Source organism: Nicotiana attenuata, chromosome 5 (assembly GCF_001879085.1).
Source record: "Nicotiana attenuata strain UT chromosome 5, NIATTr2, whole genome shotgun sequence".
Classification (NCBI taxonomy): Eukaryota; Viridiplantae; Streptophyta; class Magnoliopsida; order Solanales; family Solanaceae; genus Nicotiana; species Nicotiana attenuata.
Genome location: NC_031993.1, coordinates 22,589,697 through 22,651,101, shown reverse-complemented (window position 1 = coordinate 22,651,101; position 61,405 = coordinate 22,589,697). Strand labels below are relative to the sequence as shown.

Here is a 61,405-nt window from a genome sequence, read left to right as displayed (position 1 = left end):
GAACCTCCAAGGTATCACCAAACCAATACAACTGAAAAATCATGGTACCACCTAGGGGTATTCATAAAAACCCGAAAAACCGAACCAAACCGAAAACCAAACCAAACCGACCAACAAAACCGATACTTTTTGGTTTGGTTTGGTTTTGGTTTTGAATTTTAAAAACCGATCAAATTTGGTTTGGTTTTGGTTTTAATCAGAAAAAACGGAAAAAATCGAACCAAACCGACTATAGGAGTAGCTATTTCTAATTTATTATTACACCTATATATATGTATATTTTTATACAAAGTTTAAAAAATTTAATGGTAAATGTTAATAGTTTGCACTTTTAGAATAGTTCTTTACTTTTACATTCTAGATTGATTGGTAGTTTTCTTTTGTTAAGTGTAAGAATCCATTTCGTGTTAAAAACAATATATTTTTAATTGAGTCCTTAAATTATTCATCACTATTTTATTCAATTATCATCAATATATCTTGGTAAATAATAGATTTCTCAAAGGGCAATTAATTTGATAGTGTTACGTTGAAAATGTGGTCGCCGGAATATGTGCTTGGTAGTGTATGTCTTATATTTAAGAAAAAATCGACAAATAACCGAAAAAACCGAAAAACCGACAAAATCCGACATAAACCGAATCGAGAAAAAACTGACTTAATTGGTTTGGTTTGGTTCTAATATTTGAAAAATCGACTTACTTGGTTTGGTTTCTTTTAAGGGAAAAACCAATCCAAACCGAACCATGAACACCCCTAGTACCACCTTTGGGCTCGGATACCAGTACACATGGCAAGAGTACAATGATTGGTCACCTCCATGGCGTGGACCGTATTACCCTCTTGAGCAGCCAGTGCCACGTTTGGAACAAGCTTTCCACCAGGCTGACACAATATGGGGGACTGCAGAAGAAGAAGCACTAGCTGGGTTGAGGAATTTGTTCTTGGAGGATGAGGACATGGACTGCGGTGCCATAATTGAGGAGGAGGAGGAGGAAGAAGGCCTCACCATTCAGACTATGGCGAAGGGAGATATTCTCAGGAACTGGACCGCCACACCATCCCGAGCCCGCCGAGTCCCTGGGTAGCTTGGCAGAATTTACTTCTATAAGCCATTCTAGGCATTTAGGATTTCCCGTAATTTTGTTTTAAGTTTTACTTGTTTCAAAATGAATGCTCGATTCATCGAGCCGTACTTTGTTTGGACAATTTTTTTCAAGTTTTAATCAAATGCATTTGCTCTTTATTATTCACTACTATCTTTACATTTTTCTTTTCTACAGCATTATTATTACTTTTCCTGATGAACCAGTAACTGTGACATGTAATGAGGCAATGCAACATGAGAATAGTAATTCAGAGGAAGGGGATGAGATACCTGAGGAAATTATCAGGGAGGTTGAAGATTTTGAGAACAAGCCTAAGTCCAATCTAGACGAGACCGAAGCAGTAAATTTTGGAGACGCCGAGACCGTCAAGGAGACCCGCATCAGCATTCACTTGTCACCAACAGAGAAGGAGGAATAAATTCGTTTCCTAAAAGAATATGAGGAAATTTTCGCATGGTCATACGATGATATGACCGGTTTGAGCACATCTATAGTGGCTCACAAGTTTCCCACTAATCCCATGTGCCCTCCAGTCAAGCAGAAACTTCGAAAGTTCAAACTAGACATGAGCCTGAAAATCAAGGAGGAAGTTACCAAGAAGATCAAAGCCAAAATTCTCAGGGTGGTTGAGTACCCAACCCGGTTAGCTAACATTGTGCTAGTTCCGAAGAAGGATGGGAAGGTCTGAGTAAGTGTCGACTACCAGGATTTAAATAGAGCAAGTCCCAAGGACGACTTCCCACTGCAAAATATACACATCCTGATCGATAACTGCGCCAAGCATGAACTCCAATCCCTTGTAGATTGCTTCGTGGGTTACCACCAAATTTGGATGGATGAAGAAGATGCAGAGAAGACAACTTTTATTACACCATGGGGTGTATATTGCTACAAGATGATGCCATTCGGTTTGAAGAACGCTGGGGCCACTTACATGAGAGCCATGACAACCATCTTCCATGATATGATACACAAAGAAATAGAGGTGTATGTGGACGATGTCATTATCAAATCCAAGAGGGCCGCAGATCACATAGCAGACTTGAGGAAGTTCTTTGACAGGCTAAGGAGGTACAACTTGAAACTGAACCCCGCAAAGTGTGCATTCGGGGTTCCCGCAGGAAAATTATTGGGATTCATTGTTAGTCGTCGAGGGATTGAGCTGGATCCATCTAAAGTCAAGGCGATTCAGGAGTTACCGCCACCTAAGAGCAAAAAGGATGTAATGAGCTTCCTAGGACGTCTCAACTACATCAGCCGCTTCATAGCACAGTCCACAGTCATATGTGAACCCATCTTCAAGATGTTGAGGAAAGATGCCGAAACAAGATGGACCGAGGATTGTCAGAAAGCCTTTGACAGAATCAAGGAGTACTTATCCACACCACCAGTGCTGGTCCTGCCAGAGCCGGGACGACCTTTGCTACTTTATCTATCGGTATTGGATGGGGCCTTCGGATGTGTTTTGGGACAACATGACGAGACAGGAAGGAAGGAGAAGTCCATATACTACTTGAGCAAGAAATTCACACCTTACGAAGCACGGTACTCTCTGCTTGAACGCACTTGTTGTGCAGCTCAGAAATTGAGGCATTACTTCTGTGCCTATACTACATACCTCATATCCAGGATGGATCCTCTAAAGTACATATTCTAGAAACCTATGCTGACGGGAAAGTTGGCCACATGGCAGATCCTTTTAAGTGAGTTCGATATCGTCTACGTCACTCAAAGGCGGTCAAAGGGCAAGCATCGGCAGATCACCTTGCTGAAAATCCGGTGGGAGGAGAATACGAACCTTTGAAAACGTATTTTCCTGATAAGAAGTATCATTCGTAGGAGAGGACATTACCGAAGCATATGACGGTTGGAGGATGTTATTTGACGGAGCCGCAAATTTCAAAGGAGTGGGCATAGGAGAAGTTTTGGTATCAGAAATGGGTTAGCATTATCCGGTATCTGCTAAACTCAGATTTCTTTGCACCAACAACATGGCGGAATATGAAGCCTGCATACTAGGGCTCAACATGGCAGTTGACATGAACATTCAGGAGTTGCTGGGAATCGGTGATTCAGATTTGCTGGTGCACCAGGCACAAGGAGAGTGGGCCACCAAGAATTCCAAGATATTGCCATATCTGCACCATGTGCAGGAATTGAGAAAGAGGTTTACAAAGATAGAATTCCGACATGTGCCCAGAATTCAGAATGAGTTTGCCGACGCATTGACCACTTTGTCATCCATGATACAACATCCAGATAAGAACTACATATATCCCATTCCGGTGGGGATCCACAATCAACCGGCATATTCTGCTCATGTCGAGGAAGAAGCGGATGGAAAGCCTTGGTTCCACGACATCATAGAATACTTATCAAAAGGAGAATACCCGGAGCATGCAAATCACACTCAGAAACGCACACTCCAGAGACTGTCAAATCACTTCTTCCACATCGGAGGGAACTTGTACAGAAGAACTCCTAATTTGGGTTTACTAAGATATGTTGACTCAAAGGAAGCTTCTAAGCTACTTGAGGATGTGCATGTTGGGACCTGTGGTCCACACATGAATGGTTTCATCTTGGCTAAGAAGATACTCAGGGAAGGTTACTTTTGGATGACCATGGAGACGGATTGCATTCAGTATGTTCGCAAATTCTTTCAATGTCAAGTGCATGCCGACATGATAAAAGTGCCGCCAAACGAGCTCAATGCAACAAACTCACCTTATCCATTCGCCGCCTGGGGGATGGATGTTATTGGTCCAATTGAGCCCACTGCTTCAAACGGACACAGGATTCTTACAAAGCTGTAACCAAGAAGGTCATTGCAGATTTTGTCAAGGATCATATTGTCTGCCGATTCGTAGTTCCCGAGTCCATTATTACTAACAACGCAACCAATCTCAACAGTGATCTGATGAAAGCTATATGTAAAGCTTTTAAAATCAAGCACAAGAACTACACAGCCTACAAACCTCAGATGAATGGAGCCGTAGAAGCTGCCAACAAAAACATCAAGAAGATACTAAGTAAAATGGTAGAGAACCACAAACAATGGCACGAGAAGTTACCCTTTGCCCTGTTGGGTTACCGCACCACGGTTCGCACATCAACCGGGGCAACTCCCTATATGTTGGTTTATGGTACCGAGGCTGTCATCCCAGCCGAGGTAGAGATTCCTTCTTTAAGAATCATACAGGAAGATGAACTCAGCGATGCAGAGTGGATAAGGAGTCGTTATGAACAATTGGCCCTTATCGATGGAAAGAGGATGAACGTAGTATGTCATGGCCAACTTTGCCAGAACAGAATGTCTAGAAGATTTCAACAAAAAGGTCAAACCAAGACAGTTCACGCCAGGGCAGCTGGTGTTGAAGAAAATCTTCCCACATCAAGATGAAGCCAAAGGGAAATTCTCTCCCAACTGGCAAGGTCCGTACATGCTTCACAGGGTACTGACAGGAGGAGCACTTATACTTGCAGAAATCTGGCCAAAACCGATCAATTCAGACGTAGTCAAGAGATACTATGCTTAGATATTTTGCATTTCCTCATCTGATGTAATTGAACTACGCTTGACCTGATTCCCGTTTAAGAGGGGATACGTAGGCAGCCTTATGGGTTCAGTCATATCATAATAAAATTTTCATTTCCCCCAAGATCAGAAACTGGGGCAGAATTTTGAGGAGGACCCTCAAAATTTCGGAGCAAGTCCAGCCAACGCCAACATATGTCAGACAATCAGAAATCGGTTAAGAAACTGGGGCAGAATTTTGAGAAGGATTCTCAAAATTCCGAAGGGGATTCAGCAATGCCTATTGTTTGCAAACAGTCAAAGATCATATACAAAACTGGGGAAGAATTTTGAGGAGGACCCTTGAAATTTCGATATGAGAGAGTTGCAATGTCTCTAAAATGTGCTACAGTCACTAGTTCATCAATAACGTGATATTTCACTGTGTTTTCCAAGAAATAACTCTACTTTCATCAATAATTGCGTATTTTCGAAAACTCTATTTCCATAACAGTCAGGTATCACCCAGGGGAACTCGAAAGGCTTTCAGAACGGAGCAAAGCAAAGCCGGGGGACAAAACTAGAAACTCCTTTCACTCACGAGTCTATACATACCAAATTCATCAAAATCCGACATCAAATGGTTCCTCAAATTTCCAAATCAAAATCTCCAATTTCAAGCCCTAATCCCCTCAATTTCATCCCTAATTTCTACTAATTCATGCTTAAACAACTAAAAAATTTCATAATCACAAGTATTAAGCTCAAGTAACTTACCTCAATGTAAACCCCTTTGATTTCCTCTTCAAAACCCTCCAAAAAGCTCAAGTCCGAATAAAAATGGTGGAAATAACTCAATTTCGCGAAGGGTCCAATTTATACCTTCTGCCCAGGCATTTCCGCATATGCGGCCCTATTCTCGCACCTGCGCAACCGCTTCTGCGGTCCAAACAACTGCACCTGCGGTCCCCATTGAACAATCTTCAGCATTCCTCCAAATTCCATCCTTGATCCGTCAACCACCCGAAATTAACCCGAAGCCCTCGTGACCTCTACCAAACATACCGACAAGTCACATATCAATATTCAAACTTAGTCGAACCTTCGGAATACTCAAAACAACATCAAAATACCAAATCACCCTCGGATTCAAGCCTAAGAACTACTAAACTTCTGAATTCCGCAAACGATGCTGGAATCTACCAAAACACCTCTGAATGACCTGAAATTTTGCACACACGTCACAAATGACACTACAAACCTACTCCAACTTCCGAAATTCCATTCCGACCCCGATATTAAAATTTCCACTGTCGACCGAAAAACTCCAAATTTTCAATTTCGCCAATTCAAGCCTACTTCTACCACGGACCTCCAAATTACATTCCGAACGCGCGCTCCCAAGTCCCAAATCACCTAATGGAGCTAACCGAATCATCAGAAATCACGTCCGAGATCGTTTACACATAAGTCAACATCCGATTGACTTTTCCAACTTAAACCTCTAATTAGGAGACTAAGTGTCTCATTTCACACCAAAACCACTCCGGGCCCGAACCAACCAACACGATATGATGAAATACAGCTGAGGAACACATAAGGAAGCAGAAATGGGGGAAACAGGGCTATAATTCACGAAACGACTGACCGGGTCGTTACATTAGGTGACCGAAGTTATGTGGCATATAAGTTATACTATCAAGTCATAACTTTTAAGATAATTACAAATAATTTTATGATAATAATTAGTTGGTAGGCTGATAGATATTGTAACTAACATATTATTTCCAATTTAACTACACTAATGTTATAAATGTTTATACAATTAGAGTATATAACATAAATAAATCCTAACTAAAAATAGTAAGACAAAATATATGGGTCAATTGGTTTTGTGGCTTCATACAAACTTATTTTTAATTTTATAACCTTATCTCCTTTTTTTATACATATGAAATTTATTTTTACACGTTTACGCATAAAAAATTTAAAAATATTATTTTCTTAAATTGTAAATTATAGGGGCATGATATACAAATAGCACTAATATATTAAGCACATGCTTGGTCTATTAATGAGTCACCCGAGACTCCAGAGAGGAGTAGTTGGGCAATAACATAAACACAATGGGCATATTTGGAATATGGCACCAAATATTTCTGCATATGATTCAACACTCCACTTTGGTCTAACTGTGGCGCAGACTCACAAGTTCCTCCCAACGCATTACGAGTAACTCTCGAAGATCTCTCTCCTTTCACTTCCATTTCGATACGTCCTATGTTGTTATTCGCTAAATTTCCTTTTTCTTTTTGTGTTTGATCGTTTCTCTACAGGAATGACAAAAGTATTAGGATTTGTCGTACTGCTGGCATTGTCCGCATTGATCTGTGAAGCTGCTATCTTCAAACCTATCTCCGATTCTCACCGATCTGCTGCATTGGAGTTGTTTACTCCAACTCATGGGTCTTTTTCTAGGTTTGCTTAATTAAACCCTCACTAAAACCCTTCTTTCTCTCAGTCAATCAACTATTCCTTAATCCCAAACAAGTTGAGGTCAGCTATGTGAATCCTATAATTTGATGCTTTTAAGTTATATATACTGTCAGTGTAAATGATTTTTTACACCTCACCCCAATAATATCTATAGGTAAGTTTTCTTAGAATGTGAGATTTATAATCTTGAAAATAAGACAGGTTACCTGCTAGAAACCTGATGGTGTAAAAATTTCTTATACTTATGGTGTATTTAAGTTGAACTCTAATTCAAACTATATTTATATTGGTCCTCAACCCTTCTCCTTTATCAGGGCTGAGGGAAGACTATGTTTGCGTCCCAATCTGTCTCTGAAAATATTTTGCACATTATAACACCATATTTCCTATTTAGTAAGCGCAACAAAGAAAAGTACACCTCAATCTCAACTAGTTCGGGTTGGCTATATGAATCCTTACTATCCTTTCATCCACTGATTGCATGCAGAATTCTGTGTACTCGTCTTTGGTAAATACACCATTGGATGTATAGTTGTAATGTTTGGGTCAGGTCTCATTTCTATATGGACCTGATAAATGCTACTGTCTAGATGGATTTAGGACACTCTACCCTTTTGGCAGTATTATATACAGAACTTCAAATACCTTTTATTTGTATTTTGCATAATAGTGGCATAAATAAGTTTAAATGGAGTAGCGTGATCAGTAAGGATTCATATAGCCGTTTCAAGCTTGTTTGGGACTGAGACGTGTAGTTATTGTTTTCGTTATCCTTTTGGTGGTAATATCGTTGAAACCCATTGTTGATTTGATTCTTCCTTCACCCGTTTCTTGGGAGTCGGAAATTAGCTCTGGGTATTCATTTGGAAAGTCTTTGTGCAAAGTGCTCCATAACAAGAAATAAGGAGAATGGAAAACTATGTTTGGCCATTTCAGGAAAGGCTGTTATCGGAATCTGTAGGAGCTTCGGATGAACATATCCTTTGTGCATTCTACTATCTTTGTTAACATTTAGTTGACACTCACCTACTCGAAAGAAGAACATTCATGGCACTCAAGGGGAAATCCCTCAGTGTCCTTGTCACATTATGCAACTTCTTTTGCTAGCGTTACTGTGTGCTCTTGAAACTTGAATGGTGCATGTCTGAATGTTGCTTCTGTGGCCTCTCCAGTCTAGAAAAAACATACGAAGCCTTAAGGACATTCGAGGTTCTTGGAATTGAAAAACAGTCTGACATAAGGGCTTCTACATGTACATCAGTGGTGGACACTCTTTCATCTTCTTCTTCAGCATTGAAAGATTTGTTCCAGGCATTAAGAGTCAATGGGATACTGAAATGCGAGCTTAACAAGAAAGCATTAGCAGTATGTCTAAACTTGATGAACTTTTCCAGTACTGATTGAAACAAGTTTAAATGCATATATTCACTTTTCTCTTGCTTCTCTTGCTTTGTCTCTCTCAAGGGCATAGCCCCAAGACTTAAGGATGCTGTGAACAGTGCCAGCTCACTTCTTGACTACTACTACTCAGTTGGAAGTTTAGTTCTTATCAAGGTAATGTATTGGGAAATGCCTCTTGTTTTCTTTTCTACTCTATCTAATGGAACTGATATCCTCTCCTACCCCCTCAAACACCTCACAGAAAGAAAAATGAAAACGGAAATAGGAAAGCAGAAGCATCTAAATATAGCTCTTCCTTTTGCTAAGAATTGGTAACATCCGTAGATATCATGATCTGCTTATTTATTCTGTGTGCTTCATAAGGACATTGTATTTTGTCAGGAGTGATTTCTGTGTTTCTTACATGCCATAATTCATTCTGTAGGGTCTAAGTTCTGTCGTGGAGGTACATCTTGAAAGTGCTGATTCAGTTTTCCGCGCCATAAAGGTTCCATTTTATGTTTGGCATTTAGCATTTGTACTATAACTGGAGTTTTTACTTTTTGTTGTCTTTATGGGGGTGTTTGGCATGACATTTGAAATTTTTGACAGGCTTTCAGCCAAAGTGATGGAAGGTGGCGCTATAGCTCCAACAATCCCGAGTCTAGCACTTATGCTGCAGGCAATTACTCTCGTAGAGTAGATGAAGTTGTATCTTTTTCTTATGTTAGAAGAGCCAAGTCTCATACTTATCAAAAAAAGAAAAAAAAGAAGAGCCAACTCTCTGTAATACTACTCCTTAAGGTTCTTAAGTATTTAGGCAGCGTTTCTGGAAATATTTTTTGAAATTGTATTTTTTTGTTAAATTGAGGCAACTAGATGTGATTTTAGGTTAATCTTGTTTTAAGTTTCCCAAAGTTAATATGTTGTGGAAACAAAAAAAATAGCTTTTGTTTTTCCTGAAAACCACTCGTAAAGGTAATCCAGAAAGTAGAACTGTTTTTCTAAAATCACCTGAAATTGTTTTCAGTTTTTTTTTTTTTGATGAAGCAAATTGTTTTCAGGTTTTTGATTAACTTTTGAAGTCAAACCATATTAAGAACACTTTTTTAGTTCACTTGAGAGTCTGAGTGGTATCATTTCCTGATAGAACACATTATCTAAGCCACGGGAAATTGTTTACATTTTCCTGATAAAACACTTTTTACAGGAATTGCACTTGAGAGCCTGGCTGGTATCATTTCATTAGCTTCTTCTGAGATTGATCAATCTTTGGTGAGTCCTATTTGTCCTCTGTCATCCTTGAGGATTTTAATTCATACTACAGTCATCGTAAGACGGATTTTGTTTTGCTATTCATGTTGGATTGTGCTTGCATTTCATGGAGATCCCATCATATTATTGCATTTACCTCTTGATGGTTATGCCTTCAAAATGGCTATATTGGATTCTTTTTGTTGATAATTTCCTATATCGGTTTCTTTTACTAGTACAATTTTGGTGCATTGCAAGTACACTGGCCATTCTTTGACACTCCTAATGCATAGATGTCTATTTCTTTCGTTCCAAATAAGCGAAAAAAGGCCATAGTGGTGTTGTCCTCCAAGTTACTGTTTTTTTATTGGGGGCCAATTGTTAGAACTTCCTACTTAAACCATGGTCCATAGTTGTGATGTAAGAGTACCATGTAATAAGAGGTGATCTTTCTCCTCTCTGGGCTCGTTAGACAAGCAGGACTAAGTCACAATTATTCGTCTAATCCTTCAAAGATTGTCTGCCTTTAATATTACACACGTACTGCACATGTTGCTGGCCAATACACATGCAAGTAGAAATGATGTAACAAGTAATATTTAAGGGAGTAGAGTATCGTTCCAATGAAGAATTGGCACCAAAGGTTGTTAAGTACCAAGACTGATACAATCTTATTGTGTAGACTACATTATTAATGTAATTACCAATTAACTGATGTCTATTAATGATAATGCTACGTAAATTAGTGGATCAAGGCATAGAATTATGATTTTCCTGAACATTTCATTAATCTATTTTTGATCGAGAACATTTCATTAATCTATTGCATCTCCTACACTTGATTTTAAAGGACTTGGTTATTAACCCTGGTCATTAATTTACTTGCATGTATCTTCCTTGTCTACAATCCTATCTCCCTCAACCTATTCTACATGTTCTTATGCAAATGACGTTGATTAAGATGCTCTGTTTTCATGTTCAAATTTTTGATTTACATAATGTGAGTTGGCATGTCTTATTCTTAACACAAATCAAACACCCTTATTATCTAGTTGTCATGATTCTCTGCTATTCAATCTTTAAGTTTAATTTTAATCTCCCTTTTCCATGTTCATTGTAAGATCTAATTGCAGGCCAATCAGTTAAATAAATAAGTACAAGATTGAATAACTAACCCATATTTATTGAATATAAAGCTAGAAACAAAAAGAAAAACAGCAATAACACTAACAACTATGCGTCAGTCGCAAACAAGTTGAGTTGGCTATATGAATCCTCACCGACCACGTTACTCCATTTAAACTCATCTCATGCCAAGTATTATGCAAATACAAATAACAAGTATTAGTAGTTCTGAATATTTTCTAAATGTTCAAATCTCTAGCTAGTTTTATGTTGGCTGCCCCATAATCCTCCTACTTTATCAGTGTTTGAAATTTAATATGAAGCAATAAAAGTGCAGTTAAATTAAAATACATGTTGAAATAGTTAAGTTCACCACTAAACTTGAAAAAATTCTTGGTATTGTTTGATGATACCAAGAATGTTAATGAATATTCTTCGTATTTTTTCATCAAAAAATACCAAAAATATTCGTTAACATCCGAGGAAGTGGAAGAAAACACTCTTGGAGAAGCCTCTGTTCAGAACTTTCTCTCTTCAGTTTCTTGCCTAAAGTTTGAAACCCTTGATCTAATAGTGAAGAATTCTTTAAATATGCGGATGAATGACAATTTTGTTAATAATGGGACATGGGATAGAGCTGAAGCGCTACATTGCCACATGCTACAGAGGATAGGCCCTAAGCCTCTCAATATCTTTGTACCTAGGCGCTATACGTCTCTGAAATTTGTTCCTTTCTTTCTGCTCTTTCATGCCACTATGTTGTTCTTTTGCCCTAACGCCTTCAGTAATCTTTTTCCATGCCCGATACTGATTTCTTTAGTTGACAAGTTTCCTTCTCCAGCAGCATATCTTTCCAAAAACAACAGAACCTTGTTACTATTCATCACACACCAATAAGTCATTTGAAGCATCAAGCAAATATAGATTCCAAATAATCACATATCATGTGCAATAACAACAAAAACAAGTGCAATTTACTTCAAACTGGACTAAAGAAACTCTCATTTAAACACAGTGTAAACCAGCTGACTTGGCGAAGAAAGCAAGATTTGGTGCCTTGTTCAAATGTGGTTACACTTCCCTTTTCCCGTACTAATAACAACAAGTAAAACACTTTACTTTTAATTTCACTCCCAAGTCCTCCTAATAACTCCTAATAGATCCATGCTTTTTGTTCAATGGCACCGACTAGGTGCAATATCAATGAAATCATTTAGACTTAGGGCAGCCCGGTGCATGAAACATCCCGCATTCACGCAGGGTTTGGGGAAGGGCTGCACCCCAGGGGTTTAATATATGCAGCCTACCCTGATACGAGCATCAAGAAGAAATGCATTAAATGTCAGATGGCTGACAAGTGACAACTATTACTAAAATGGGTTATACTTGGATATATTTCATTTGTAGCTATATTTGTGTCACTAAATGCGAGTTTAAGTTTGTTAAGTGTCCAACGTTGGTGGAGGGAATGGGTTATTGTCTTTATGTAATCTTAGCAATCTTCACCTAATGAGCTAGCTTTTGGGTTGGTTAGGCCCAACTTCATTTTCTTAACATATTAGAGTCAGAGCTATTCCAATTCTTAGTTCACTCAATGTGAGGCTCCCATATTATATTGTCCAAGCTCCATATATCCAATCCTGGATGATCGGGGGGGGGGGGGGGGGGTAGAGTTGTTAAAAGATTGAGGGAATGTGTTATTATCTCTTCATTTAGTCTCACCTTTTGCGCTAGAGTTTCTGGTAGAGTTAGACCCAAGTTTCATTTTTTTAACAAGTTTACATGTTCGAGATTTGATGACTAAGAAAAACCATCTTGGGGGGCCCTCCTTATCCTTCGGGTTTATAAAATCTGCAGGTGTAAAGAGGTGTCTAAACGGATTAAGAACTTTTTTTATTCATCTCATTTGGTAGTGAGATCTGTATCTTTTTTAGTTTTGTTTTCTTTTTAGTTCTTTAAAAAAAGGATGAGGAAATAAGTATCTATTTCTTGGATTCGAAGTGCGTTCAGGAGATAAAGCGGACATCAAAGTCATTGTGTTGACATTGTGTGTCACTTATCAAAAAATAAAAAGACCAACATTTTGTGTTACTTCATTTGAAGTTGCTTTTGGCTGTGTGTCTAGGCTGTGCTGAGTTTGGCCATTATGTCATGTTACATGCTAAAGTTCTTGCATGCTAAGTAGTAATACATAACACAATTAGTTTTCTGATTTTTGTTTATTCGTACATTATTTTCTGTAATGTTTTTTTTAGATAATTTGTATTCTACCTCATATTTATCTGCATTGGCAGATTAGCATGGTGAAAGATGATATATCGAAGCTTTTCGATGGTCTGGAGAAATATGGTATGCACCTCTTTTGTTTCTTTCCTCATTTCTTTTTATTGTTTTTGTGAGCTGGTGGGAGTGGCAGTTGATAACAGAAATGCCAAAAGTTTCTCCTGCTCTAATAAATGAAACTTATGATGATTTACTCAAATGTTCTTTGCGACATATACCTAGCCAACTATTAGATATTGCAAATAAAGGGTCCATGCCATTGCATAGAGAATGTAAGAAAGTATAGCATTTGCATTCAGCTTTAACATATCTCACGCCAATAAAAATATCTAGTCCATATAAGAAAATTTTAATCCATACAAGTATAAATGGATTTGTGATTGGTTGTCAGATTAGATGATCAAGATGAATGTTAATTTTTTTTTATTGTTTCTCTTTCTTCATATCCTTAATAAAAAAGAAATGTACTAGTTAAGCCGTTGCGTATAGTTTATTAATATTAGTTTCAGAAAAGTAAAAGTTGGGTAGGGTTTACTTGTGGTTTGTCGAATACCTATGATTCAGGTGAAAGTGCTTTAACAAAGTACAAAAGTGCAAGATGTTATGGTGCCCTTGGGCCTTGTTTATGTTTCCTCAATAATTTGAATTCAGAAAGTTTTGCAGTCATTTTCATTTTATGACAATGTGTATACGTTTTAAGATATTTAAGGTACTCACCTTTTTATGTTATGTATGAACCTAGCATCTTTATGAGAATGGTACATTATTAAATTCAGGGGCTGTTTGGTTCATGGACAAAGTTATGTAGGGTATATAATACTGGGATTATAATATTGGATATATAGTACATATGCTTTTTTGGGGGAGGTTTGGTTCATCGCATTAAAAAAGGGATATACATTGTATAATTTAAAACATGTGTTTGATCTCAAGTTTTTTAATTTTTTTTTTTTTTTTTTTTTGCAATTTTACTTTTTACTTTGAAGTAAATAAATTAAAAAATAGAAAAATGAACTAAGGGTAGATTTGTCTTTTGTTTCTTATATGTCTTTTATGAGGAAAGCTAATTCCTTTATGTGTTTTCCCATGTTGGATTCGCTGTAAAATAATGTCTAAATTGAAGTATAAGGCTATCGATATTACTTATACCGGAAATGGAAATGCCAACCAAACTCACTATAAAATAATCCCAAAGTTTATACAGTCTTATTTTTCTAGTCCCAATAACAAGACGACCCCTATTTTAGTCAATCAATTGATGGAGAGAAGCTTACGAAGAGCTCTGTTGTGTCTTCTTATTGTGAAGAGATGATAATGCATAAACAAAATTTGCATGTCTTTAGTCCTGACTTGGGAAAAAACTGAGGTTCATGAGCCGGTTTCGAAAGACGGAAAGCTAGATATATTTTCTTGGGCAATGGTTTAATAGACAAAAGAGAAGGCGATTTGATTGTTTAAAACCATGTCACCTTTTGTCATTATGAACTTCTGACACGTTTACTGATTCTTTATCACACTGTTCTGTATTTTTCTGAGGGGCTAATCAGTTGAAGAGGTAGCTCATGAACAAATGGTTCACTTTTAGCCTACTTACAGCTGATTCTGTGGATTATCTAGTCAGACAATGGTAAATGAGGTCATTCTGAAACAAATATATTATTGTTATATCATATTACAGACGATGGGGCCTATTACTTTGATGAAAAACTTGTTGATGCTCATGGACATCAGGGTCCCCTCTCAGCTTCGTCTGCTGTAGTGCGTGGGATTACAGCTTTTGCCGCAGTGTCTGCTGAAAAATTACAGGTATGTCGGTGTAGTACGTGGCATTTGTTTCTCCAGTATTATGAGAGTTGTTTTTTGATAATATTTTCCTTATAATGTGCAGCTTCCAGGTGACAAAATTCTAGGTTTAGCAAGGTTTCTCCTTGGTGCTGGAGTTCCTGGAAATGCAAAGGACTTGTATTATCAAATTGATGCATTGGCTTCCTTAGAAAACAATAGGTGAGGTTGCAAATATACTCCATGTTCCCTTTTTCTGACTTTTTGGGCATTTGTTCATTTCTGTTAAGTGTTGTGTTTTTGCTGGTAACTTCAGATGAAGCATCTTTTCAGCAAGCAGTCCAGCGCCATTTCATTACTTACATATCAAGCATTTCTTTTCAATGCAGGGTCTCCATTCCATTGGTTTTATCACTCCCGGCCAGTGTGCTCTCATTGACTAGAAAGAACCAGCTTAAGGTGTCACTTTTGATATCATTCTCTTGAGTTCTGACTACATTACCCTTCAGTGTGATGCTTCGGGTTTACACAACAACTACAACATACCCACTATTATCTCACACCGTGGGGTCTGGGGAGGGTAGTGTGTAGTGTGTACACTTCGGATTTAGACTATGAAATCTTTGAGACTCTGTTTTCCAGTTTTGGGTGTTTCTTTAGTGATAATTTGAGATGTAGAGATTTACAAGAATAAAATCTGGACAGAGTATGCTCAGCATGAGAATTGGGCTTCGGCTGAAACCACAGAAAAGCGAAAAGCATCCAAATCTGATGCTGTTTTAAGCAAAGTGCAACTAAATAACGTGCTTAAGTAGAAAATGCACATAAAGAAAAAAACATACAATAACTGAAAAAGAAAAGCCAACTATAAGGGTGGAGGAAGTGAAATACTGCTAATAAGTACATCAAGTCAAAACTATGGGATTCACGTCTAATACCATATTAACTTTGCTTTATAAATAAAATAAGATAATTTCTAAGATGAAAAAATATTTGTAATTCAGATGTAAAAACTAGATTTTTTGGTGTGTAATGCTGCCTTTCTCAAGCAGAGCTCATGTGTCTTTTTAAATTAATCTAGTTCTTTTTCCAAAAAAGCAGTTGGTTTACTTGTTTTTGCTTAGACACACCCCTCAGTGCCATCGCTAAAGTGCTGTATAAGCTAGACAAAGCACTCAGCTTGCTTAGCTATTAACTTTGCTTTATGAATAAAAAAAGATAATTTCTATGATGAAAAAATGTTTGTAATTCAGATGTAAAAACTAGATTTTTTTGGTGTGTAATGCTGCCTTTCTCAAGCAGAGCTCATGTGTCTTTTTAAATTAATCTAGTTCTTTTTCCAAAAAAGCAGTTGGTTTACTTGTTTTTGCTTATACACACCCCTCAGTGCCATCGCTAAAGTGCTGTATAAGCTAGACAAAGCTCTTAGCCACTAGTTTCTATGCTTAAGCGTGAATCAAGTGTGCCTTTTTAAACGGTGATTTCTATGAGGAGATATGTAAGAAAGGATTTCTTGTATCATTTATCTGGTTATCTTAGTGGTCTAGTAAGTTTTGCCAGCAGATCTGAAACTGATGGACTGTTATCTTTCTTCCAACTAGGTAAATGTAAACACTGTTCTGGGTTCTGCTGCACCTTCTCTGACAGTCAAACTCAAGCAGATTTTTAGCTCTGGCTCAAAGGATGCCTCTGTTATTGATCAGGTGCTAAGTGGCTTTGTTTGTGATCTAGTGCATCATATGTAGCTGTTAATATTTTCTTTTGAAGTAGATTTAGCTCTTGACTGTCCCTTAACTTTGTGAATATTTTGTCTATCCCCATGGTACAGGATCTCAAATTTGACCATAAAAATGCTGTACATTACTTAGATGCTTTGCCCAAAGACATTGATGTTGGCAGTTACACTTTCTCTTTTGAGGTATGCATCTCCTTCTCTTACCTAATAGAAGTTTGCTTCCTAAGTCGATTTGAATTTGCCCAATTTTACCTTTGCATTGCTCTTGATGATATTGTAGGTTTTGCTTCATGATTCAGATCATAAAACAATCTATGCCACTGGAGGAAGAACAAAAGTACCCATATATATTACAGGAGCTATCAAAGTTGATAATGAAGAGATTGCTGTACTTGACAATGATATTGGAAACGCTGAAACTCGGAAAAAGTATGCCCTTTTCTTTCTTGTCCTTTTATCTCCTTTATGACATATTTTTGAAGACTACATTCCTTTTCTAGTCATTGATGTCTTTTGACCTATTGTTTTCATGTATTAGTTATTTATAATCATGGTCATAGTGAACTTGTTTCTGTTTAGATAAGTGCTAGTGCGAATATTTAATACGGACCATAGACACAAATATCTTTTTTCTTTTCCTCTTGTTTTTAAAACTATTTCATTACTATATTTCTTTTGTAAAGTTTTTAAGAATGGGCTAGCTTTTGATTCACTTTACTTGCTGTACTTAGTTGCCTTTAATTTACTTCTGACAGCTGAACTGGATCTATGTAGGCTGTAAAATCAATTTACCATTTTGTTGCTACCTCACATTGTTTGCCAGAATATCGTTTGTCTTTTTTTAATTATATTCAACTGCTATTTTTTTTTATAGGAAATAAAGTTTCTTAATTGTTTTCTATTGATTGTCACATGGGCAACTCTTTGCCTACGACTACCAGGTTAATTTGGCACAAGCATCAAGTGTGTATTGACAACTTATACATGTTGTCTGGTTTTGCTTGATTGTCTGGTTTTGCTTGATTGTCTTCCACCTCATTTTAATGCTACCTATCATATCACTTGAACTTTTTGATAGTTTATCATTTCTTGGGGTGTTTCGTACAGACTTGATTTCGCTGGGGAGAATGCCATCTCTCTATCAGCAAACCATCTGCAAAAGCTACGGTTGTCATTTCAATTGACGTCTCCTCTTGGGCATTCTTTTAAGCCACACCAGGTTGGGAGCCTGACTTATCTGTTGAATAACTCTTTATCATCCACAGTTGGTGGACTTAAGATCTGGTCTGCAGGCTTTCCTCAAGTTGAGACATGAGAGCAAGGTGGACCATATCTTTGTGGTAGGGAATTCTGGAAAACAATTCGAAATAATACTAGTAAGTTCCTGAAATCGTTTCTGTACTCTGTTGCTCCCACTTAACATAACGTGGATGTGTTTGTGAGTTCAAATCTCCAATTCCAAGAAGAAAGAAATATGTGCAGTTGCCTCTAATTCCAATTTTAATAATCTCTAAACGCACTAACCAGTGAATACTTGAATGGCGTTCTGTCTGTAGGATTTCCTTGGACTAGTTGAAAAGTTTTTCTATCTATCAGGTAGATATGACATTCAACTTACTGTCGGAGATGCTGTAATGGTATGTACTGATTCTAGCTTCATTAAAGCTACACAGTGTCACATTTTTGGTCAAGTTTTTGGAGAAACACGCAGTAAAGAAACTTATTCTTATGACATCTGTATTTTGATGAATATTTTATCTGGCATCTTGAGCTGGGCATTTTGTTTCCTCCAGGAGAACTCGTTCTTGCAACCCTTGGGTTCTGTTGAATTAGATTTTCCAGAGCCTCCAGAGAAGGCAGCTCGCCCACCTCCTCAAGCTGTTGATCCTTCCTCAAGGTTTGGGCCCAAGGCAGAAATCGCTCACGTATTCAGGGTTCCAGAGAAAAGACCTCCTAGGGACCTTTCTTATGCCTTTCTGGCCCTTGTTCTTCTTCCATTCCTTGGATTTTTGGTTGGGGTAGGTTTCCTCTAAATCATGGTTGATTTTCTTTTTTTAAATAAGTTAAAAGTAATGATAGCAGTATCGCCTCCCTTCCCACATTCTAAAAGAAAAATCATATGTATAGAGGAGAATAGTTGTGGGTTCAAGTCCTAGTATAGGTGAAAAAAGTTAGATGATTTCTTTCCACTGTCCACCCGGTACCATACAAAGTTACCTGGTAGATTAGTTGAAATATGTGCAAGTTGGCCAGGACAACACCATTAATTAAAAAGTGAGATAATTGTTGTATGATCGATTCCATTTGAATTGGTTGGTTTTCCTAGGCTCGAATGTGGAGCTTAGCATCCTCTCCCTTGTCTATAATGCCTCTTTTGTGTTTAATTTTTTTTTTTCTATTGTGGTATCCGGGCCAGCTTGCGTGCATCTCGACTAATTTCACAGGGTACCCTGTTACTTCCCACCAGCACAGGTACCAGATAGCATTGTCTACCAAGGCTTGGATAGATGGAAATAATTCATCTAGTGTTTTTTCCTCCACTTGGATTTGAACGTGAGACCTCATGGTTCTCAACTCACTTCATCGACCACGGGGCTACATCCTTGGGTGCACCTGACCTCAGTGCTATTAGTCGCACATTAATACATTTATGAAAAACTTATAATTTGTGATGGGTAGTTGATATTTTTTGAAATAGGAGGTACTTTGCTCATTGTAGCAGCAGTAAGTTGCACAAGCAGGACTTTCATCGGCACTGGATTTTGTTTCTTGTGGTTAATTTATCATGCTTTCATGTTTTTCTGAAGCTTCTGAGGCTGCATGTGAACCTGAAGAACTTCCCAACAGCATCAGGGCCTGCAATGTTTGCCATTCTTTTCCACCTCCTCATTGCAGCTGTTTTATCACTTTATGTTCTATTCTGGTTGCAGGTATGGTTTTTTTTTTGGTGGCTATCTCGACATCATTACTATGTTTTTTTCCTGCAAAAGCGGCTTCACTACTGGTCACAAAGACCCAGTTTTAGTAGTGGTTGGGAGTAAGGGCTTATGATATTTAAAAAGAATTTATGTCTAATTTCTTTTACTCTCTAGTTTTAGCAAACATGGGGAGGTTAGATAGCAAGGGAATAGGTGTCGTTCCCTTTCTTTTTCTCTCCCATTCGTTGAGTTTCTATTTACTGGTTGATAGAACATTGGTGATTCAGTTCAGTTTTTGAAAGGATAGCCTTACCAATCCTCAAAATTAGTTATAGGACTTCAACTCAGGATATTTAGTCCTGAAGTTTGGGTGAATTGGCTAATCTTTAAATACATTGTAAATTGTGGATATATTTTAAATAGCGGGCTTAAAAGTGGCCATTGCTGCACTTCGCCCTTCAATTGCTAAACGCATTAATTAACTGAGAAGAATCTAACTTAGCGATGCTTTTCTTCTAATTTTGGTGTTCTGTTGCTTGACGTTCAACTTCCTTTGAACTTTATGCCACTACGAATGATTTGATATAAGATTCAGTGCATTGATCAAAAGATAACCTTAAATATCATATTGGTTCTTTTGCCCCCACTGACGCTGGTGACAACTGACAACTGACAAGTAGCCTTCTCAGGACTACCACTTTAGATTGTTGAAATTTATAGCTATAGCGGAAGCATCTAAAGTCTTTGGCTATAGCTATCCTTTTTCAACACTCACATAATCACCAGTATGTTTGGCTTCCATAAAATTTCTTCAACTAGTTAGTCATGATTCTGCACAATTTATTTCTGACGGCCTTCTATATTCTGTGTTTCTCATGTAAAGATTAAAGCTAGGTCAGTCTCCCCTAAGCAGAGACAGAGATGGAAAACTGGATAAGGCTCCTTTGCATACCTTAACTTTTTGCAATTGACAATTAGGGAATTTTGCAATTCCAAATAACCTGCTGGGTGTTCAGTGCCTTTAGAAGTCTGTGAAAGGCTCAAATTCGGCATGTAGATTTATTTGTTAGACAGAGACATAGTCTTGCGTGCTAATTCAACATATTTGTTTGCCTCTCTGCTTGCAGTGGAATCTGTTCCAAACACTGAGAGTGCTTGGATTCTTGGGGATATTCTTACTATTCGTGGGACACAGAACCCTTTCACATCTGGCGTCCACATCTGCCAAGTTGAAATCTGCCTGATTTAGATAGATTGATTTTGTTAACCTATAAATGTGAGGAAAGTGTTCACGGGAAAGAGGCTAGCTATCTTCAATCTTTTTGTAGGACAAATTATTTGTGATATAACTATATCGGATATCTAGTCCACAGATTGTGAAAAATTCAATTTTGCTGTTTTACCTTGCAAGTAGTAGTATGTTGATGTTGAGGTGCCTATCGTTCTCTTGGTACGGGTAAAGAGTGCTTAGCCTATGGGCAATTCTCATTTGACATCATGATATTTAACCACTTATTCTTAATTTTGGGCAATCTCTCGTGTAATTCATGAGCTCTTCACCTAACTATTGCACTATGGAACAGCTTTGAGTGCTGGCGTGTAGTCCTTTAGGAGGGTGGGTTACGGGGATAGAAATGATTCAACGGTGTCTTTACAAAAGAGGAGAGCTTTCAGAGAACATCTGTCATATTGTAAAATGTCGTATTTCAATCCCTCGAGCTATGAAACTATTTGCTGGAAAGTGTTGGCAGGCATTTCAAATACGTAACTTATCGAACAGAAATATGTTTATTTTGCTTTCTATTGTCTTTTCCCATAAGAACGCTAATACTATAAACTTATGCATAATGGTAGGATTGTGATTGTTTTAAAAATACTAAAAGTAAAAAAGGAATATTGTTTTAATTGACGAAGAAGTGGGAATGAGAGGATTTACTCGGTCGCATGCTGATAATCAGAGCTTTCAAACGGGTATCATGGAAGAACAATCTTTTGGTTCTCCTTGGGATGATAAATGACATACTTAACTCGGTGGCTAGAGTATCTCGGTGCCAGAGTACCACTTTCTAACGACTGAAGTCATTGGTTTATCCAATAATAGGTAAAATTTATTAAATATCAATTAGGTTGATGACCCGGTGCTTGAATTGAATTATAGTGTTGTTTATCATTTCAATCAGGACAGGGTTTTCAGTAATGTAGTCGACCAATTTTTGGACTTGGGCTTGGAAATTAGTTATTTTACATGTATCCTTCATTTCTTTTGATATACTCATGTCCCAAAGTTTGTGACATACAAGAGTATCGAGTATATGTATAATTCGTACCCGATATTACTAAATAACAGCAAAAAATTGCATACTTCATATCCTGTAAACAAGTATATGTGACAGATATTTAGATTCTCTCTTTTTTCCTATTTAGAGATTTAGGAGCACAAGAAAACTGTTTGAAATTTCTTTTTCATTTCAAAATATAGGAAACATTTATCTGAAAAAATCATGGCCAAAGTTTTAGGCGGTTGACTTCCATATACAAATTGCCTCACTCTTATCTGTTTAATCATATGTCGAAAACACCGAATTGAATGTTTATTTTGCGACAGAATAGATAATTATTTTCCTTGTGACCTTCTGCACATACAAGTTTGTATATGTCAAGGTTTTACGAGTCTGAAACCAGTTGTGCCAATCGAACTTCATACTTCATAGCATTATTAAGAAGATCAAGAGGAAAGAGAATGGAAACTCGCATCCTAATGGTATATGAGAAAATTAGATGATTGCATGCAAAAGGTTCTCATGAAGCTGTGCAAGTGGTTCACAGCCCAAAATTATTGAACAAAGAAAAAACTACACGATGTGCAATTCTCATTTCTTGATAGCTGCAGGCGATCGAAAGGAGCTATTTACAGAGCAATAATGAACTTGATCCTGCTCAAGTAAAAGCAGCCCTCTGTCTTTCGATTTAAGAATTTTTAAACTTATGAAGGATCCTAAACAAGGGCAAAAAGAAATATGACCAAACCAATGCTCAATTCCGACTGGACAAGAGGGGTTTCCCTGCATTCTGATTTGAGATTAAAAAACTACTTATTGAAAATTCATGAAAACCATACCCCTAGCTGTGTTGTACGTAATATTTTTTGTAAATGGGGGGAGTCCTCCCACACTCACTGATATATAGCATCACATGCATATTATTGAAGATGGGAACTCGCCTAGAAGCTCACCATACAAACAAGCACACTTGTCTAAGTTTAAAGGATTGATATTGTTCTTCCTTCAATTTTTCTTAGGAATAAGTTTGTCCCTCTACTTCATTTATTTCACTTTTGGACGTTGATTTACCGGAAAGGGATCCATGCCAAACCCCACTTTTTATCTTCAAAAGAGGGGTAAAACAATTTTTGACGCTGTTAATACTAGCTGGAATATATTTATAAACTCAATGAACAATGCGCCAAACAGGCAACCGGAGAGAATTAACTCAGGGCCAAGGTCAACTACTGTTTCTATTTAATCTCAATGTAAAACAGGAAACCATTAAAGAATCTGTAGAACTAAAGGGTTAGACATGTCATAATCAAATGGAGGTACAAGTATGTAAGAGGAAATTAAAAAATATTTCCCTCTCATTTGAATCTACAAGCAGTTCATTACGAGCAAAGAAATATTGGACAGAAGGGTTAGGGCTTGATCACTTGATCCAAGAATTTGTCGGGGGAAGTGCACAAATAGCCTATTTTAAGACCACAGTTTAAAACCAAGCCGGAATTTAATAGCTATTTAAAGTTTAGCCGCTTTGTAATAAGTAACTAAAAGTTGGACAAAAATACCCCCATCTCCCATACCATGGCTTCGCAGTAGTAAAGCCCTTTCAACTCTTACAGTCAATCACCGGAGATACCTGGAGCCCTACTTATGTTATGGAGTTCTTGTGTCGATCATGGAGCTCATCTTCTACTAATCTCCTGCAAATGTTTTCATCAAGTGTAAGAGACCACCACTCTGCAATCCCAGATGCACTAAAGATCATTGAATGATATGTGATTGCTAATCATAACCACATTCATTTACAAATGCAATACGAATAGCAGCACTGACACAAACCAATATGGTTTGACCACAATAAGCAATCACTCCCTTTCATCTATTAATATGGCCTTGTTAAACATACGGAATGTACTTCGTTGAAAATTAGGAAATAAATGGATAACAAGAACACCAAGAGCCTGCATAAACTACACTCCCTGACTATGCAACCATGGTCTGAAGTTAGCACTGCTACAAGTTCATACCCTCACAAAGGCGAAGTTCATGACCATAAGAAGACACTGTCTATAAAAACGATTGTGTTTTTACACATTTCAATTGACTATCCAGTAAAAAGAAGGCTGCAGACATGAGATTTAACACTAGTAGTTATAGAGTTCTGAAAGATTTACGAACCTTTGAAAGGATATGCACCAGATTCAATGAGTTAAGGAAGGCAAAATAAGATCCAAAGGCAGCAGGATAGCATTAGCTACATCACAAGTAAAACCCAAAACTCCATCAACTATAAAACGTTTAGCTGGTCTTCTCTTTTTTCCTTCAGAACTAAGCCAACCAGAAGTCAACGTATCTTTAATAGATGTTTTAGAGTTATATTGCCACATCCAAATGCTTTTAGACAGATAAAGTATACACATTAACATTCTTCTGTGATGCTTTTAGTTTGTGACCCAAACTTGTAGGAGGCATAAGAAAGAGCATGATTGTTCCAGTTGTGACTAAGTTCAGCTTTGGCATTTCCACCTGCTGCACCCATTGCTGCATATAAATGGATACAGGTGGTCACGCCATGGGTGTGCAGTTTTGGCACAACGTTTTATGATTACCAGAGATCGTTATTGGAAAAATACCCGAGGTCTGAAATTTGCATTCCTATAAATGAAATTCAGACCTCAGGTATGAAGTTTGCGCTACTACAAGTTAACTTCAGACCCGAGGTCTGAAGTTTGCACTGCTACAAGTGAACTCTACCCAGGCTGCAAACTATCAAAAGGAGCTATTTATAGAGCTATTAAGAGTTTGATCCTGCTTAAATTAATAAAAAGCACCCCTCCTGTCTTCCAAGTAAGTATTTTTAAACTTCTGAAGCATCCAAAACAGGGGCAACACAAAAAATAACCAAATTAATGCTTATTTCTATATTGAAGGGTTACACCAATTTTTGGGCTGTATACAAGCTGGAATAGCTTTATTAACTCAGTGAACAATACGCCAAACTAGCAACCATAGATTTAGCTCAAGGCCAAGGTGAACTACTGTTTCTGTTTTATCTCAATCTCAAAACTTAAAATTTTGACGGCCCGTAGAACTAAAGATCAGACAGTGTATCAGTACCACACACAGGTCGTAATAAAATTGGAAATATAAGTATTAAACAAGAAACATTTACCATACCCATTTGATTAGGCAGTTCATTACGAGCAAACAAATTTCGTACAATAGGGGTAGAATTTGCTTAATCCAAGGATGCACTGATCCCTTTTTTACTAATAGACGAAGCTCTTCTTTAGTTCTGTTATAATCTCCTACCTGATGTGACATCTTTCTGTTTCTTCTCATGAACTAAGAGAACACCTCTCACGCAACTTCGGTTGGTGATCCTATAATAGGCAGAGGTATATTTTGTCAGGTTCACTCGACTGACCAAAAAACCCTCCAAGAAGAATTGTGGGTGTACCCAGTTCTGCATAGAACTTAGATAGCACCCTGTGATAAGCTCTTCAAGTTCTTTAAGGTTTCTACAATCCCATTCTCGCAACAAACCAGAATATCATGTCATGATTGGCAGTAGTAGAGTCTCTCCCAGCAAATGTACAACACTTAACACTTCCAATGAACGTATAGTAGAGTTTCAGTATGATAGATGCTAGAAATAGGAGAATAGATGTCTAACAAGATTCAAGAGTGCCCAAGAAGTTCCGGAATTGCCTAAGCTTTTATAAGGGAATTACAATTGAGCCATTCCTATATCATGTATGTGTATGTGTAAATATAGGTACGGTATATATTACAACTATTATAGAAGAGGCAAAAGAGGAGCTTCGGGTCGTGCAGCTTGCCAACCAACTCTTCCAAAATTTTCCTCAGTATTTGGCTTTTATTGCTTCAGCTACTCTGTCAACTTTATATTTGCTGCCAGTCTCCAGGTATCCTTGGCCCAATTTTTGAAATAGATACTCATTGAAGCTTTATCATTTCCTCTCTTGAATTCAGCCACCAAACATTTGCTCGGGAAATCTTTCCGTGTCCTCATCAAGCCTCCAAATTTCAGCAGCAATGTTTCGCAGAAAGCGCACTAAACAGATTAAAAAGGCGGATCCAGATAAATAATTTTCGGGCGAATCTTTGGTCTGAAATTGTCCTTAAGGAATTCTCATCAATTATCATTCCCTCAAACGAGTTGGTTTACAGGTGAAGCAAAAAATGATCTTCTATAGGGGTATAACAAACCCAGTGGAATCCCACAAGTAGGGTGTTGGGGTAGTGTGTGCCTAGACCTTACCCCCTACCGTGTGCAAGTAGAAAGGCTATTTACGATAGACCCCCGGTTAAGGCCAGCATAATTGCAGTAATTTAAAAAAAAAAAAGAAATATAGTAATGAAAAAGTCATGGAAAAGTAGTATAAACACGAGATAGTAACAAAACCGAAGCAGAAGCAAAACCATATAGTGATAGACATCCAAGAATAAGATAAAATAAGAGTAATACTACAACTACCGGTAAGGACAAGAAGCAAGCTTTACTACGTACTAACCTTCCACCCTAATTCTCGACCTCCACAGCTTCCTATCAAGGGTCATTGTACTAAGTAAGCCGAAGAAGCACCAAGTCCTGCCTAATCACCTCCCCCAATACTTCTTTGGCCTCCCTCTACCTCTCCTCCCTCTACCTCTCCTCAAACCCCCAATATTCAACCTCCCACACCTCCTCACTAGGGCATCAGTGCATCTCCTGCTCATATGCCCGAGCCATCTCAACCTCACTTCCCACATCTTATCCTCCACGGAGGTCAAACCCACTCTTTCCTGAATACATACAGATCAGAATAATTGAATCATCATCAACCTTGGAGTGAATGTAGCTCGGAATAATATGAACCAAGATGGTAAATGAGAGACTCTTTCCCAAGCAAATGTACAATACTTAACCCTTCCAATGAAGGTATAGTAGAGTTTAAAAATGATATATGCGAGAAATAGGAGAATAGATGTTTAACAAGACTCCAGGGTGCCCAAGAAGTATAAGAATTTCCTAAGCTTTATAAGGCAATTACAATTGAGCCATTCCTATATCATGTATGTGTATCTGTAAATACAGGTCCATGGATCTGTGATGTACTAAATTTGCTATACCTATCATCCAGTATCAACCGACGCAGTTTTGCCCCCAGCGCACACAGTTTTGCCCCCATCGCACCACCAAGTCCGGTTGGTCCACTCGTTTTCTTTATACGAATTCTTTTTTTGGAGGATGCGCCCGTAAATAATGGAGAGAAGGAAGAATTAGAGAAGAGAAAAAAAGGGCATTTGTTAAATTTTAAAAAAGGCCAACTAGGAGATTCAATAAAGCATGTACCGAGGGAACGCACATTAACCAACACTCAGCACAACCATGTCAAAGGCCAATACAGAATACAGATAATTAATCTGGAAAATCGTCTTTTCTTTTTTTCTTTTCCAACAAGTACTATGAATAATCTAATTGTTTTTTATCTTTCAAAGTAATTAAAAGCAGTAGATTTGCTTGATATATTGTGTTTAAAAACATCATATATATTGAGCAATGTATCTCTCTTACATTTCACCATCATTTCCTTCAATTGTTTCCCTTATGTGCTTAACACATCTTTCATCATTCAAGTTCTTCTAGGTGAATATTGATTTCTTTTTTGTGACCTTAAGTCATAAACTTTTGCTATTTGCATTATTGTTTATGCAACATTTGGCAGTTTCTAGAACCATTAACCCCCATTCAAGTAAAAAAAAGGGAACTGATCATAAGAAGACTAGAAGTAGTGTAGTTCTTTACAATATATGTTTTCATTATCCACAAGCAAGGATGATACCTAGTGCAGTGCAGAAATATATGATCAAGCCTGAGTTCCGGTCAAAGCCTTCATCTGTATATGATTGGAGTCGGCAGTGCTGGGGTTGGGCAGTGCCTCATAAGAGCCAAATCTCCTGATACCAACAGTTTTAGCAACAGCAGCATAAGTAACAATCACGACGAGCAACACAAACAGCACATGGAGCACAAAGACCAAATCGAGGATAGCGACAGCCCTGAGCTTAGAATCTTCAAGATCACACTTCGTAGATCCCTCAACTCCAGTCACAACATCCAACAGCTTATGACAACCATCAGGTATAAAAGCATCAACGTAGAGCGAAAGTCCCGTCTGTAGTACCCACAGACCCTGTAGACATATTGAACCGGCGAGCGCCACGTCAGCGAGGAAGAGCCTGGGTTGAAAGGCGATGAGGAGACAGAGAAGAGAGGAGAGTAAGGAAATGTTAGCGGAAACGGAATCGCACTTGGCTTGAAGATCGGAGGTCTGAACAGAGGCGGAGTTTGAGGAGACGGAGTAGTGGAGGTAGAAAAGTGCCGATGCTAGGGCAAAAAAGAGATCGGGAGGGAGCGGGAGGAGCGAAGTTGACTCGGAGATAAGGATAGCGAGGGTTAAGAGGAGGAAAGAGAAAATGACGGCGGCGGCTTGGAGAGAGGTGAAGCGGTGGACAGGAGTGCGGCCTTTGAGGAGAGGATCGGCGTCGAAAGAGATAAAGGATTGGTGGATTAAGGAGATGAGGAGGCAGAGGAGGAGGAGATATAAAGGGAGGTGGCGGAGACGGGAGGAGAAGGCGGAGATGGGGTGGTAGGGTTTGGCGGTGTAGTCACCGCGAGGAGATTTGAGGTGGTGGTTTCGGGTGGTGGAAATGAGGTGGTAGAGTCCGAGTGATAGCAGTGCAGACGAGGAGAACATGTGATACATCAGGGTTGCCATTGCTGCACTGCAGATGATCTGATTCGAATTCGAGTCACATTCCCAACTTATTTCCACAACTCGCACCTACTCATTACCCAATACTCTTGACAATTGATTTTCTTATTTTCTTTTGTGCTCTTGCTCTTTCTTTAATGTAACTTCCTGCTGTTAATATGAACTAGTATTAGGATATGCACCCTATATTAATGTATATAAAATTTTAAAAATATATAATATTATTAAATGACATATTTAAGTTATAAAATAAATTTTAAAAAATACTCTTGAAAAATAAGAATCCTGGTCCTATTTTTTTTCAACAAAGTAGAGAATGATCTACTAGTGCATGAAAATGACCAAAATGTAGTTTTGAAAACTCAATACCATGTATTCTAGACATGTCAACTGCAAAAATAAAATGAATTAGTGATTGGCAAATCATGTAGTCAAATTTTACTTAGTGACATATTAGCGATAAATATTAATGATTGCTATTTTTCAACAATAGTTCTCACATAATGGTAGCTATTTTTAGTAGCAATATTTAATTTTAAAGAATAAGAAAACACGGATTTAATAACCAAACTTTTTGAAAAATACTAACTATGATTTAAATTCAGCAAATTGTTCATATAAACAAAAAATAAAGAGGCAAATTGGTCACGTGTGACGTATATACAAGAACAAAGAAAAAAATAATACACAAAACGTGAAGTTTCCTTGTTGGAAGAGAAAGTTTCCCCCTTTTTCCTAGTCTTTTTTTTAAAAAAAAATATTTTGTGTCTTTATTGGAAAAGATATCAACACAAAATTATATTGAAAATAGCTTTTTGATTTTGAAATCCTAAATTTTAGGAAAAGTTTTTGATTTTAAAATCCTATCCAATATAAATAATATTCTTAAAGAGTACAAAAAAAGCGAACAACATTTCGCTAAGGAAGTTCGTGCTTTTAATATAATATAGATAAGCGGTCTGTTATGAACCTATTAGACGAGTTTGCCTCTGTGGAGCACGTGAGATGGGGAGATTAATAAATAGCACAAGCAGAGAATTATGTTGAAGCTTCGGCCCACTCTGTTCTTCTCACCTCCTCTTCTTGAGTGTCTGTATCCTCTCATCCTCATTCTCTAAGTCTAAGCTTCTCATCACTACTCTTATCTATATCCTTATTTTCTTGTTATTTCAGTATTTTCTATTGTAATTCAGTAGCTGAGTGTTGCAATTACTATCCCAAAATTGTAATCGTGTTTCAGTTCTTATTAATATACTAAGGAGTTTGACTATTTATTACATTGGTACTTTCATTGAGAAGAATCCACGAATCTCTACTCTTCTACTATAATCCACTATCATTTCAATGTCATCCAGGATTTGCTAAAGGCGATGATGGACAATAATGCTCGTATGCTCAGACACCTCGACAACATGGAGAACAAGCTCTCTGCCTCCTCCAACACGATCCTTGATGCTATAGAGCACTCGGACGTGGTTGTGTCTTTGGATGATAAGTGCGAATCAGAGGAGGTCTCAACACCACTTGTTACTACAGAATCATAGGCTGATTTTGATTTTGATAAAGGACTTTCCAGACCTATGGAAAATTCTGAGAATAATAATTCGAGAAGTTATGCCTGCAAGGTGTTCGTTAAAATACCCGGTAAGGAAATTGGCATGAATGTTGTAGATTCTGTGACGAATAATTCAGTAAATCCTGAAACCCAGGTATTCGAAATGTTTTTTCACGACCCGAAATTTTCACCTTCGGGATCGTTATGGCGCCTAACATTTCACTTGCTAGGCAAGCCAACGTTAGAGTAATTCTTTACCAATTTTAACCACTTTGAACAATTTAACCAATTAAACAGAAATAAAATTCATAATAAAGTACGAAATAGCGTAATAAACCAATATCCACTACAACCCGGATCTGGAGTCACAAGTACACGAGCTTCTAGTGTTTCTACAAACGGGGTTTGAAATAAGTACAACTGTCTCGAATGAAAAGAATAGTAAATAGGGGGAAAGTGGAAGGGGACTTCAAGGTCTGTGGACGCCAGCATATCTACATCGAGTCTCCAAAAGCTAATCCGAGCTGATACGCCTCACGGACAACTAGGACCAGTACCAAAATCAGCACAAGAAGTGCAGAGCGTAGTATGAGTACAACCGACCCAATGTACTCCGTAAGTGTCGAGCCTAACCTTGACGAGGTAGTGACGAGGCTATGGTAGGACACCCACGTAAATAAACCAGTGTAGATAATGATATACGTACAGCATAATAACAAATAAGGGCTAAACATATACTATTAGGAGGGGACATGCGAAAGGGGTACAAGATAAGGTAACTACAACAGGGAATGATGACAAGAAAAGCTCAATAAACCTTCAACCGATAATGTATCGACCCGACGGTCGTTTTGAGCTCTAGCGCGTCGTTCAGCAGCCTGAGGCCATGAGCAGCTTCATTTCAGGTATTATGACTTGTACGCGCGGTCAGAATTTAATTTCGGGAAGTTCAGAGTTGAATTGGAAAGGGAATCCTCACTTCGGAAGCTTAAAGTTGAAAGAATTAACTAAGATCGGATTATTGAGTAAACGACCTCGGAATCACGATCTGAAGGTTCCAGCAGGTTCGTATGATGATTTCGGACTTGGGCGTATGCCCGGTTCGGGTTTTGGATAACCCGGGAGCATTTTGGCGCCTATTGTGGAAGTTAGCAATTTGGAAGAAATTTCATAAGTTTGGCTTGAAGTGCATTTCAGTGTTATCGATGTCTGTTTGGGATTCCGAGTCTGTGAATAGCTCCGTATGGTGATTCTGGAGTTGGGAGCGCGATCGGAAGTGAATTCGGAGGTCCGTAGGTCATTTTGGAGTCATTTGGCTAAAGATAGAAATTTGAAGGTTTTTGAGAAGTTTGACCAGAAGTGGACTTTTTGATATCGGGGTCGAAATCCGATTCCGAAAGTTGAAGTAGGTCCGTAATGTCAAATGTGACTTGTGTGCAAAATTTGGGGTCAATCGGACGTGATTTGATAGGTTTAAACATCGAAAGTAGAAGTTTGAAATTCTAAAGTTCATAAAGCTTGTATTGGAGGTTGATTCATGGTTTTAGCGTTGTTTGATATGATTTGAGGCATCAAGCAAGTCCGTAATGTGTTATGGAGTGGGTTGGTGTGATTGGACGGGGTCCCCGGGGCCTCGGGGTGTGTTTCGGGTTGTATCGCGCTCTTATTTGATGTTTCAACGCTGTTTCTTTGGACATAAAGGGGTACCATATTAAGCAAATGAGCTCCAAATTAAGTTTTTATTGAACTATTAGATCCGTATCGTAATTATGGAGCCATAGCAAAAAGAATCATCGAATTTGGACATCGTATGCGGGAGTTATGCTCATTTCCGTGTCGGGAAAAAGTGCTGGTTGCTGTCATAACCGCAGATGCGGTCATTTTTCCGCAGATGCGGGACCGCAGATGCGGAAACTACTGGAGGCAGTGGGGTTCTTTTAAAAATCGAAGTTTGACTCATTTTCACTTCATTTCTTTCATGGGAGCCGATTTTGGAGCAACTTTGGAGTGCCATTTTCATCACCAAGCATGAGGTAAGTGATCTCTACTAGTTTTGAGTATATACAAGGTTTATATATGGATTTAGACATGGAAAATTGTAGAAAACTTGGGGTTTAAGGGAAAACCTAGAAAACTAGTATTCTTGGATTTTGACCACGATTTTGGGTATGGAATTTAGAGAAAATCATATATTTGAGTTCGTGAGGCTATGGGTAAACTTTATCTTCGATAAATTTCGGATTCCGGGCACATGGGCCCGAGGGCGTTTTTGTCAACTTTTCGATCGGGGTTAGGAATTGTTATAGATTAGATTATAATGAGTACCTTAGCATATATTAATGGGTTTACATAATTATTGACTAGTTTTGGAGCGTTGTGCATCGATTCGAGTCCTCGGAAGGGCGTGAAATGCCGGTTATGGATCTTCGAAGCGAGGTGAGTCTCCTTTCTAACCTTGTAAGAGAGAATTGTACCCATAGGTGAGTTAATTGGCTATGTGCTCCTATTTGTGGGGGCTACGTACGCACGAGGTGACGAGAGTCCGTGCGTAGCTACTATTATGCTATTGTCCGGGTAGTCTAGGACCCAAAACATGCTATACTTGGATTAATTGTAAACTTATTGACAACTTGAATTGCTTAAATCACATTGAATTAGTAAATGAATTTCTAAAAGGATTAAACTTCATTTTCTTAAATTGTTAAAAGAGAATTGGCTTTTACTTGGATAAATATTCCCCAATAAATTCTTAATTGACTGTTTGAGCATGTATCTCTATGTGTACCTGCGCCGCATGTATGATTCGCGAGCAGGGTGTTTGTTTATTTTATGTTGACCGCGTCGCAGGATAGTTCGCGAGCGGGGTAATAGATGCATCTATGGTTCGAGCCGTTTGACCCTCGGCAGTGCACAGTTTACATTTCTGTTGGAGCGGGCCGTCGACCTCGGCATGATATGCGCATGCTTACATTGTTTGCCTGAGAATTTTTAAATGTTGATAAGGCCTGATATATATTGATAAAGATGATGAAAAGTAAATCTTGAAAATCCTTTATTATTTGTTAACGGTGTTTACCTGTTTTCTGACTTTGTGACTTAGAACTGCTATATAAATCCATGATTTCCTCACATTTTTATTATATTATTATTTGACCACTAGCAAGTGTTGAAGTCGGCCTCTCGTCTCTACTTCTTCGAGATTAGACGGGATACTTGCTGAGTACACGTTGTTTTCGTACTCATACTACACTTGCTGTGCATTTTTGTTACACAGGTCTATATGTGGCTAGTGACATAGTGGCATAGCGGCATGGTTGATACAGAGACTAGGTGAGCTGTATTTCCTCAAGGCGACCCTCAGCTAGTATAGTCTCTCTCAGGATTCTATTTATTTTTCTGTCAAATTGTATTCCGGACAGATGTTGTACTTATTTGGTCTTTCTTAGAAATTGCTCATGCACTTGTGACACCGGGTTCTGGGATGGTTTTGAAATATTTTGTATTAATTTCTTATTATCTAATTTGAATTGAAGCGGTTATCTTTTTATTTATAAAGATTGAAGGAAAATCTTAGTTTTCAAGATAGTTAAAATGAGAACTTCTTCAAGTAATTTGGTTGGCTTGCTTGACAGCAGTGTCCGGCGCCATCACGACCCTTAGTGAATTTTGGGTCGTGACAGATAAAATGAATAAACATAATGAATAAAATTGCACGACATCATCCTTCGTGCTTTCCCTCTCAATCTTTCCATAAAATGATAAATACGACACGACATCACCCTTCGTGCTTTAACACTCAAATACGGCACGACATCACCCTTTGCTGGCCCAATTAAAGGTTAGTTTTGAAGACTGACAAAGGAACTCAGGATGAACCAGGTCCATCACTCAGGTGCACAAAAACGGGCAGATTCGAGCATGTGGGTTGCCCGCGAAGGAGATAAGCTTAACTTGGTGTATTTGATATCTCCTGATCGAAAAGATTGCATAATTGATAAGGAGAAGGAGTCCTTAATCAAAGAGAACACTATCCAAGATAGGGAAGGAGTTAGAAGTTGAAATCAACTAGAACTCTTCCACCAAGGAAGAGTTGCATCAGAACTCTAGTTATTTCTTCACCTACTAACTCTATAAATTGCAGGATGTTCTCACATTACAGGTGTTGCACAAAAATGCAGAAGTTAAACATGAATTGAGAGCAAAATAGCAAGGGTTTTTGCAAGCAGTTCGTGTGTGATTCAAGTGTGCAAACCTGAAGCTACATGAACTAGATTGAAGAACCAGCCCCATAAAGAGTTTTATGTGTCTTTCTTTATTTCTAGTTCAATTGTAGTAGGTGTTTTCATATTTAGAATCAATTGTACCTTTCGGCTTTATCTAGAAGCAATTGTAATAGGTATTTTGAGTATTCAAGTTACAGTTAATGTGAAGTTGTCGCAGCAGTTAGAGGCTGGTTGCCACAACGAGATTAGAGTTTAATCCTTAGGTTTACAAGAGTTCTGTAAATGCTGTTTTGGCTTAGTGATTTTAGTGGAAGTTTGGGAAAATCCTACTGAGTAGTAGGTCGTGGTTTTTTCACTTTTTGAGCCAGGTGTTTTCCACGTAAAAATCTCTGTGTTCTTTATTTTATGTACTTTTAATTCCGCAAACAGTAGTAGAAAGTACACCTAGAAGAACCAGGTTCTTCTAGAGCAAAAATTGGGTACCACACAAATCACCCCCCCTCTTGTGTGGTGTTGACGCTTAAAACATCAATTGGTATCAGAGCAGGTTATCCTTGAAGAGGCTAACACCTTAGGAATAGATCAAGATGAGTGCACCACCTGGAAACTGGGAAGGGCAATCCACTGCTAGGCCTCCACTCTTTAATGGCCAGTACTATTCCTGGTGGAAGAACAGGATGAGAGACCACATCATAGGAGAAGACTATGAACGCTGGAACATAGTCACTGATGGTCCCTTGGCTACTACAAAGAAAAATGCTGAAGGAGTGGATGTGCCAAAGACAAGAGCTGACTGTACTGCTGAAGATTTAAAGAAATGGAAAGAGAATGCTAAGGCCAAGAAATGGCTTGTGTGTGGACTTTGTCCAGACGAGTACAGTAGAATTCAAAGTTGTACCACTGCTAAGGAAATCTGGGACACTTTGCAAGTGGCTCATGAAGTAACACCTCAAGTGAAGAGGTCCAGAGGAACACTGCTGTATTCTCAATATGAGAATTTTACCATGAAGGAAGGGAAAACCATCCAAGAGATGTATACAAGGTTCACCACACTGACAAATGAACTTAAGTCTCTTGGAAGGGTTATTCTTGAAGAAGACAAAGTTGAGAAGATTTTGACAAGGGTACTGCCAATCTCTTGGGAAAGCAAAATCACAGCTATTCAGGAATCAAAGAACATTGCCACTCTTAAGTTGGATGAGCTAATTGGAAATCTCATTGCCTATGAACTTAGAAGGCAAACCATGAAGATGGATGCACCCAAGAAGGAAATGAGCATGGCATTCAGAATCACTGAAGGTGCTGATCTAGAGGAGGATGAAATGACCATGATCACAAAGGATTTCAAGAAGTACCTAATGAGAGGAAATGGTCCTTCAAGAAGTGGAAGCTACAACAAACCAAGGGTTCCTGAGAAACAAACCAATGATGGGTGTTACAAGTGTGGGAATACTGATCACCACATCAAAAACTGCCCTCAATGGGAAATTGAATGGAAGAAGAAAAGAGCTGAACGAAGGAACAGGAAGAAGGAACAGGTTCAACCGAAGAAGGACAAAGGATCAACAAAGGCTATGGTTGCTGCCTGGGGAGAAAGCTTAGATGAGGACTCAGAGGATGAAGATGGAGATGAACAAACACTTATGGCAATTGGAGAATCCGATGAGGAATCAGAGGTAAGTATAATTCATCTCAAAGACAAGATTAAATTTTTGTCTAAAGAAAGGCTATCTGAGTTACTCCTGGATTTCATTGATGAATCTGAGGATCTAAACAATGAAAATGAACAGCTATCTAAGGAGTGTGTGATTTTGAAAGCTAAGTGCAAAAATCTGGAACTTAGGGCTAGTGAAAGTGATAGTAAAAATGCTGAGTTAAAGAACCAAGTTCATGAACTTGACACCACTGTCCTAGAGCTTAGATCTGAAAATCTAAAATTGAAATTAGGAACTGGTAAAAAGATTGTTGATCATACACAACTCACTTTAGAAGAAAATGTAAGAAAAATGAAAGATGAGTTGTACAAAAGAGATGAGCAGATAAGAGTCCTTAAGGAGGATCTAAATAAGGTTAAGCACGATCTAGATAGAATCTGTAAATGGAATAGGTCCTCCGATGCACTTTCATGGCTACATGAACACCATAGTAGCAATAAGAGAGGACATGGCTACGGGACCCCTGCACCTAAGTGGGATCCCAAAAGCAAGTACCTCACACTTCCTGAGAACAAAATTTGCACGCACTGTGGTAAAACTGGTCACTATAAAAGTGAATGTATTGCAAAAGAAAAGGCTAGTCAAAAGAATAAAGAATTTGTTCAAGGGAAAAATAGGCTGCCAGGTTGGGCTAAAAAGAATTTGATTCACCCTTTTGCCTATAGAAAGGGACCCAAACTAGTTTGGGCTCCTAAGACTAACCCCTGATTTCCTTTCGCGGGTCCAAGTGAAGGGCAGCAGCCAAATATGGTACATGGATAGTGGCTGTTCAAAGCATATGACAGGAAGCAAGAACCAGTTCCTTTCACTTGAGGACCTCAAAGGAGGTAATGTCTCCTTTGGAAATGGGAAGAAAGGTGAGATCATTGGGGTTGGAAAGGTAGGTAAGACTGATTCTCACTCTATTAAGAATGTCTACTTGATAGATGGCCTAAAATATAGCCTAATCAGTGTATCACAATTGCGCGATAGAGGTAACTTGGTAGCTTTCACCTCTACCAAATGCTTTGTGATTAACCTTACCACTGACAAGATTGTTTTGCAGGAAAAAAGAGTTAACAATATTTACATTGTAGATTTGTCCACTCTGTCAGAAAATGAACTCACTGGCCTAAGTGTGTTGGTTAATGATCCCCTCCTGTGGCACAAAAGACTTGGACATGCAAGTCTGAGTCAACTCAACAAATTAGTCTCCAAGGATCTGGTGATAGGGCTGCCTAACATCAAGTTCAAGGAAGACAAAGTTTGTGAGGCTTGTGCAAGGGGAAAGCAGGTAAGATCCTCTTTTAAATGCAAGAAAGTGGTAAGCACCACCAGAACGATGGCACTGGTCCATATGGATCTCTGTGGTCCAATGAGAACATTAAGCAGAGGTGGTAAAAGATATATGATGGTGCTTGTTGATGATTACTCTAGGTTTACTTGGACATTGTTTTTAACATCTAAAGATGAAGCATTTGACATATTTACTTCTTTTGTTAGAAAAACTCAGAAACAACTAGGTAATCAACTTGCATCAATTAGGTCTGATCATGGAACTGAATTTGAAAATGCTAAGTTTGCTGAATTTTTGCATGCTACATCATAAATATTTGCATGACTAGACCTCTTGTTAAGAAGATTCCCTATGAGTCACTTAAAGGGAGAAAGCTAAATATATCCCATCTTAGGGCATTTAGATGCAAGTGCTTTGTGCACAATAATGGCAAAGACTCCCTAGGTAAGTATGATCCCAGAAGTGATGAGGGAGTATTCTTGGGATATTCTTCACATAGTAAAGCTTATAAGATATACAGTAAAAGAACTATGTGTGTAGAAAAAATGTATATGTTTTTTTTTTTAAAACTAACATTCTTTCTGAGAGGCAGGAACAAGATAATGAAGAGATTGGGCTGATAAGAAATTCAAATGGTGAAACCACAGTCCAGCCTGAAGATGCATCACAGGAAGGAACAGGTGATGGAACAGGTCCTTCCACCCAGGGCAACATGACAGGGGGAACTGACTAGAGAGGAACTGATCCTCAAACCTCGAGGGAACCTGTCCATGAACCTATTCCTCAGTAACAAAACCAGGAAGGAACATCCAAAGAAATTGACACTCCTATTGCAACATCCACGAAATTGGATATAGATGAACCTGGTTCATCTGTTGATCAGAAGTTGTATAGGGGAATGATTGGTTCTCTTTTATATCTCACTACTAGCAGACCTGACATTGTGTGCAGTGTAGGTCTTTGTGCTCGATTTCAGGCAAATTCAAAGGAGTCCCACTTGACTAATGTAAAGAGAATATTGAGATACTTGAAAGGCACCACTGACCTTTGCCTTTGGTATCCAAAAGGTAGTAATTTTAACCTAGTGGGATATGCTGACGCTGATTATGCAGGTTTCCTAGTGGATAGGAAGAGCACCTCAGGTATGGCACACTTCCTGGTTCATGTCTTGTGTCATGGGCTACTAAAAAGCAAAATTCAGTGGCCTTATCTACTGCTGAAGCTAAGTATGTTGCTGCTGCTTCATGATTGTGCTCAATTGTTGTGGATCAAGCAGCAGTTGATGGATTTTGGTATTGAAGTTGGTTGCATCCCTATTTTCTGTGATAACACTAGTGCTATTAGTATGACTAAGAATCCGGTTCATCATAAGAGAACTAAGCACATAGATGTTAGACACCATTTTTTGAGGGACAACTATGAGAAAGGCTTGATCACTGTGGAGTTTTGTGCTACTGACAAGCAAATTGCTGACATCTTCACAAAAGCCTTAAGTAGAGATCACTTTGAGAGGAACAGGTTGGAATTAGGGATGATTAAGATCACCTAAAAGGACCAGTTCAAGGTTAAACGAAAAAAATGAAAAAAAAAATAAAAAAAAAAATTGGTTAGAAAGTCTGTAAATTGTGTATAATTAGATTAAATCTTGCTCAGTCTCATACTTTCCATAGTATACTCTTGTGCCATGTGTTAAAATGACTCATTAATCTCTAATGATATTTTCTCTATTTTGGCAAATTTAGACTCACACAAGAGAATTATCAGTGAAGAACCTGGTTCATCAAGATAACACGGTATGTTTTCTACACTCTGCATAATTTGAAATAACTATATTTGGATCATGAGCAGAGTCCTACCAAATACCAAACTCCTTTTGGACTTATCCGTTACAAGTGAACCAGTCCCGTTCAAAAGAGTCCCAACCGAATGGAAGTACCTAGATTCTAGGGATACACTCCAACGTCTCTTCAAAACTGAATTTCAGTTTGATTAAACTTCTAAGAGTCTGAAAAGCTGTAGTTACCCCATCAATTATTCCTCTGTATATTGATCAGCTTTAGTGTATTCCTTACTTCATCTCTCTCAAGCCGTCAAAAACTCTCATTCTTCTTTCATCTTCCAAACACAATCTAATTCTCTTCTCTTCCATACCCTAGCCCAGATATGTCGAACACCTCTGAAAATCCTTCATCACCACCACAGGAAACCACTTCCACACCTTCTACAACACCAATCTCTAAGAAAAGTAGAGTAAAGATGATGGCTCGTAAGATTGTCGCTGAAGGAGAGCAGATCAAGAAAATAAACAAGCAATTGAAAGCAGGTAGGGAAGAAGAATCCTAGAAATCTGAAGATTCATTTAAGTCTGCTACTAAGGGGGAAGAAAGTAGGTATTCCGAAACTGAACAGGTATCTTCTGATTCTAAAGTTACTCCTGAGACAATTTTTGAAGTTGCTGCAAATTTAGAGAATAGATTTGTACTGGTAGGATCTATAGCAGGTGTTGAGACTACAGAATCTGGAGAAGTTGGTGGTAAAAAAAAAAAAAAAAAAAAAAAGAAAAAGAAAAAGAGAGCAAGGGTGCTAGGAGTGCTGTGAGGGGAAAGGGTAAAAGAGTGGTTGATTCTTCACCCACTCCTGTTGGTCTAACAAAAGAAACTGGTGCAATGGTTGTTTGGGGAGAGGAATTTACTGAAATAGAAGAGAGTGTGAGCAAAACAGGGGGAAGTGGGAAGCTGCTGAGGGGTAGGTTCAACTTGAGAAATATAGATGAACCTGTTCCATCTGAACAGGAAACCCTCTTGGACCTACTGATAGGGTTATCAATGGCACCAAAACTCATGCCATTCCCTATGGTTTCATTCTCACAACTGTGCTTGCACATTTCAAGGTACAAGCAAGGATCATTTTGGGGTTAATACTCTGCTTGCTTGCGATTATGAAGTCAATGTCATTCTTAATGAACCTGGTTCATCTAAAAAGACACCTATCAATAGCAAAGTCAGAGTCTTGGTACAGGAGAGTGAGGCAAAGGATATTGAGATAGCAAGGCTGAAGACACGATTGGTTGAGGTAGAATCTGAGAGAGATGTTCTCAGAACTGAACTTGCAAGGGAAAAGGAGAAGAATGATGGAATTCTTCAAGACATGCTGAAACTTCTCCAAGCAAATAACCCAGCCCCTACCTCTTCCAAGCCTTAAATCCTAGCCTAGTGTAGATCAACCAGTGACCCAATTCGGGACTTTTTGTTTCTTTTGCTCATGTTTTCAGTATTTTTATTTCTTCTTATGCTTTGTGGTAGAATCTTATCAATCATCAATGAAATTCACTGTTTTTGCTCTAACTGTTTGTTCATATTTCTTTGATGGTTAAAATTCTTAGCTTGATCTATGATGATTAATCCATGTTTGCATTTGAAGTAGCCCCAGTGGCCATGAGTAAGTTTTAAAATCTGGTTATCTCACATTTTTTATGCAACTTTTCGATGATGCCAAAAGGGTGAAAAAGGTTGTGCTTTAAACAAGTGATGTTTACACTTTGAACAGTGATGTTTATAACCTAATGTACCGGGTCCTTGATGATAAGTGATAAAAAGGAAAAATATTTCTAACATTGTGTTGATGTTGAGCTGAGTTTTGGCAGGGCCTAAGTGTATGTAAAGCACAGAGTTTGTCATCGTCAAAAAGGGGGAATTTGTTGGCCCAATTAAAGGTTAGTTTTGAAGACTGATAAAGGAACTCAGGATGAACCAGGTCCATCACTCAGGTGCACAAAAACGGGCAGATTCGAGCATGTGGGTTGCACGTGAAGGAGATAAGCTTAACTTGGTATATGTAATATCTCCTAATCGAAAAGGTTGCATAATTGATAAGGAGAAGGAGTCCTTAATCAAAGAGAACACTATCCAAGATAAGGAAGGAGTTAGAAGTTGAAATCAACTAGAACTCTTCCACCAAGGAAGAGTTGCATCAGAACTCTAGTTATTTCTTCATCTACTAACTCTATAAATTGCAGGATGTTCTCACATTACAGGTGTTGCACAAAAACGCAGAAGTTAAACTTGAATTGAGAGCAAAATAACAAGGCTTTTTGCAAGCAGTTCGTGTGTGATTCAAGTGTGCAAACCTGAAGCTACAAGAACCAGATTGAAGAACCAGCCCCATAAAGAGTTTTATGTGTCTTTCTTTATTTCTAGTTCAATTGTAGTAGGTGTTTTCATATTTAGAAGCAATTGTACCTTTTAGCTTTATCTAGAAGCAATTGTAATAGGTATTTTGAGTATTCAAGTTAGAGTTAACTTGAAGTTGTCGTAACACTTAGAGACTGGTTGCCACAACGGGATTAGAGTTTAATCCTTAGGTTTACAAGAGTTTTGTAAATGCTGTTTTGGCTTAGTGATTTTAGTGGAAGTTTGGAAAAATCCTACTGAGTAGTAGGTCGTGGTTTTTTCACCTTTTGAGCCAGGTGTTTTCCACGTAAAAATCTCTGTGTTCTTTATTTTATGTACTTTTAATTCCGCAAACAGTAGTAGAAAGTACACCTAGAAGAACCAGGTTCTTCTAGAGCAAAAATTGGGTACCGCACAAATCACCCCCCCTCTTGTGTGGTGTTGACGCTTAAAACATCACCCTTCATGCTTTAACACTCAAATACGGCACGACATCATCCTTCGTGCTTTAAAACTCTCCCTTACCATGTAACAATGAACATATAACAATACGGAGATAGAATAAGCAAGATCAAGTCTTATGTCAACAATGGTTCCATAATACCAACCTCAACCTCGAAAATAATACTCAATTATCACAGATAGCCCATAAATGTGGAAAGAACGATCAATTTAATAATTAACTAATCTAAGCATAGATATCATGATCAAAGAAAGAAATAAAATACATGTTTCAAGTCCCACCCGCATGCTTTGACCCAACAACAATGCATAAGTACTCGTCACCTCACATATACGTTGTACCCAACATTTAGACATGTAGCAAATAGGCAAAGAAGTCCTAATCCCTCAAGTCAAGGTTAACCACAACACTTACCTCGCTCCAAAGATCAACTTAAAGCTCAACCACGGCTTTGCCTTTCAAACAAGCCTCCGAACCAACCAAATCTAGCAAATTATCAACCAAATGATTCAAAATAAGCCTTAGGAACTACCCACAATTGCAAAAGATTCAATTTAGGTCATTATTGAGAAAGTCAACAAAAGTCAACTCCCGAGCCCCCTTGGTCCAAACCCGAAATTCGGACCAAAACCTGATTACCCACTCACCCCCGAGCTCGGTTATGTAATTTGTTTCAAAATTCAACCTCAATTTGAGGTCTAAATTCCAATTTTACAAAAATCTCCAATTTTACCCAAACCCCCAATATCCAACATAAAAATCCTAGATTTTAGGTCGAAATCTTATGAAATGTAATGGAAGATTGAAAGAAAATAGGTTAGAATCACTTACCAATGAATTGGGGAAGAAGGGCTCTTGGGAAAATTGCCTCTAGGGTTCTCTAGGTTTAAAAATTTGAAAGAATGAGAAAAATCCCGTCTAACTCAGGTTTTGAGCAAGCGCAGATGTCGCAATTGTGACCTGGGGTTCGCAAATGCGAGAAACCCTTCGTAATTGTGAAGGTCTCCCATCTCTGCTATCATCACATTTGTAATGATTTGTTCGTAAATGCGAACTGTGGTCCTCCGCATTTTCGACCCCTTTGATCGCAAATGCGAACCCTGGCTGACCCACCCCTCTTTGCAAATGCGAAGATTTTCTTCGCAATTGCGACCCAAGCAGGATATTAGGTTCTTCACAATTGCGAACACTGACCTCCTAATTGCGAGGTCAGAGATCTGCACCAGAACTAAAGCACACCAGCATTGTTTCTAAGTCCAAACTCACTCCGTGGCCTATCCAAAACTCACCCTAGCCCTCAGGGCTCTAAACCCAACATGCATAGAAGTCGAAAAGCATCAAACAAACTTGATCACATGATGAAATCACCAAAGTAACACCTAGAAATATGAATCAGATACCAAATCAAATGAAATTTTCAAGAAAGCTGTAGAACTTCTATTTTAACAATCGGATGCCCGAATCACGTCAAACTAACTCTGTTTTTCACCAAATTTGACGAAAAATTCATAAATATAGTAATGGACCTATACCGGGTTCCGGAACCAAAATACGGACCTGGTATCAATAAAGTCAAACATTGGTCAAACCTTTAAAGTCATTAAACCTTTAAACTTTCAAATTTTGACAAACAGCAATAACTCGAGCTAGGGACCTCCGAATTCAATTCTGGGCATACGTCCAAGTCCAAATCACGATACGGACCCACCGGTATTTTCAAAACATGGCTCCGGATCCGTTTGCTCAAAACGTTGATCGAAGTCGGCTCAAATGGATTTTTAACGCGAAATTTTATATTTTATCAATTTTTAACATCAAAACCTTTCGGAAGAACACTTGGACTGTGCACGAAAATAGAGGAAGGCTTTAAGAAGCTATTGGAGGCTTTAAAAGACAGAATTAAGGTTTTATACTCTAGATGACTTATCGGGTCATCACATATTTCAACCAGATTTCTGTGACGACCCACCCGATTTTCTTATGTATTATAGCTTTGTTTACCTGTTTATTGCTTATTCTATGTTCACTCATGGTTACGTGACTTGCCGGGATGGTTGGTTCAGTTCAGGGATATTTCGAAGTGAATTGGAACACCTAGTCCCAAGGTTGGAAGCTTAAGGTGGAAGAGTTGACCAGATGTTGACTTTAATGTAAACGACTCCAGGATAAAGTTTTGATGGTTCCGATAGCTTCGTATGGTGATTTTGGACTTAGGCATATATCTGAATTTGATTTGGAGGTCCGTAGGTCATTTTGGCTTGAATTGGCAAAAGTTGAAAAGTTGAAGGTTTAGAAGGTTGAGAAGTTTGACCAAGAGTTGACTTTGTTAATACCGGGCTCAGAATTTGGTTCTGGGAGTTGGAATAGGTACATTGTGTGATTTATGACTTGTATGCAAAATCTGAGGTCAATTGGAATTGGTTTGGTATGAATCGACATTAGTTTTAAAAGTTCATTAGTTCGTTAGGCTTGAATTGGGGTGCATTTCGTGATTTTGATGTTGTTTGATGTGATTTGAGGCTTCGAATAAGTACGTATTGTATTTAAGGACTTGTTGGTATATTTGGATGGGGTCACGGGGTCCTTGGGTATGTTTCGCATCAAGTTCAAACTCATTTTGGATTTTATTGGATTGCTGATATCTGTGCTTCTGATTTCCTCTTTCGCGATCGCAGGGTCAAGTTTGGCAGGTGAGTATTTGTTCTACGCGTTCGCGAGGCTAAGGCTGCGATCACAAAGCTTTGAAGGTTTGTGCTACACAAACGCGTGATAGGAGACGCGTTCGCGAAGAAGGAATAGGAGGCATGAGAATTTACACATGTTGTTCATCGGGATCGCGTGAGGCTGTCCACGATTGTGTATGGTTGGGTAATTGGTCATCGTGTTCGCGACCTAGGGAGCGCGTTCACGTAGGAGGTTTTTGCTACTAGAGAATTTTGTTCTTGGCAATCGCGAGGGACTTCCCGTGGTCGTGATGTGTAATAACTTGGCAGCAGGTTTAAAATTCCAAATCGAGGGTTAGAGTATTATTTCATATTTTGAGTTGTAGAGCCTTGTTTTGGGCGATTTTGGAGGGAATTTTTACGTCTTGGATCGGGGTAAGTGTTTTTGACTCGTATTCGTCATTATTCCATGATTCCATATTTGTTTTAGCATTTAATTAGTGAATTAAAGTGTAGAAATTAGAGATTGAAACTTTACAAAAATAAAAAATGGAGGTTTGAAGGTCAATTTGAGGTCGGAATTGGATGATTTCGGTATGGTTGAACTCGTAATTGAATATTTATTCGGAATTTGTGAATTTTGTCAGGCTCTGAGTTGGGGGCCCGAGGTTGACTTTTTGATTTTGATTAAAGATCTTAGCTTTATTATTTAGAATAAATTTCTATGGCTTTTATAGATTATATTTAATTAATTTATTTAGATTCGGATCGTCTAGAGGTTGATATGCGCCGGATGGGATTGTTATAGGAGTGAGTTGGTTTGCTAAATGTAAGTATCTTATTTAAACTTTGTTGAGGCATTAGTGGCCTGAGTTTTTTGTGATAGCTTAGTGCTATAGGTGACATACATGTGCAGGGTTTAGCCCATATGCATGCACCAAGGTACTATTTCCATGCTCGGTATAGTGCTTAGGCTATGACATGCCTTGAAATGATTGATAAGCTTCAAGTTGAGATGTTTATCCTATTTGTACCCCCCTCCCCCCGTGAGCTATTTGCACCATATTTGAGATTTCGTTAATGTTATTCTTTCGATTGAACCTGAGTAACTACTATTTCTTGATGGAAATTGTTTGTTCTAGCTGTGATAGCACACATTGCACATGCCTATACTATAGCATGTTATTTATACCATTCCAGGAGTATGAACTTGATAATCATTGATCATGTACATGTATTCTCGCATACTTGCTTTCTCTGTGTTATGAGCTGGACTGGTAGACCGTGACCACGCCAGGTAGATTGTGATTGTTGGCACGTAAGTTGTCTGTGCGGTTGATATTATTGGAACGTGAGTTATCCGTGTAGCACATGAGTTGTCGGTGCGGATCCAGATATCAATATTATTAGCACGTGAGTTGTCCCTACAACATGTGAGTTTTCCGTACAACATGTGAGTTGGCCGTACAACACGTGAATTGTCTGTGCGGGTCATATTAATAGCACGTGGTTATTCGCGTAGCACGTGAGTTGTCCGTGCAATGTATGGATACGGATCCATTTCCCCTAGGGTCACATTTTCATGTTTCTCTCTTGATGATGTACACACGGTTATTGAGGAAAACTGATTAGTGATTTGGTACGAATATGGAAAAGTTGAGGAAAGTTTGGCCAATGTTATTTGGAATTGCGGTACTTATTGAGTATATTGGGTCAGTTGTACTCATACTATGCTCAACACTTAATTGTGCAGATCTAGGTGTAGGGACCGGTTATCAGCAGTAGGCTTGCTTAGTAGACCATCTTCGAGAGGCGAGGTAAAGTTGCATCCTTGGTCGTAGTTTTGACTTGTATTTTCCTAACATACCGTTGCTACAGTTCAGACATTGTTATTATTATTTGAATTCAGAATTGTATTCCGTGTAGAGCTCATGACTCCGTATTTACCAGTTTCTAGGGGATTTATCTTGTATTAGCAGTACTTTGGTTATATTGAGATCCAGACTTAAGTTATTTATATAAATTATGTTGCTCTAGTTCTTTATTGTTATATTTTGGCCTGCCTAGTCGGTGTGTTAGGCGCCATCATGACGGGTTGGAATTTTGGTTCATGACATTTTTGCAGTTAAGTATGCTTACAGTCACCTTGTCATTTATGATGAACAACTAACACATCCATGTATGATTACCGCTTCCAGTCATGACCAATCTATAGGCAGAGATATGTTTGATTACTTAAGTGAACTTCACCGTGCTAAACTTATATTATCCTTGCATTGATCCCCACTTAATCAATTCAGATTAGACTTTCCCTTTGATCCCGATTCAAGGTTTCTTACCATATACCTTGGAGGTACAAGAAATTGTGCATTCTGTGATGTGTTGTACATTTGGCGCCTGATATGCTCATAGCATCTGTTAGATTAGTTAGTGTTTTGATGGGAGTATTTGAGAAGAGGTTGTTTTGTCCCTCATTGGAAAATAAAGAAAGAAAGAAGTGTTTAAAAGCACTTCTTTGTCTTATATGATTTGAATATTTTGAGGGTGTTTTGGAGGGAGACTAGAATTTGACTATATTATTAATAGTCAAGATTGGACACTTGGGCCAATTAAAATAGTCCAAAATTTACTTTTTCTAGTCACCTATTATTTTTTTTATTAAATAAAACGTTTTAATTATTAAAACATTTTAACAATTTACTAATTTTGAAAAGGTGACTATTGGTTTTAAAAAGGTGCATGTTGGCAAAGGTTGAGTCTGTTAATCCTAACAGACAACTAAAAGGGTTTATAAATACTCCATTCCTCTCCAAAATGAAAATCATCAGAAAAGCAATAGTTTTCCATCTTCTTCTCTTTCTGCTATCTACAATTCACAAAGTTTGTTCAAGTGAAAATTCGGGTTAATTGCTGGTACTCGAACTTCAGAGGCTTTGTAGAATCTTGGAGGAATTCTGCCATAATCCCTGCAACAACGGAATTGGGAGGCTTAAATTCCTTAAGGACAGTGACCACACTATCAAAGCCTAATTATTTCGTCCCCATATTTTGTTATTTTTCTAACAATCTTAAGTAATTTAATCAATACTGCAATGAAGGCTTCTAGTAGTGATTCCGGTTTCAACAAGATGTTCGAAGTGTTCAAACTAGATCGATTTGATGGCTCGAATTTCACCCGCTGAAAAGACAAATTGCTGTTCTTTCTCACGCAGTTGGGTATAGCATATTTGCTGAGTTCTGATCTTCCTGCAATGCCAAAACATACTGCTCAAGATTAACGAAATTAAGGCGACACGCAAAAAACGTGAAGATGATGAGGTGCGATGTAGAGGTTTTATTTTAAACTCACTTTCTGATCGTTTATATGATTTGTTCCGTCCTCACAAATTACCATAAGAAATCTGGAAAGCCTTGGAACAGAAATATACTACTGTGAAACAAGGAACAGACAGATTCCTTGGAATGAAATTTTTTGAATTTCAAATGGTAGACGAAAAATCTGTCATGGAACTGATGGTAGGCTAAAATCTCGTATTTTAGTCGCTTATTACACTCTAATTTACTGCATATTTATTGAGTTTGAGCTTTAATCGCCAGTGTTTTGCACTAATTGTGTGTTTTGTGCCTTGTAGGAGTGATTTCGAGCTATGTAGATGATATGGAATGAATTCGAGCTACTTGAAGCTTTAAGTCTGAGTAAAAGCCCAAGAGATTAAGCCGGGATCGTGTTCGGGGGTCGAAAACCACGTCTAGATATAAAAAACACAAGAAATAGCTGGCTCTGAGAAAAACCCACAGCCGCGGCGCGTAGCGCGCTATGGCTGCCTTATTTTGCTGCCAGTTGATTTTGCACACTCTCTGAAGATCCCCATTGCTGCTCCGCGTGGCGCGTCGCCCCATGCGGTGCGCCTGTGCAAGTTTTACAGAGTTATTATCCCAGTTCGCACAGGAAAAGGTATTTTCGTCTGGGCCCGACCCTATTCAGTATAAATACATGTAAAAACGTTATTTTTGGGGACTTTTGACACATCTTAGACCTAAGGAAGCTAAGGAGGAGGTGAAGAAGCAAAAGCACAAGGATTTCATCATTCAATCCTCACTCAAGACAAGAGTTTGGATCGTTTTATGTTTTCCTTTGATTTAAACACATTTGTGATGAATTGCTCCATATCTGTGGAGTACTTCTCTTTAGGGTTTGATGAATTTGGTGTGTTGATACTTGTTTGTGGACAATTAACTCTAGTTTTTATGTATTGAATCGTTTTGGATGTTTTAATCATTGCATCTATTTTCACTTGTTAATGTAATCGAGAGAGGCATAACTTGTGATATCTTTGCATTATATTTTGTTGGTTAAATTCATTAATTCTTCTTAGTAATTGGAAGAGTCTAGTTAAATTGTTGATTAAACCTAGTCAGGAGGATAATCGAGAGAGGTTCTCCTAAAGACCAATCCACTACGAATTCTTGCATATCTTCACCGATCTTAAATTAGTTAATCTTGTGAGGTTGAGACTTAATCGAGAGAGGAGTTTCAACTAAACAATTGAATTAATAACCAAGTGAATTCGAGAGACTCACTTGAACATTAGAAGTGAATTATCTAGAGTTAGATCCCAAACATTTGTCTTGCACCTATCCTATCAACCCTATTTCCCCCCCAATTGATAACTTTTTTTTCTTATTACTTGCATTGATTGTCATTAGTCGATAGTTTAGACTCTTAGATAAATTTAGTTTTAATCATATAAATCTAAATTATTGGTCATCTTGGATAGCAATCAGCTATAAACTACGAAAATACTGTTTAACTCCAATCCCTGTAGATACGATATTATATTTTACTATATTCGACTAGCTCATATATTTAAGTGTGTGTTTTGCGCTCGAAGGAAATGCACTTGCCATTCGTTGGTTATTAGCGGCATCCCAAAAATGTCCGGGTCGAAATATGGCTTTCAAATTAAGTTCCGAATTAGTGGATGCTCCCATTGGGGACCCACTATGCCAAAAGCGAGAGAAACCCCATCCCTCTCTTTCCTTTTTTCGCCCCCATGTCGCCACACGGGGGGATCAACTAGGACAGAAATAAAGCATTGGGTCGAACTCTTCTTTGGTGTCAAGGTAATAGCTATGAATAGTCATCGACTTCCGGGAAAGAGTAGAAGAATGAGACCTATTATGGGACATAGCCTCCCTTTCTTTATAGTTTTCTAGTTCGACTAAGTGACTTCGTAACCTCAACGTACTTTTTTTCTTACTGTAGCATAGGCCTTCGCCACTTCAAACGGGCGCTTCGCCCCTCTTTTTTTGAATTAGTTTGGCGCCGTTGCCGGGGATTGACAATCAATAGTGTTTGAAATAATTTGTAGTGCTAATTCAAGAATTAGGTTTTAGTTTTTTTCTTTTCTTTTTTTTTCTTTTCTATATTTTCTTTTCTTTGTTAGTTAACTTCTTTTCAACATTTATTTTGTAGTTCCTAACAAGTTGGAGAAGATATTGTAGATATTGAACTCTAAATGCTGTGAAGATGGATTACAATCAACCTAAGAAAACGGTTGAAGAGTTAGCTGCTGAATATTATCAGCGGTCTGCTAGGTGTTTTAAATGCGGTGAAAATCATCTATGAGTTGACTGTCAAGCAGATATGTATTCTTCCTATGGTTTGTATTTTGAACCGTCCCACTCTGTTTCTAGTTCGTATAGGTATGAGGATTCATATGGGCACAATCTTGACTCTGGTTGGGATGAATACCCTTATTATGACTGGAAAAGTGAGACAACTACTTCAATGGGAGAATGATAGTTGGGAAGAGCTTGTGTATATGTTCATAAATAAGCCGGTATAGAGATTTGCACAAGATGATGAAGCCATTAAGAATCTATGCATAAGCGATTCTAAACTAACAACGCAAGTAAGTAAAATAATAAGTACACTTTCAGAAAGCTCTTTGCGTTGTGATGGTGAATATATGGAGGAGATACCCTGTGTGAATGAGCCTACCCAAGAGGATGAGCATCCACAAAGAGAGCTTTCCACGAATCAAGAGGACTCTGATTCAAATGAGATGATAAAAAATAAGACCGTGGTTGAATGTGAAGCAACAAAAGAAGAGTTCAAACTCCCATCCACCTTTCCATATTTGCAACCTTCATTAGAAGAGAATGAGAAACAAATGGTCTTGGACATACCAAGGGATTATTCACTCGACCTTTCGTCTTTGTTTTCTTATTCTAACCTTGATCATGTGTATTTTATTTTTTGGGATTTACAGGGAGATACATGGATTGATCGATTGAAAGAATGCAGGGACAAGTTGAGGACGATCATGAACGAGCAATTCACCGCTAAGGATGAGGCCCAGAAAGAAAGAAAAGAGCGGGTCTTGCAGGTATCCTCAGAAGACTTGAGTTTATTGAGCTCCATAAAGAATCCCAAGGAGCAAAATGAGGAAGGAGTTCAGAATTAGGGGTGGAGTTCATAAGTTCTCGAAAAAGAAGAAAATTCAGGGAAGTTTCCTTTACCTTATATTTTTAAATTGTGTGTCATGGGGACATGCCACAACTTAAAGTGTGGGGTGGGGGATATTTGTATGTTGTGTGTATATTAGTCTTAGTTTTGCTTTAGTTAGTGTCGCGCCCCATTTTCTCGCGAAAAGCGGGCTTCGACGTGTGACAACTCTTTTAAATGGAGGAATGTTAAAAGAGAAGAGTCTCCACCTAACAATTTTTATGGTGCGTTAGGGAACCTATTTGCAAATGACTCTGTTTTACTAGTCAACGCCACCAAAGATCGAGTAAGGGCTCGACTTTACCTCGAGGAGAAGGTGTTAGGCACTCTTCGAGGTCCACAACTATGGGTCCCAGCCGAACATGAATTAGTCAAATAAACAAACAGAGAGAGAGAGAGAGCACAAAGTTTGGGGATTTTCTTATAAAAGATTTTTGAATAGATGAGTACATCGATTCGATTAAAACAGAGGAGAAATAACATGGGAGGTCCTAAGTTTGTTAGCCTAAAGGATCACCCCGTGCAACATAAATAATACTTCGTAACTCCCTCAAGATGGAGTGTTACTCATATTATTCAGCGGGCACAGACTATCATCTCCTGCTACCCTATTACTATGTTAAAGTTGTTACCTAAAAGCGTTCTAATTCAATTATAGGTCGTACCCTATGCGTGCACTACCCGTCCCATACCTATGGTCCAGGAGGTATTGGACCTCTATTTGGATGGTTCTAGACTTTACTTAGGCTGCTCAGAAATATCAAAACTAGGCGACATACAAAAATACATTGGACTTCAAATATAGGCAGTTAAGGCTCAAATTCACCTCCACACTTAAGCAACAAATGCACGCGAGACAAATTCTGTGTTAAGCATTTCGGAATTAATAACTCAAATCCTATATACATGATTTCTATGTGATAAAGCATCAAGACATACAAGCAGTTTCAGAGGCCGGGCGCTGCTCACAGACATGGTTATATACGCTGATTATTGAGATTATAGGTTTCCAGTTATTAAACCTGTTATGTCTAGGTGACTCGTGCAGTAAGGGGTAATGAAAAACTATTGAGAGGAGCCTAAAATTATTTACGCATTGACAATGACCTAAGTGCACAATAAATCATATTGAGAGATGCAACATTGACCCTTATTAAGAAGAACAGTGATATCCTATAGCCAGGATCTCTAATGATTAGCACTTGGAGCTGATTCTATTATTATACTGAACCCTACAGACATGTTTTCTAGGTGAACAGTGTGATGCAATAATAGATGAGATGGTTAAAATCCTATAAGCTTGGTTTCTAGTGGACAGTACGAGATAATACCAAATGAGGTGATCAAAATGCTATAGGCATAATATCTAACGAACATGCTGAAGCGAATTGAAGGAAAGTTCAGTGACATTTGTTCCTATGGGAAGGTTTTCTAGTAGCACGTAGCAGCAAGAATAATTGGAGCATTTGAGCTCATGCTTTGCTAGTAGACAAGTAGTGTGAGTGTTTGCTTTTCCTAATGGCATGATTTCTACAATGTGCATAGAGAGTGAATGAAACATATAGCAAACATATTACCAAGTCCTATAGGCATGTTATCTACCCACTGCATGTAGGTATTAGATTCTACCCATTCCCTTTTACTAACAACCCCAATTGTTCATACAAAGATTATTGCAGGCCCAATAATGAGTAAAGTAGCAATATTACATAGCAGTGAACAGGCCTATAGTAGGACCAAATAAAATAGCTAAATACCCAACATTGCTGGGCCTTGAATATCTCTTACATGGCATACCCAGGCCTTCAACAAAAGCCACGTTCAATACACGACCCAAAGGTTCATAGAAGAGTCCAAACCAATTTACTTAACCACAACATCAAGTGTTGCACCACTTGGAACAACCAATACAGGTACACAGTACATGACATAGAAGTAGGATTGTAGGAATAGTTCTGGAGGTTGAGGGAGTGACTAGGACCAAGCTCTAGTGTGTCAAAGTTCAAAAGGACCTCAATTGGACCCCGAGTAGTGCTCACACTAGGGAGGCCAACAATAGAACCTAGATAACCTTGGTTTTCAGCCGGCTAAGAATAATAATTCAGAATAGCAGAGTTTCAAGCAAGGAGAGTGGATATTGATAGAGGAATAGGAATCAAGTAATACACCAAATTGATTATACATGGCAACTAGTCAGGCAGGCCAATAGGTTCAACATAGCAAAGTACCACATAGACAACCTTATATTGAAGGAATTAGGAGAAGAAATAGGTTTACAAGCATACATGAAATTAAACTAGTTGAGACCTAAAGATCCAAATTAAGTTGAGTACATCCTAGTGCCAAGTTAATCAGCATGTAGACATGATGAGGGAACACACGTTGTGATAATCACTGAAAGGACAAGGTAGAAAATGAACCGAAGCATACTGGGGAAACACATTAGCATAGAAAGCAAGGTCATAGTTGATAAAAAGAACAGAGGGTTTATCTTAAAAATCAGGACAACAAGGAAACATGTTTAGAGCAAATTTTAAGACAATATTCCATATAGTAAACAAAGGACAGTCAATCATACACAAGACTCATCACTTAAAGGATTCATTCAAGGGTGTGTGTGGTGGGGGGGGGGGGGGTGGTGGTGGTGGTGATTTCTATGAGTTGTAGTGATATCTAAATCAACGCACGAAGAAATTCTATAACTAACAACATATAGCCACAATAGTCAGATTCATATCAAAATAGACTTGCATTGAAGCTCAAAACAGAACATATTCAGATGCTAGAGGTACAGAACTCGATCCAGAAAGCAAAGAACCACAGAAGTGCAAATCAAACAGTAAACTATCTCATGCGTTCAATTATCACAGAATGACAAAGATTATTGAGCATTATCATAGCTAAATCATACTCAAGTAATTCAAACACTTATAGGTATGCAAGAAGAAAGAAGGAAATTGAACATTGCAAAGGTTTAAAAGACTAACCAGTAGCAGAATCAAAAGAGTAAAGAGCGTAATAGAAAAAATCCAGATCTTCGATGCTTCAGAGTTCACAAGAGCCTCGAGAATGGGCTCCGAGCAGTGCTTGCACCGGAGGAGGTCGTTCAATGGCCTTGGCTTTTAGCCGGCCCAAAATTTAATAATTTTAGAGAGCGCTCGAGTGTAACAGTGAGTGAGTGAGAGAGGAGAGCAGTGAGAACAATAATAGTATTTTGGTAATTCCAAAGTCTGTTGAAGGGGATTTAGGGGAGGGGTTTATATAGTAGCAGATTCGACACAAAAATAAGGAAATACGGTAGATTAAACACAGAATAAGGAAAATATAGCATGCAAGAATCAATTAGAATCAGTTTTAAGGCAATTAACACATAAAATAAGGAAGTACAGTAGGTTAAACAGAAAAATAAGCAAAACTCATCAGTCAAACACAAGAAAGGGAAGAATATCACATGCAATCGAGAATCAGTAAAGGAAAAGGGGAAATCTCAAACCCTAGTTTTTTAGGGAAAGTGAAAATCAGCAGAATATAAACAAAATCAGACTCACACAGTGTAGTATTGAACATATATAGATGAAATAGCGCTCAGAATCAAAGATTCGAACCACTTTGGTTCGATTCGGGAAGATATTGCTTGCCATGTTTAGGCAAGTACCTAGCTAACACCACAAATGGACAACCAGTAGCGAGAGGAGACCAATAAGGTAAGGGAATCAGTGATTGATTCCATCTTAGGGGCGGACTCGGAGAGATTGAGATACAGCGGCTAGGGTTCGTAGGAGAAGAGAGTGAGGATTGTTTGAGGGTGGCGGGTTAAAGGGAAATGGGTTAGGGTTTTGGGTAAGGGGGTAATTAAAAGGGGTTGGTTTATTAGGGGCCGTTGATAATGTAAGATGTCACGACCCAAAACTACCATGTCGTGATGGCGCCTATCGTGGAACTAGGCAAGCCAACTCTTTACCAAAACCAACAAGAGTTTTCATTTGCAAGATAATTTCAAGCTAATTAATAATAAAACTTCATAAAGAAAGTTTGAAGAATGAAAGTGCGAAAAGAAAAGCCCGACATCGGGGTGTCCCTATTCATGAGCATCTACTAAACACTGTCTGAGATATTGAGACTAACATAGTCTGGAAATGCAACTATAAAATAAAATATAGGAAGATAGGAGGGAGAAGAACAGGGCTGCAATCGCCAGCAGCTACCTTGCCAACTCCGAGAAAAGTCAACAGCTGGACTAGTCAACAACCGCTACCGGGTCCTGATGTGCCTGGATCTGCACACAAGGTGCAGGGAGTAACGTAAGTACGCCAAATCAGCAAGTAACCAAAGCAAATAAAGGCTGAGAAGAGTGACGAGCAATAAAGCATTTAAGTTCATATCATGAAATCTCAGTAAAAGTACAACAGGCTTTTAAAAGCAGAGTTTGAATTAAATCTTTTTGTTTAAACTCAGTTTCAGTAAAATCATTTGAAGAAATTTTCGGCAGTTCTCAACAGAGGCTCAGTAACACAGTGAGCAAAAATAATGAAATCATAAACAACCACTCGGGCAAAACATCACTCATGAACAGCCCCTCGGGCAAACTCTCAGTCACTCGTGTACAGCCCTCGGGCATATCTCATATCACTCACACTCAGGGTACCGACCCTCACTGGGGGTGTGCAGACTCCGAAGGGGCTCCTTCAGCCCAAGCGCTATAACAAGCCACCTCGTGGCATAAATCAATCAGGCCCTCGGCCTCACTCAATCATGAATCAGTAACAACATGCTGCGGCGTGCAGCCCAATCCCATAAATATCCTCACAAATCAGGCCCTCGACCTCACTCAATCATAAACCTCTCAAGCTACTCGGGCTCTCAGTAAAAACAGGGTACTCAGCCCAAAACAACATTTTATATGTATCAAAACAGAGTAATAAAGACTGAGTTAAGAAATTCAATAAGTGTAACAAGACTGAGTATAGATTTTCAACCAAAAACAGTGAGAGGATAGTAAGAAAAGGCCCCTAAGGGTCCAAACAGCTCTGGCACAGGGACCAAATATGGCATTCAGCCCAATTTATATAAACTCTTTCTAAAACACATAAATATCATACAGTTTCAACCAAATGCGCAACTTATAGTTGCTACGGGACGGACCAAGTCATAATCCCCAACGATGCACACCCAAACGTCCGTTACCTAGCATGTGCGTCACCTCAAAATAGTAAAACGATACGAAAATCCGGGGTTTCATACCCTCAGGACTAGTTTTACAATCGTTACTTACCTCAAACCAAGCCAAAACCTACTCCGCGACGCCCTTGCCTCTGGAATCGGCCTCCAAAATCCCGAATCTAACAAAAAGCAATACAATGCAGTCAATATAGGCCAAGGAACCAATTCCATACGAAAAACTATCAATTTAGACCAAAATCCCAAAATTCTCCCAAACTTGGCCCCGAGCCCACGTCTCGGAATCCGACAAAAATCACAAAACTAGAAAGCCCTTTCACTCACGAGTCTCTCCATACCAAATTCATCAAAATCCGACATCAATGGTCCCTCAAATCCCCAAATCAAACTCTCCAATTCCCAAGCCCTAATCCCTCATTTTCACCCCTAATCTTCAATAATTACATGATTAATCAACGGGAAATCATCACATATACAAGTATTAGGGCTCAAGCCACTTACCTTGCTGATAAACCCTTGAATTCCTCCTCAAAATCGCTCTCAAAAGCTCCAAAGTCGACTAAAAATGGTGGAAAATGAACTAAAATTCGCGAAGTCCACCCTTTATACATTCTGCCCAGAACTTCCGCATCTGCGGTCCTTATATCGCTTCTGCGATGCCGCACCTGCGGGAAATACATCGCAGGTGCGGTTCTCACTTAAGCCCTCTGAAACTGCTTCTGCGATCAAATTCCCGCACCTGCGGATCCTCTCTTAGCCCTCCATTTTCCGCATCTGCGGCTGCCCCACCGCATCTACGACCTCGCACCTGCGGTCTCCACTCTGCAGGTGCGGTTACATCAGAAGCAACAACTTCAGCTGCCTTATTCCTTTTTCAAATCCTCCGTTAACCATCCGAAATCATCCCGAGCCCTTCGGGAACTCAACCAAACATTCCAACACATCCCATAACATCATTCAAACTTAGTCAAACTTTCGAATTGCTCAGAACAACATGAAAAGACCAAATCACCCTCGGATTCAAGCCTAAGAACTTCTATACTTCAAAGTTCCGCAAACGATGCCGAAACCTACCAAATCACCTCCGAATGACCTGAAATTTTGCACACACGTCACAAATGACATTACAAACCTACTCCAACTTCCGGAATCCCATTCCGGCCCCGATATCAAATTTTCCACAACCGACCAAAATCGCCCAAATTTCCATTTTCGCCAATTGGGCCGAGAAGAGTGACGAGCAATAAAGCATTCAAGTTCATATCATGAAATCTCAGTAAAAGTACAATAGGCTTTTAAAAGCAGAGTTTGAATTAAATCGTTTCGTTTAAACTCAGTTTCTGTAAAATCATTTGAAGATATTTTCGACAGTTTTCAACAGAGGCTCAGTACAACAGTGAGCTAAAATAATGAAATCATAAACAATCACTCGGGCAAAACATCACTCATGAACAGTCCCTCGGGCAAACCTCTCAGTCACTCGTGTACAGCCCTCGGGCATATCTCATATCACTCACACTCAGGGTATCGGCGCTCACTGGGGGTGTGCAGACTCCGAAGGGGCTCCTTCAGCCCAAGCGCTATAACAAGCCACCTCGTGGCATAAATCAATCAGGCCCTTGGCCTCACTCAATTATGAATCAGTAACAACATGCTGCGACGTGCAGCCCAATCCCATAAATATCCTCAGAAATCAGGGCCTCGGCCTCACTCAATCATAAACCTCTCAAGCCACTCGGGCTCTCAGTAAAAACAGGGTACTCAGCCCAAAACAACATTTTATATGTATCAAAACAGAGTAATAAAGACTGAGTTAAGAAATTCAATAAGTGTAACAAGACCGAGTATAGATTTTCAACCAAAAATAGTGAGAGGATAGTAAGAAAAGGCCCCTAAGGGTCCAAACAGCTCTGGCACAAGGCCCAAATATGGCATTAAGCCCAATTTATAGAAACTCTTTCTAAAACACATAAATATCATACAGTTCAACCAAATGCGCAACTTATAGTTGCTACGGGACGGACCAAGTCACAATCCCCAACGATGCACGCCCAAACGCCCGTTACCTATCATGTGCGTCACCTCAAAATAGTAAAACGATACGAAATCCGGGGTTTCATACCCTCAGGATTAGTTTTACAATCGTTACTTACCTCAAACCAAGCCAAAACCTACTCCGCGACGCCCTTGCCTCTGGAATCGGCCTCCAAACATCCCGAATCTAACCAAAAGCAATACAATGCAGTCAATATAGGCCAAGGAACCAATTCCATACGAAAAACTATCAATTTAGACCAAAATCCCAAAATTCGCCCAAACTTGGCCCCGGGCCCACGTCTCGGAATCCGACAAAAATCACAAAACTAGAATGCCCTTTCACTCACGAGTCTCTCCATACCAAATTCATCAAAATCCGACATCAATGGTCCCTCAAATCCCCAAATCAAACTCTCCAATTCCCAAGCCCTAATCCCTCATTTTCACCCCTAATCTTCAATAATTACATGATTAATCAACGGGGAATCATCACATATACAAGTATTAGGGTTCAAGCCACTTACCTTGCTGATAAACCCTTGAATTCCTCCTCAAATCGCTCTCCAAAGCTCCAAAGTCGACTAAAAATGGTGGAAAATGAACTAAAATTCGCGAAGTCCACCCTTTATACATTCTGCCCAGAACTTCCGCATCTGCGGTCCTTATGTCGCTTCTGCGATGCCGCACCTGCGGGAAATACATCGCAGGTGCGGTTCTCACTTAAACCCTCTGAAACTGCTTCTGCGTTCAAATTCCCGCACCTGCGGATCCTCTCTTAGCCCTTCATTTTCCGCATCTGCGGCTGCCCCACCGCATCTACGACCTCGCACCTGCGGTCTCCACTCTGCAGGTGCGGTTACATCAGAAGCAACAACTTCAGCTGCCTTATTCCTTTTTCAAATCCTCCGTTAACCATCCGAAATCATCCCGAGCCCTTCGGGAACTCAACCAAACATTCCAACACATCCCATAACATCATTCAAACTTAGTCAAACTTTCGAATTGCTCAGAACAACATGAAAAGACCAAATCACCCTCGGATTCAAGCCTAAGAACTTCTATACTTCAAAGTTCCGCAAACGATGCCGAAACCTACCAAATCACCTCCGAATGACCTGAAATTTTGCACACACGTCACAAATGACATTACAAACCTACTCCAACTTCCGGAATCCCATTCCGGCCCCGATATCAAATTTTCCACAACCGACCAAAATCGCCCAAATTTCCATTTTCGCCAATTGGGCCGAGAAGAGTGACGAGCAATAAAGCATTCAAGTTCATATCATGAAATCTCAGTAAAAGTACAATAGGCTTTTAAAAGCAGAGTTTGAATTAAATCGTTTCGTTTAAACTCAGTTTCTGTAAAATCATTTGAAGATATTTTCGACAGTTTTCAACAGAGGCTCAGTACAACAGTGAGCTAAAATAATGAAATCATAAACAATCACTCGGGCAAAACATCACTCATGAACAGTCCCTCGGGCAAACCTCTCAGTCACTCGTGTACAGCCCTCGGGCATATCTCATATCACTCACACTCAGGGTATCGGCGCTCACTGGGGGTGTGCAGACTCCGAAGGGGCTCCTTCAGCCCAAGCGCTATAACAAGCCACCTCGTGGCATAAATCAATCAGGCCCTTGGCCTCACTCAATTATGAATCAGTAACAACATGCTGCGACGTGCAGCCCAATCCCATAAATATCCTCAGAAATCAGGGCCTCGGCCTCACTCAATCATAAACCTCTCAAGCCACTCGGGCTCTCAGTAAAAACAGGGTACTCAGCCCAAAACAACATTTTATATGTATCAAAACAGAGTAATAAAGACTGAGTTAAGAAATTCAATAAGTGTAACAAGACCGAGTATAGATTTTCAACCAAAAATAGTGAGAGGATAGTAAGAAAAGGCCCCTAAGGGTCCAAACAGCTCTGGCACAAGGCCCAAATATGGCATTAAGCCCAATTTATAGAAACTCTTTCTAAAACACATAAATATCATACAGTTCAACCAAATGCGCAACTTATAGTTGCTACGGGACGGACCAAGTCACAATCCCCAACGATGCACGNCGGTAGTTTTATTTTAGTTTTTTAGGTAAGGGATCTACTTTACCCTTCTTCCCAAATCTCATAACACCCTTCATGGGTGAAAACTTCAGTAGAACCTTCTCCCCAACCATGTAAGACACATCCCGAACCTTTCTGTCAGCATAACTCTTTTGTCTTGACTATGCTGTACGAAGTCGCTCCTGAATCACTTTCACCTTGTCTAAAGCATCCTGTACCAAGTCTGTACCCAAAAGCCTAGCCTCGCCCGGCTCAAACCAACCTACCAGAGATCTACACCGTCTCCTATATAAACCCTTATATGGAGCCATCTGAATACTCGACTGATAACTGTTGTTATATGCAAACTTCGCGAGTGGTAGAAACCGGTCCCATGAACCCCCGAAATCAATGACACAAGACCGTAACATGTCTTCCAATATCTGAATAGTGCGCTCGGACTACCCGTCTGTCTGAGGGTGAAAGCTGTGCTCAACTCAACCTGAGTACCCAACTCTCGCTGCACGACCCTCCAAAACTGCAATGTAAACTGGGTACCTCTATCTGAAATGATCAATTACGGGCACAACTCCCGAAATTACAAAAACCCGAGCCCCGGGCCCACTTCTCGAAACTCAGAAATTTTCACATCAATAGATTCGCTATCTTCCCACGAGTTCATACATATCAAGAACTCCCAAATCCGAGCTCAAATGGCCTATCAAATCCCAATTTAAAATTCTCCAATTTCCAAGCCCTAGTTCTTCAATCTTAGGCCTAATTTCCATGAATTTCTAGGTGGATTTCACAATATAATCAAGTTTTAAACCAAGATTCTTACCTCAAGTCGATTCCTCTTGAATCCCGCTTTCATCTCCTCCAAAAATCTCCAAAAACGAGCAGCCATGGGTG

At 38.9% G+C, this 61,405-nt stretch overlaps 2 protein-coding genes across 4 annotated transcripts; one reads left to right on the top strand and one right to left on the bottom strand.

The window, feature by feature from the left end:
• On the top strand, window positions 6,750-21,042 carry LOC109225484 (dolichyl-diphosphooligosaccharide--protein glycosyltransferase subunit 2-like). The gene is made up of 20 exons (XM_019390159.1): window positions 6,750-6,858; window positions 6,963-7,104; window positions 8,295-8,487; window positions 8,587-8,676; window positions 8,948-9,010; window positions 9,115-9,184; window positions 9,713-9,777; window positions 13,176-13,230; window positions 14,843-14,970; window positions 15,053-15,168; window positions 15,336-15,405; window positions 16,548-16,649; window positions 16,775-16,864; window positions 16,962-17,110; window positions 17,789-17,900; window positions 17,974-18,057; window positions 18,238-18,318; window positions 18,475-18,699; window positions 19,489-19,611; window positions 20,727-21,042. Exons 2-20 carry the CDS (start codon window positions 6,965-6,967, stop codon window positions 20,841-20,843), a joined length of 2,073 nt encoding a protein of 690 aa, XP_019245704.1. The 5' UTR covers window positions 6,750-6,858; window positions 6,963-6,964; the 3' UTR covers window positions 20,844-21,042.
• LOC109225483 lies at window positions 23,089-28,814 on the bottom strand. 3 transcript variants are annotated; one of them, XM_019390156.1, is made up of 2 exons: window positions 27,722-28,813; window positions 23,089-23,609 (listed from the first exon to the last, which is right to left on the bottom strand). In XM_019390156.1, the coding sequence occupies exon 1, from the start codon at window positions 28,655-28,657 to the stop codon at window positions 27,746-27,748; it is 912 nt and encodes a 303-aa protein (XP_019245701.1). In that variant the 5' UTR covers window positions 28,658-28,813; the 3' UTR covers window positions 23,089-23,609; window positions 27,722-27,745. The 3 variants fall into 3 exon arrangements, with proteins under 3 accessions (XP_019245701.1, XP_019245700.1, XP_019245703.1); XM_019390155.1 differs by having other exon boundaries at window positions 23,089-23,572; XM_019390158.1 differs by lacking the exon at window positions 23,089-23,609 and adding an exon at window positions 25,483-25,950 and having other exon boundaries at window positions 27,722-28,814.

Excerpts from the sequence above, each read along its gene's own strand:
- LOC109225484 (XM_019390159.1), top strand. The coding sequence starts at position 6,965 with ATGACAAAAGTATTAGGATTTGTCGTACTGCTGGCATTGTCCGCATTG. Across the intron at positions 9,011-9,114 it reads CAGTTTTCCGCGCCATAAAG|GCTTTCAGCCAAAGTGATGG; the intron begins GTTCCATTTTAT and ends AATTTTTGACAG. Across the intron at positions 15,406-16,547 it reads CTAGAAAGAACCAGCTTAAG|GTAAATGTAAACACTGTTCT; the intron begins GTGTCACTTTTG and ends TCTTCCAACTAG.
- LOC109225483 (XM_019390158.1), bottom strand. The coding sequence starts at position 28,657 with ATGGCAACCCTGATGTATCACATGTTCTCCTCGTCTGCACTGCTATCA.